General features: G+C 41.9%; 1 long non-coding RNA gene and 1 other non-coding gene across 2 annotated transcripts; both read right to left on the bottom strand.

The window, feature by feature from the left end:
* Positions 1-24,691: 24,691 nt before the first annotated feature.
* Positions 24,692-71,869, bottom strand: Gm10790 (predicted gene 10790). The gene is made up of 7 exons (NR_033545.1): positions 71,763-71,869; positions 53,755-53,889; positions 52,147-52,242; positions 27,532-27,709; positions 26,491-26,565; positions 26,172-26,229; positions 24,692-25,738 (listed from the first exon to the last, which is right to left on the bottom strand). It is a non-coding gene; the product is annotated as a predicted gene 10790 (long non-coding RNA).
* On the bottom strand, positions 36,030-36,133 carry Gm22157. Its single transcript, XR_003950792.1, has one exon. It is a non-coding gene; the product is annotated as a U6 spliceosomal RNA (small nuclear RNA).
* Positions 71,870-72,089: the final 220 nt, after the last annotated feature.

Here is a 72,089-nt window from a genome sequence, read left to right as displayed (position 1 = left end):
AAGTTCTTTAGCATATTTATTTTCCATCCCATCCCTTCTTGTCATCTTTCTCCTGTCAATACCTTTTCTCTTCTCTAGTAGTCTCTCCTTTACTTTCATGTCATATTTCTGTGTGTATATGTGCATAAGTACATACACCATAGATCCTGGATATGTGTGTATGTGTGTTTGCATGCACGCAAGTGCGAGTGAATGCATTCCTATTCTTCTTTTCTGTGATCCACATTTCCATTCATCTATGATAGACATCTAAGCAGAACCACAAGAACCATGGTTGAGCCGCAGCCTTTGCAGTCCCTTCACTATATTTTCACAAATGGGTTAGTTGGATTATATGGTATTTTGGGACTCTCGGGGAACCTGAATTCTGATTTCCCTAGTGGCTCCAATAGTTCACATGCCGACAAGCAGCGTTTAAGTACTCCTTTGCCCTACATCCTTGGCAGCATGAGATGTTTTCATGGTAGCCATTCTGTCAGGGGTGAGATGGAATCTCAATATAACCTTGAATTAATACACTTTTTTCATATGTCTATGGCTGTTTGCACATATTTTGACAAGTCTCCCTCGTGTGCATGTGTGTGAATGTGTGTGTGTGTGTGTGTGTGTGTGTGTGTGTGTAGGTTTGAGTACCTCTCATATGCATATGCAGAAACCGGAGATTGATATCAGGAGAAATGTCACAGCTGCACATGGTAGGAAGAGGAGAACTCACTGAAGCAGTTCAGTTAAATTACTAAACAATCAAAACCCAACTAGATAAAAGAATAATACTTTAGGGAAAGATAATTTAGGTACCTCTAAATGGTATTTAGAATTCCTACAAGATGATGGGTAAATGTCTTGTTTTAAATAAAATGGCCACACAGGCTAAGAATGAAGAAAATATTGTTTTTAACCAACTAGGAAAGATATAAGAAACAAAAATTGCTTTTGAGATGAGGAGTCCTGTGTCATAATTCAAAGCAAATAGAAATATACTTAAAGAAATAAAGGAAATTATACTTATATAATAGCAAGAATGTAGACATGTGCAATTTAATGTAAATATGAATCATTTCATTAAATGTGAATGGGTTACATAATCCAACCAAAGTCAGAGATTGTCAAGATCTGTGAGATTTTTATCTATCTATCTATCTATCTATCTATCTATCTATCTATCTATAGATATATGTATGCATGATCTAACTGTATGCCATACTCAAGGAACATACTTTAGAAGAGTGATTCCTAATCTTCCTATGGTTTCCACTCTTTAATACAGTTCCTCATGTTGTGGTTACCCCCAACCATAAAATTATTTCAATGCTCCTTTTTAACTATAATTTCACTACTTTTATAAACTGTAATGTAAATATCTGATATGTGACACCCTACCCTGTGCAAGGAGGCTGTGACCCACAGGTTGAGAAGTGCTGCATTAGAGAAAAAAAAAATCTACAAGCAGATTGAAAACGAAAAAAAAAAAAACTAAAAAAAGCATATCACATAAATAGCAACCATTAGAGAGTGGATCATCAGAGTAAATGTAATTTTAAGCATGTGATAATATTAAAAATGATAAGAAACATCTTGTAATAATTGTAGCACATTACTGCAGTCCCTGAAGTTTGGACATGCAATTGCAAACTTATATGATCCAGCATATGTCTATTTAACACATACATATGAATGCTTGTAGAAGCTAAGATTTAAATTATAGAAATCATCTAAATGTCTATCAATTAGTAAGTAGATAGATAAAATACAAGGATCCAGACTGAAATATTATTTGAAAAATATTTAGTACTTGTAACAATATAGATGAACCTTGAAAAGTCATGTGCCAGTCAAAGAATGCCACATGCCATCAGCTCCATATCCACGAGAGCTCAAGAGCAGACAAGTCTTGGGAGACAAGCAGTTGGTCACTGGCTGTCATCGCTAGGGTTTCTATTGCTGTGGAGAGACACCATAACCATGGCAACTCTTACAAAGGAAAACATTCAATTGGGACTGTCTTATAGTTTCAGAGGTTGGGTCAGTTATTGTCATAGTGGGAAACACGGAGGCATGCAGGAGGACATGGTGCTGGAGCAGGAGCTGAGAGTTCCTCATCTTGATCCATGGGCAGCAGATGGAGACTGTCCCGCTGGGCATGGCTTGAGCATATATAAAACCTCAAGGCCGGCCTCCACAGTGAGATACTTCTTCCAGCAACATCTGCTTTATGTGAGCACCAAGGGCTTTCATGTGTGGATACCTTGTTTTATTTACTCTTCAGGGTAGCACAAAGCAAGAATGGTTATCAGTAATTTATAGACAAAGAATTTGTCTCAATAGAGATAAATAATTTGTAAAAAAAAAAAAAATACAGCAAGAGCAGACGATGTCAGCCCTGGTTTTTCCGCTGCTGATGTCTGTTGCATGCTTGCATTTCCCTCTGTGTGTTGTATGGCTTTGTCTTCTATACACAAAATGCCTTACCAGGGCAATAGTAGAAGGATTTCCTACTGAGCATTTTCTTTTTGTTTTTCTTTTGAGGAGGAATACACTACTGGAGTTTTTGCCTCATTTCTAATTAATGCCTTAGCTGGCCTTATATAAACTCATAACTGAATGCCTTAGGAACCCATTCTGTCCCAAGATTAAATATAAAATTGTTTCAGTTACAGATTTTAAAGTATTCAAATATTGGTTTACATCAGGAAAAAAGTTTCCCCAAGGTTCAAATTTTCTCTTAGGAGAAACTCCATTGAAATTTTAAACAGAAATTGTAACTTTTTTAACTTAAAAAAAATCTCAAGGCAATTGCATTTTACTCTGTACAAAGATAAACATATATTAGGCCAAAGGAAGGCAAACTATTCACAGAAAATTTTGAAACTACAAAAGCCCAGAACCCCACTCCCTGCCCCCCAAGAAATTGGTTTCCCTCTACTAGTTTGCTGTATTTTCTTCTAGTGTTTCTGCTGTGCGCATAGCTATTCATCTCAGTGTGAGTTCCTTAGGGTTTCCACTTAAGCTCATTATATTCTCAGCATCTTCCCATTGGTTTGATGAACCATGCATCCTTTCACTTCCTGCTTTTAAGCCTGACCCATCTTGTAATATTTAAGAATACCTAGTAGTCTTGAAAATGTTTACTAAGTAATAATAATGTTAATTATTACTATGTGCTAATAATTAGTAGTGTCTGCATATTAATGAATGTAGTGTTTATTCAAGTTCTATACCTGATCTCTCTCTTGGCGGCATGAATTGGTAAAAAAGTATTTATCTGTATGTGTGTGAGTGTTTGCTTAATATATGTTTGTATACCACATTCATTCTTGGTACACTGAGTGCTGGAGAGTGTCATATCCCCTAGAACTAAAATTACAGGCATTTGTGTGTCACTGTATGGGTGCTGGGAACCAAACCCTGGTCCTCTGCCATGGCAGCAAGTTTCGAAAACCACTAAGCCCTCTCTCCATGCCCAGCATAGATACTTTAAGTTGTGTTTGTGACATATTTCTCAGTGTGGTATCAAGGGGGAGTCTGATATTAACAAGCAAGTTCAAGTAGAGCTTTAAGTGGAAATTAAGACTTTTCTGCAACAGTCTTGAAGCTCTCTGCCACACACAGCGGAACAATCTCAGGAGAGTGGGGAGATGGCCCTTCTGCCTGTTCCTGTGCAGTGACACTGGAAGACTGGCAAGAAGGTTATCCCTAGAGAATGTTCTTGAGAGTACTGCTCTTTCTGCAGGACCCAAGAATGCTTCCATTGTCACAGAGACACGGCATGGGTGTTGAGAAAAGAACGTTAAAAGTCAGGCATGGTGGCACACACTTGTAAGCCCAGAGCCTGTGAAACTGAGTCTGGAAGATCGGAGACTTGAGGCTAGCCTCGGCTACATGGGTAAAGTCCTATCTCCAAAGAAAGAAGTCAGTCATGTCCTAATTGCTGTGTCATGAGTTTTGAGATATTTTTAGAAAATTTCGCACATGAACTGAAAATAGAAACTGTGTGTGTGTGTGTGCGCGCGCGCGTGTGCAAATATATGGCACATCAATGCCTGAACTCATTGATATGTTGTGTGCAATGGCTAAGTGACTACGTGACTATGCTCCTTCTTTGTTTAGGCATTCATCTGTGGGCATCACCCTGTGATGCGTGGTGACAGCTGCTCTCATTCTCCCTTCTGTTAGAATCACACAGATGACATAACCATACAACCCTCTGCATAGACCTAGGTACACACGTACTTAAATATAGAAATGGAGTTGTGCAATTATGTACATAATTATGATATTTATTATATATACTATGTGTAAGGTGTATTTCAACCTCATCATGCTGACTTCTAAAACTCAGCCCTGGTTACTTTTGTCTGGGAGTAAACTAAATTAATTTTCCTTCATCTGGGCCTAGAGAGGAGCTTGGCTTACTCACAGAAAAGGAAGTGGCTAGTCTGCTTTGAGGAGCCAAGTACTTGATGGGAGTTGTAAAAAAAAAAACTCAGAAGAGATCAGATGAAGAATAGATTATAAAATAAAAATTTGTCTCTAGGGAGACACATTCAGTCACCAAAATGTCTGTCATGCAAGCATGAGAACCTGAGTTGAGGTCCTTGATATCACAGTAAAAACTAGGTGTGACCAAGCAAGTCTCTAATCCAAGCACGGCCAAGTGGAGACGCCTGGAGCTCACTGGCCAGCCAGCCTCGCTGACTCGAAGATTTCTAGGCCCAGTGAGAAGAACAGGTCTCACATGAAGAAGTGATTAAAGAAGACATCCGATTCCACACACGTGTGCACATATAACTGTGCACCGAAATGAACACATGCAAAAACGGCACACATAGCACACACTAGTGATTAGATGAGGTCTAATCAAGCCACTTAGACTTTTTGCCTCTTGTTGTTTTCTTTAAGCACATGTATGGTCTGAACAGATAAGAGAGCCTAGGATCCCACAACAACAAATTAAAAAAAAAAAAAACGAACAAAAAACTAGTATTCTGTGCTTGCTGGGAGTAGGCCAATTTGCATAGAACTTTTCTTATATTATTAAATGACCACTAGCCAGAGATAAAACAAGGGAGACTGTAGTAGGAACAGCTCAGCATCACGCAGCTGCTTCAGACCTTCTGCATCTCTGCCATCATATTGCTGGATACCCTGCTGGAGATTCAAACTAGTCTCTTTCTTGTTAGCATCCCCTATAGTTTTTCTCAACTTCCTACTTCTGTCTTCTACCCACCCACTCTTCCTCTCAGAACTCTGTCTGCTTCTGCTTCCCACGGCAGCTTCCTGTGGTGACTAAGTAAACAACAGAACTCTAAGTCTACATTGGTCCCCCAGGTTGTTTCTCACGGCCAGCGTGTCTCATCCGTTATCATTCAGCCATCCCTTCATCTACTGCTTCCCTCCTCACCTCACTTCTCATCTTTGCTCATTTGTACTGTTGCTTAGACTTTCTTTGTGACTTTTTTCACCTACACATTGTTTAGAAGTATGCTATTTAGTTTCTGTGTGAAGAAAGATTTTTTAAAATGTGTACATTATTATATTTATATAATATATAAATAACATATAAAATGTACAGATATATATTTATAATGTAGTGAATATATCACATTATATAGTATATTATAATATACTCCATATTACATATTTTATATTGTATATTTATACTAGTAATACATTAATATATAATATTAATATATTTTATGTTATACCCTTTATATCAATATGGTTATATTAGCATATTATGTTAATAATAAATTGTAATATAATATAAATAATATATTCACATAATATATATAATTTTATATATGTATATATAACAGAGGGTAAAGAAAGTGGTTCCTGTGTTACACGAGCGAGACAGGTCTTTGTGTCCTTGATTTTCTTCAATGAATCCTCCTTTCCTTTTCTTCTAGCAGACATGTGGAGCTTGTCCACGTGTCCCCACAGTGTGCAATGGACACAGGAAGCTTGCCCTGCTCAGCCAGCTCACTCGGGAAACTGCTGATATTGGGAATTCTTTTTCCTTCCATCATATTTCTTCTGAATTTTCATTGACTTTTTTGGCTATTGGAAGAACCTTTCATCCTTTGGACTCACCTTGCTCCTCCCTCTGCAGACCAAGAGCAGTGTGGATGGAGACTCTTGGTCCTGACCCTAGGACATACCGTCAGTGGGTATCACTCAGTTCTTCAGCAGGATGTTGATGACAGTCAATTTGTTATTGGATGCTTGGTGGACCCTGCCAATGCTCCTTATCTTGTTGGGACAAAAGCTCACTCAAAGCTGAGAGGTTCCTCACAGACAGAGTCAGTACTGTGTATATGCAGTGAGGGGCCAGGCGTGGTGTAATAGCAGGGCATCCCAGCTCGCCCTTCTGCTTCTGTGGTAGGCTCTTTCTTGTCATTTCCCTTGAAATGTTTACACTGAAGAGATGCCCCCCTTGCCAAGTGCTCACTGAGAAGAACATGATAGGACAGTGTGGGAAGCCACATGTGCCGTTGCTGAGTGGCACTGACTACTGCTGGCCACCACGCATAAGATTGGACAAACAACCAATGTGTACATATGCAGTAAAGTTTTTTGCAAAGACACTGCCTGGCCCAGGCATGATAATGAGGTTCTGTAAGGTACTGAGAGTATAACCAATCAGATGTGAGACATGCAAATGAGGTATGATAATGAGGTTCTGTAAGGTACTGAGAGTATAACCAATCAGATGTGAGACATGCAAATGAGGTATGATAATGAGGTTCTGTAAGGTACTGAGAGAGAGTAGCCAATCAGATGAGAAACATGCAAATGAGGCTTAGTGCATAACCAATCCGGGTGTGAGACACGCCCCTCCTAGGCCTATAAAAGCAGCACCAGTTCTGGGCTCGGGGTCTTTTCGCCTCTACAATCAAGCTCTCCCAATAAACGTGTGCAGAAGGATCCTGTTGCAGCTGCTGACCAGTCGAGCACGCGCAAGAGGACAGTAGCGCTTCCTAGAGCTGCAACCCTTTAATACAGTTTCTCATGTTTGTGGTAACACACAACCATAAAATTATCTCTGTTGTCATTCCTAACCATAATTTTGCTATTGCCGTGAATGGTAACATACACGTTTGATATGCAGGATATGTGATGTATGACTCCTATGGCACCTAAGGGGGTCGTGACCCACAGGTTGAGAACTACTGCGGTGGACATTATTTCTGCTGCCAATAATGTTTGGTTTCATTATATAATTGACTCCCATTCATCTCATTGGTGATGGCACCACTCTGGATGATAGGAAGATAAGCGTGATAGACATTTACCAGTTACATATTATATTCATGGTGTAGTTGAGAAAGACATTGCATAATGGCAGAGCCTGCAGGATTAGCACCTCAGAACATAATGAATGAGATGGGCTGTGGAAGGCGGAAGTTGCAGGGTCAAGGCAGTGGTGTGTAGCCAGGCCCTGGTGTCAATTATATGTATTTCTAGTACGGGAGAGGCCGAGGCCATAGGATCGTGAGTTCAAGGCTAGCGTGTGCTGCTTAGTGAAATCTTGTTTCTCATTTGCTACCGTGCAAGCAGTGCTGGGGGTGTGGCAAAGAAGCATTCTTCCTGTTCCTGAGGGAACAAGGAAAACCTGGTTTGAATAATTCTATGGCCAGTAAGAGGAAACCTGTTAGGGACATTTGGGATTGTAAAGTCCTTCCAAGTTAAATAAAGATAGTTTCTCAAGGGAGCCATATGTACCATAGAGTTGTGGAGAGTGGAATCTGAGGTTAGGCTACACAAGACCTGTCAATTCCACTGGCTGCCATGGCAACCAACACTGTTGGGTGATCATTGTCATGCCACATTGCTGTTGAGTTAGTTTGTTTTATGAATCAGGATGTGGTCTGCTTTGGGACATGTTGTACAAACAGTGTGCCCTGCTCCTGCCAGATCAAGTTTTCTGAGGGCTCATTTAGATTCTGCTAGTTGATGCGGATAAAATTTTCAGCACCCATGCTGAGTTCTGTCTGGAGCCTGCCTGTGGAGAGAGGGACGCAGAGATCTCAGCTGCAGGTGTTCACCTGACCCTCTCAAGCTGTTGTTTGTTTGAGACATGGTCTCACTGTGTAGCCCAGGGTAGCCTTAAACTTGTGGTCCTCCGGTTTCAGCCTCTGGAGAGCTGGGATTACAAGCACGCACTGTCCTTTGGGTTTAGCCCTTCAAACTGGAGTAAGATGATAGTAAGATTTTGACTTGCATTTCGCTGATAGCTAGTGATGTTGAACATTTTTCACGTGCTCCTTGGCCACTTAAATCTTCTTTGGAGATTTTTATTTGAGTATCTTGCTCCTTTGACAATCAATGTCTCTGCTCCCTGCCCCCCCTTTTCTGCTGAGTTGTTGGAGTTCCTTGCGCTTCATAATAAATTGTATTTTGAAGGGTTCACAAGTAATTTAATAATTCTCTAACTTGCTTCTTTGATCCTTTGATGATTTCTTTGATTTGTAAAGCAAAAAAGCTTTTTAGTTCATGTCATCTCATTTGTTAACCCTCACTTTCTTTGTGCTTCTGTAATGTCCTAAAAGCTCCTTGGCCAGATCCACATCTCCAAACACACCATACATCCTTCTGGTCATTGAGTAGGTTTGGGTCTTATATTTAGGTCTTAGATTCATTCTGAGATGGTTTTAGCATACATGAATGATGGGAAGGTCTTAAAAATTCCTTTTGTGCATACGGACATTAATTTTTCCTGTCATTATTTATCAAGAGCAGGTTTGATTTGGTTCTTTCGGCCTGTGTTGAGAATTGTCTGACTGTGAATGCCTGGATGTTTTCTAAGTTCTCCATTCTGGTTCTATGGGTTTATATATTTGTGGATGTTTTAATTTCAATATTGTACTGTCAATCCATGCTATATTTTGAAGCCAATTATGCTTTGTAGCATATCTTGAATGCTTTCAAATTTATTCTTTTTACTTGGAATTGTTTGGTTATTTTGGGGTGCTTTGTGTTCTTATCCAACTTTGAGGAGTGTTATTGATACTTTGACAAGAATCAAAAGGAATCCGAAGATTGCTTTAAGTAGCATTAAGGGTTTAATAATGCTAATTCTTCCAGTCTGTGAACATGAGGGGTCTTTCCACTTTGTGTGTTCCTCTCTCCAGGTTAATCGATCGTTTGTAATTTTCATTAGAGAAGCAAATAATTTCTTTGCTGATTTAAATTTTTCATAGTTTTTTTTTTTTATATTGTTGTTCCTGTGATTTAGGTTAAATTTATCATCTCTTTATAAATAGTTTTGTTATTGATACATTAAAAATGTATTAATTTTTATGTACTGATTTTGTGTATTGCCACCATGCTAAATGTATTTATCAGTCCTGGCTACTTGGTAATGGGACACTTGGGGTTTTAAATCTATAAAACCATCTGAAAATGGGAAAACTTGGCTTGCAAACTTTCTTATTTGGATATTGGTTTCTTTTCTTCTTCTTGACTTTTGTTCTGGCTAAGGCTTGTAGTTCTTCACTGAGTAAGAGTTATGAAAGTAGACAACCTCATCTTGTTCCTGGTTTTAATACAAGTTCTTTTAGCCCTTATTGTTTTAATATGATATTAGTCTTTATTGTATTGAAGTACATTATTTCCATAATAAATTTGTAGGCATTTTAACATAAAATATTGTTGATTTTTATCAAATGCTTGTTTGTATCTACTGAGATCATATTTTATGTTCTTCATTCGGATGATATGATGTTTTACATTTAACATATTTTGGACCATGTGATGGTTTGTACATTCTTGGACCAGGGAGTGGCACCATTTGGAGGTGTGACCTTGTTAGAGTAGGTCTGACCTGGTTGGAGTAGGTATGCCACTGTGGGTGTGGGCTTAATACTCTCACTCTAAGTCAGTCTTCCACTAGCAGCCTTTGGATGAAGATGTAGAACTCTCAGTTCTGCCTGCACCATGCCTGCCTGGATACTGCCATGCTCCCACCTTGATGATAATGGACTGAACCTCTGAACCTGTAAGCCAGCCCCAATTAAATGTTGTTTTTTTATACCACTTGCCTTGGTCAAGATGTCTGTTCACAGCAGTAAAACCCTAACTAATACAGAAGTTGGTACCAGGGAGTGGGGTATTGCTGTGATAGGCCTGACCATGCTTTTATTCAAAAGAATGTGGATTTTGGGACTTTGGATTTGGAATGCAGTGGAATGCTTTAAATGGGGCTTAATGGGTCATCCTAGTAGGAATATGGAAGACTTTGTTGCTGGGAGTAATTTGAACCGTGTTGACCTGGCCCAAGAAATTTCAAAGGAAAAGAATTTCAGAATGTGGCATAAAGACTCTTCTTGTGGTATTTTGGTGAAGAATGTGGCTACTTTTTGCCCTTGACTGAAAAGTCTGCCTGAGAATAAGGTGAAGAGACTCAGATTAATTGCATTGATAAAGGAAGTTTCAAAAAAGCCCAGCAGAGACTTTGTTCTCTGGTTAAGTCTTATGAAGAGAAGTTTGAACAAGCATAGCAAACTTAGAAAGGAAAAATATAAAATATATGGTTCGAGTACTAAAGGGGTACCAGGAAGTGAAATGGAACAAAATCCTGTGTTTTAGGAAATAACAGATTAAGGGAGTGGGACCTTGGTGCAAGATCCTACCCAGGTAAATTTAGTTCTAAGCCTGGTAGTACACACCTTTAATCTCAGGAGACAAACATGCTGATCTCTGCATTCAAGGTCAATCTACAGAGGAAGATCCAGGATAGCCAAGCTTAGGCAGTGAAGGATTTGGAAAACAGAAAGCCAGTGGTAATGTAATAGTACAAGCGAGTTATGTTTTAGTTCCTGCAAGCAGCAGAACTTGGCAGCTTCAGCCATGTGGATCTGGCTCTAGAGTTAAGAATAGAAGAAACTACTGGGACAATTGATGCTGGTTAGCTGGAGCTAAGAGACTAGCATCACCAAGGTGAAATCTTCTGGGAATTGTTTTCTGGGAGCACAAAGAAGCTGTGTTCCAGAGATAGCTAAGGTTGTACCTTGTGCTGCGGCTGGTCTTCGTAATGAGTAAGAATCACCCAGGTGCTATTGGTTTTGAATGCATGAAGGTGTCATGAAGAACAGCTGAGGCTTGGCACTGTGAGAGATCATGGAAGGCCACTGGAGAAGGTATAGCTTCAGCTGTAGTTGATGGCCCAGGACTGAAGGGATCATGCAAAGGATTTGAGGCTTGGCCCCATGAAGAGAGCCTATAAGAGGCTATTGGTGAAGTCTAGTTGGAGTGGAACACCCCAGTGTATTGCAGATGTCAGTACCATTGAATGATCACCAAGAACAGAACCCGTAGTGGAGTGGATCAACCTAAGCTTAGAGTGCTACAGAGGGCAGAGCTGGAGAAGTGATGCCAGCCCTTAGGAGGAGCCTAAAAGATCAAGTGGAATGCCAGACATGGAAACAAGAAGCTGTAACGTTGAAATTGCCTTGGAGACTCAAAGATGTTAAAGATGCCAGAGCCATGGGATACATGCTGAGGAAAGCTGCTAACAGGGGGTGGAACCAGCCCAGGAGAAAGTGGTTTGTTGCAGTCAACAAAGATGAAAAAGGAGTGGAGATCTGAAGACTGCTTTGACATCAGCCATGGAGATGCAGAGTTTGGAGTTTGCCCAGCTGGTTTCCTGCCTTGCTTTTGGGGATTACAGTTCCGTGATTGGATGAATCTCAGAAGAGACCTTGAACTTTGGATGAATCTCAGAAGAGACCTTGAACTTTGGACTTTGGACTTTAACATTGTTGAAACTGCTATAGACTATGAGGACTTTGAAAGTTGGACTAAATGCATTTTGCATTATACTATGTTTAAGTATGGCCCCCCATGACTCGTGTGTTTGGACAAGTCTGTGGGGGCCAGGGAATGGAATGTGATGGTTTGTATATTCTTGGACCAGGGAGTGGCACCATTTGGAGGTGTGGCCTTGTTGGAATAGGTGTGACCTAGTTGGAGTAGGTGTGTCACTGTGGGTGTGGGCTTAATACTCTCACTCTAAGTCAGTCTTCCACTAGCAGCCTTTGGATGAAGATGTAGAACTCTCAGCTCTGCCTGCACCATGCCTGCCTGGATACTGCCATGCTCCCACTTTGATGATAATGGACTGAAATCTGAGCCTGTAAGCCAGCCCCAATTAAATGTTGTTTTTTTTATAAGACTTGCCTTGGTCAAGGTGTCTGTTCACAGCAGTAAAACCCTAATTAATACAGACCATTTATGCACCTCTGAGATATGTTCCACGTGATCACCGTGTATACAATTTTAACATGCTGTTGGACTTGGTTTGCTAGACATATTTGCATCTATGTTCTTCAAGGATTTGGTCTGTAACTCCCTCCTTTTGTTCTGCCCAGACTGCTATTGTTTTCTGGGTCAGAGTGGCTTCCTGAATGCATTTGTAGGGCTCCTCTCCCTTTCAATGCTTGAATGGCTTGAAGAGAATTAGCAAAGTTCAGCATGGGGGCTTTCCTTCCTTGGGAGAAGTTTACATTACTAATTCACTCTACTGCATTATTGATCTTCATTACAGATTCATCCCTCTATCTGTTATTGATCTTTATTACTGAGTCATTCTATTCTGTTCTTGATCTGGACTGGTTCTCTATGTTCTTCTGGTTCAATTTCAGCAGGTTCTATGTGTCTAGGAATTTACCCATTTCTTTCCCCCCATGATATTGCTTTTCTGGTTCCCTGAATCTCATTATTGGGTATTTAGTTAAAATATTTTTTTCTGTAGGTTGGCAATGCAATGAAGTGTCTCTTATTTACTGCTTTGCTAATAGCTCATGGAGTTTTGATATACCGTGATTTTCATTTTTATTTCTTTAAACAACTTCTTTAGGAAAATACTGGGTTTTTTTGTTGTTGTTGTTTGATGTTCTTTTACAGTTTCTAAAGTTATCGTTTTCCAGCTTTATGCCACATATCAGGGAAGGCTATGCTCTGATTTTAATTTTTTAATTATTTGGCTGTGTTTTTCACCATGATACAAAGCCTACCCTAGAGAATATGCCATGTTCTGATAGGTAAATATATGCCCTGTAGCTTTGGGGTGTGAAGTTCTATGAATGCCTATCAGATTTATCAACTTTGATTTTTCTGTGATAAATCTCTTCGCCTGGATGACCTGTCAATTGATGAATGAGTATTGTTTAGCCCTCAACTCCAGAGTTAGAGAGTTTATCTCTCTTTTCAGATACAATTATGTTTACTTTATGTCATTGAGTCCAGCTTTGGCTGGGTACCTTTATAATTGTCATTTCTTTCTGTTAATCATATGCCTCCATCCATGAACAAATGTATTTTATGTGTTTTTAACCTTTTTAATTTTTCAAGTCTATTTTACCTTATGTGAGTTTGTGTATATAATATTCATGTGTGGGTGTGTATGACCATGTGCTCTTGGACACACAGAGTTCAGACTCCATTGCTGCTCCTCAGATGCTGTGCTGGTTATGCGAGACCAGCTGCCTAATGAGCTCTGAGACCATCCTGTCACTGCTTCCCCAGTGCTGAGATTGCAAGCAGTCACTACTGTTCTTGCTTTTTAAATATGAGTTCTGGGCATTGGATTCAGGTCCTCTTGCTTGCAGGGCCAGTACTTTACAAACTGAGCCCATCTCTCCAGGCCCTGTCCCCATCTTTGTCACAGGATTTCACATGTCTTCAGGTGTGGGGAGCGGGTGTGGTGGCAGTCCCAAGGTGACGCCCAGGACTGCAGCCAAGTCTTATGGCTTGCACCTGACTTCCTCGTACACCTGAAAATAAGCCACATCCATCGTGAGAGCTGCGCAGGCACACCATGACACAAGATCAGGCCATTTGACGAAGGCCAATGAACTGAAATTACTCATACTGGGCTGATGGGGCGTGGTTGAGGGGTTATATAAGGGATTTCGACTGGGGGCTAGAGGAGATTCCTGCTTGCGTGTTGAAAGGTTGCTGAATAAACTGCTTTGAGAAGAACATAGTGTTGTCGCTCTTTTCTGCTGGTCGGAGACAGAAGCGACATTCAGGCCCACCCACTCTCATCTTTACATTTATTTCTTAGATGAACAAATTAACAGGACTATCTAGGTTATATATTATGTGTGATCTTATCAGACATACACATACAGATATACCTGCTGGTATTAAGGCATAATGCTTCAATTACGCATAACAATATACACACAAAGACAGGTGTCTCAAGATGCAGTGGCGATTCTGGTGGGTGTGTGGATAACGTGACTCATCAATTCACTAACCCCGGAGTGTTAACCTGTTCATCAACCTATTCATCGTCGACCTATTCATGCCCAGTGTGGTTCAATTTCACGCTCCTCTACCCTTACAAATTATCAATGTTATCAACTAAGAACAAAAGTCTTTACACCCTTTGCAGGCAGAACATTCTGAAACCCTGAGAATATTTTATCTCTGTAACATTGGCTAAGCTACCCAGCCACTGTCAAAGCACAACTATCAAACCTATCAAATCCTCCAGTTGGGGCTATTATAGCTATAGCGTGTTTGGTATTCCCGTGTTTAATGCTGATTTTAATTTCTGATGACTTAGATTTAAGCGGCCACACAGTAGCTATTATACTGCAGAGTACAGGTGGTAGTGTGCCATAAATCTTTATCTTAGCTTTTATCCCCATGACTGCAATTAGACCATCATCCCAGCATGTCTAGACTGTTACAGTTGTTTTCTACAGTGTTTCTGTTTCCTTCCTCCTAGCTCTCATTTGGTATCTAACTTGTTACTAAGTTGACTTTTCTAAAACACATAGAAAGCATCTATGGGGGCAACAAGAGACATATCTTAACTGAAAGGTATTCAGAAGGTGGCTTCTTTCAATTATCCTAATTTGGGGATTTAACAAAAGATAATGAGAGGCTATTTTTGGTGGATGGTTTGTTGTATTTGATGAGCTGACCCCATTCCTAAGCAAGCATCCATTCACTGTTACCATTCAAGCGCTCAAAAGGCAAAGACCAAACTCCTGGGCTCTCCCAAAGTGAGCCCAACCTCTATGAAACCACAATAGTTAAAAGCTAAAGACATTAGCTTCTCAAGAGAGAGGGAAAAAAAAATCCATTTACAAAACACTAGACACCATTTCTCAATCCAGAGGATTACTTCGTTATTTCATTAGTAAAGTTATTGTTTCCCTTTCCTTTGTAAGATAATTCATGGCTACAACGAGGCTGGTCAATCACTAAAGCTTATTCAAGTTGATCTTTGCAATAAAGCCAACATCCTACGTAGGAACAGAGTTTCCCATTTTCACATGCTCTTGTGAGTGCACACACACACTCGAGAGAGATCCTCAGCTGTACAAACACACGTTTTTCTGCTCTTCTTCTTCAGGCCCCTCCTGTTCCGACCACATCCGTGAGTCTTCCCTCAGACCCCACATCTGTCCTCCCATTCACAGTCTTCTCAGTAGGGAATGCACTTGGCTTTTGAGCTCAGCAAACATTTCTTTTTTTCCAAGGAGGAAGCATTAATTGCAGGCTTTCACATTTTCCAAGAAAAAAATGTTTAGACTGGGAGGGATCATCATATTAGGGAAATGTGGTTTGCAAAAAAAAAAAAGAATGGAGGAAGAAAGAAAGAAAGAAAGAAAGAAAGATAGGAAGGAAGGAAGAAGAGAAGAGAAGAGAAGAGAAGAGAAGAGAAGAGAAGAGAAGAGAAGAGAAGAGAAGAGAAAAGAAAAAGTCCCTTTTCTTCCCTGGCAGGAAATTTGGGAAGGAATTCCTGGGGTGTTACTGAGATCATCTGTATTTGATTATGTTTTTTTTTTCCTAAACAGGTGTTTCATCCACTTGGCTTAATACATGGTCAAAGGAGCCTGCAATTACATATGTTAGTCATGTGCCTGTGATTCTACAAGCCCATGACCTGCTCACTGCAAAGTGATCTCCTAAGTATTTCTGCACATAGCAATAGCATCCTGTTCTTTTGCAACTTGTGGTTTTGACTCTGTTCTATATCCTTTGTCTTGCTTTATAATTAGTGGTGAAGTTGGATAGCTTGAACTCAGCTCCCAGGGGAACTGTTGCGGCCATTGTGATCATTGTCATCATCCCCATGATGTCTGACCTGACCTTCACCTGAGGCGAAGGAAGCCACTGTCTGATAAAGCCAGCTACAAACTGCAGGAAGTAAGATACCATCTATAGTGGTCCGTTTATTGGGAATGTACTAGGAGTAGTTGGAAAGAAAGAACCATACTAGTGGTTACACACCAAGCTCCACTTTCCATCCAGAGATGTTAACATGCCACTAATAAACCTCATTTCTTTGGACACAAATCACTTTTATGCCTCAACTCAGACAGCGAGACTTCTCAACTGCCATTTAACTTTTTGTCATGGTTACCAAGATGACTTTATCTCCCTCGTTTAGAGTACACTTTGGTAGAACTTCCTGCTTCCTGTGTTAGAAGCTGGGTGTGCCTGCAGAACCCCTGAGGCGTATAATGTAGCGAGGTAGATGTTCATTTCCCAACTGAACCTCGTTACTTGACGCATTTTGGGGAAAGCAAACTGTTGGCAGACCATTTCCTCATCAACATAATGGTAAAGACTTGTAAACATATATATATATATATATATATATATACACAAACAGTAGGATCTCAAATGTAGTAAGTGGTTACTCCTGAGGGTCTGGACTGGAAGAAGGAATGAGAGGCTCCCTGAGGGCTGGGGTCCTTTTCTTGATCTTGGTTATGAAGCTATGTTCCTTGATGATGGAGAAGCAGGCTCTCCTCACAACACCACACTCTTTCTTTCTGCATCCCACACTTCTGCCAGAGGGTAGCATCCGTGTGTGCTACATACAGCACCCTGGCTATGGTCTTTTTTTTTTTTTTTTTTTTTTAGAATTAATTTTTTTAATTAGGTATTTTCCTCATTTACATTTCCAATGCTATCCAAAAAGTCCCCCATACCCTCCCCCCACTCCCCTACCCACCCACTCCCACTTTTTGGCCCTGGCATTCCCCTGTACTGGGGCATATAAAGTTTGTGTGTCCAATGGGCCTCTCTTTCCAGTGATGGCCGACTAGGCCATCTTTTGATACATATGCAGCTAGAGACAAGAGCTCAGGGGTACTGGTTAGTTCATAATGTTGTTCCACCTATAGGGTTGCAGATCCCTTTAGCTCCTTGGGTACTTTTTCTAGCTCCTCCATTGGGGGCCCTGTGATCCATTCAATAGCTGACTGTGAGCATCCATCCACTTCTGTGTTTGCTAGGCCCCGGCATAGTCTCACAAGAGACAGCTATATCAGGGTCCTTTCAGCAAAATCTTGCTAGTGTATGCAATGGTGTCCGCGTTTGGAAGCTGATTATGGGATGGATCCCTGGATATGGTCCAGTCTTTAGATGGTCCATCCTTTCTTCACAGCTCCAAACTTTATCTCTGTAACTCTTTCCATGGGTGTTTTGTTCCCAATTCTAAGAAGGGGCACAGTGTCCACACTTTGGTCTTCGTTCTTCTTGAGTTTCATGAGTTTAACAAATTGTATCTTATATCCTGGCTATGGTCTTGACGGGCCATCAAAACCAGTCTTCAAGCATCTTCAGTCTTCAAGGAGTGGGTGGAGCATGGTTGCTGCCTTATTTTTCATTTTTTACCATGTTTCACGGCTGTTCAAAACTAAAATGTGATGCTTAAAGTGCCTAGTAGGGTCTTACTTCACGTGGTCAATAGGGTCTTTTTCTGAGGACATGAGCCAATCGCTTGCTTTCCTGGAACTTGAACATGATGGATTATTCCAAAACATACACTATCTCTATGTTAACTCCCGATGAATGAATACTAGGGAATTTGCCCAGAGTGAGTCTCCCTAATTTTTTCAACTTTGTGAGTTTCACATCATGTACCCCAATGCCGCTCATCTCCCTGTCTCCTTATGTCCACCCTTCTCTCTTGCAACCCCTCACCAAAGAAAATAAAAGACAAACAACTTAAATAAAACAAAGCATAGAAAACATCTCATTGTGGAAGCTGTTGTATGTCTCAGTGTGTCACAGTGTGTCCCACGGTATATTCCTCTGTCCACACATCTTCAGTTGCAAATGTTCATTGCAGTGAGTCATTGGTCTGGTTCAAGGCATCTGGCTTCTGCCACACCATCAATATTGGATCATCGCTGGGACTCTTCCTTGTTATCCTGTGTCACGGAGAGCATGCAGCTTTTTATCAGCAGGACTGGTCCTTTCAGACATTCCAATAGTTCACAGATGATGTAGATTCTGAGTGGGCCAACTCAAAGCCCTGGATCTGGGCCTGAGTGACAGCTGAGCTGGGCAGCCCACTCAGAGAGCCCAGCTCTCTTACACCCTCACCACCAGGGTGAGCTCTCCAGCGCTGCCCTGGCTAGTCTACCCAATGCCTCCTTGCTCCAAAGAACTTTTTAAAATGACACTTTCAGCCACTCCCACAATCCAACTACCACTCAATGGTCTAGTTAAAGGGATATGTGTGTGTGTGTGTGTGTGTGTATATGACAAAACAAAAAACACAAAACAAAACGGCAACCAAGTGCTCTGCCAAACCCTAGAGCAGGCAGGCAGAAAGCATGGGTAATAGTATTTACTAGCGCCAGATCCACATCCTACTTAACTCTACAGGAATTCTCAACAGTTGGTCTTGACAACCCCAGGCAATTCCGAGGCTCATTAACCTATTTCCAGGTGCTATGCTTTTCTGAGCCTCCTGTGTTCAGAGAGAAACATCCTGCAATTTCTCCGACACAGCCAGCAGCTTCAGTTTGGAGCTGCTCGTGAGGTGGTTTTGGGGGCTTGAGATAGGAAATGAAGGCTTTGGGGGATTCTCAAGTGGAAAGCTTTTAAATTAGTAATCCCGCCAACCATTTCTCCTTGAGCCCACTGTAATCAGAGGGAGACACAAAAAGCAAACAGCTGGCTTCCATGGTTTAGGAAGTTCCCTAGGTTGCCATTTGTGAAATGAGGCCAGGCTGAAAGGCCACCTATCTGAACTATCTAGGAAGGGCAGAGACACCCAGTCTGCCTCCTCCTGTCCTCCCTGCAGTTCTCCGGACAAATGCCTCTGGTTTTTTTGCTGAATTGCAAAGAGGGATTTCTGCGTTAAATTGTTCAGCCCAATCAGGCTAAGCCCTGGGGAGCTGGACAACCTCATTGTTCCGGGGTTTCTATTATGGGCTGTCTTTGAGAATCCCATTATTTCTAAAACGCAAGGATTGCAAAATCTTTTGCTGGGTACACTCCTTTTTTTTTTTTTTTTTTTTTTTTTTTTTGAGACATTTCAGGGTTTGCAAATTTCCCTAAACTCTTCTCTTTTGTAAAAAGGAACCTTGGATTTGCCCAGCAGAGAAGGGTCTCTATTATGTGATCAGCTTGTTTTAATGAGGTCTTTCTCAGGACCGGCAAGTCCCACTCCTGGTCAAGATAAAACTGCTTTATGTTGATATGTATGTTGCCCAAAGAAGGGCTGGAAACAGCCTCTTGGGTAGCCGTTGTCAGTTATCACATCTCTAGTTCTGAAAGTTATGTCAAATTGCCCCCACCCCTCCCCCAACACCGGGAAGACAGAAATCTTATGCTCATCTTGGAAAGTCTGTAAGTAAGTAGATGCTCAGGACATCCCAGGTAATGAGGGACCGTTCTTGTCTGGGTCTGGGCAGAGTGCCCCACCATAGTTTCTCTCTCCAGAGTGAAGGAAGTACAGTTGACTCTGTGTTCCAGGATTTACAGCAACAGACTCAGTGAGCTATGAGGGAAATGTGAACACTGTGAATGTGTGCAAATGCATATTCTTTTCCTCCTCCTTCTCCTCCTTGTTTGTTTTTGTTATTCAAGACTCGGTTTCTCTGTGTAGCCCTAGCTGTCCTCGAACTCAAAGATTCACCTGCCTCTGCCTGCAAGCAGTACAATTAAGCACATCCAGTTTCTTGTTATTGCTCTTAAATGGAGTACTGTACAAGCCACTTAATAGCTTTTATATTATATTAATTATTATAATCTATAGCAGTGGTTCCTAACCTTCCTAATGTTGTAACCCTTAAATACAGTTCCTCATGTTGTGGTGACTGCCCAATCATAAAATTATCTTGTTGCTACTTCATAACTATAATTTTTGCTACTGCTATGAATTGTAATGTACACACATGATATGCAGGATATCTGATGTGTCACCCCTCTGGGAGTCATGACCCACACATAGGTTGAGAACCACAGATCTAGAGACGATGCAGTATTCAGTAGGTTGTGCGTAGGTTATATACAAATGTTGAGCGCCTACTCCTAGCAGAAAGCGGCCATCATCTCTGCAGCCATCTCGGGCTACTTACTTACAGGTGTTACTTTCCCACCCTGATGAGAGACTTGTTTTCCTAGTATGATGTTTTTGCAAGAAGCCCACCACAGCTGAACACTCTTTGATAACATCTTGTTTTTCTTCCATACATCCTGGACTTGTGGTTAAGTGACTCCAGCTGCACTCCCCAGCGAGTGTATACATACTCATAGTTGCCTTTCAATAAATGAGACTTGAGCATATAGTCTGTGTTGTCTCCATTCTTCGAGTCTCTTGCCCTTCAGTCCCCACTCTCTGAGGCAGGAAGACAAAATGATTATAAATTGGAGGCCAGCAAAACCTGTGTAGTAAGACTGGTCTCAACATCTACTCCCCAAAGAGAAACAAAGACAAGAAGAAAAACTTCAGGGTCTAGGCTAAGGAGGCTGTGACTGTGTATATCTGAGGCTGCTTCCCATAGAGAAGAGAAAAATGTCTATCATTTCTTAGTGGAGACTTGATAAGGTATCTTTCTACAGGTTAAGTGCAAAAAGACACATTCGATTGGACATTTCATCTACTCCTGTAAGTCTAAGATAGTGATTCCAAACACACAGAATTAACAAAAACGTTGGGTCTTTGCTCATTGGAAATATAAGCTAGCGTTTTTCCACAGGTGAGGGCTCCCTGTTCGATGAATAGTTCTCCCGCACCAATCAGCAATCAAGATGATTCTGCACAGACATGACCACAGGCCATAATGGATGCAATTCTTCAGTTGAAGTTCTCTCTTCCCAGGTGACTCTATGTGTCAAAGTGAAATAAGCACTAAGTACCAGAAGAGGTAAAATGGGAAACAAGGACAGCAAAATTCCTAGAAGTTTATAGGTCCAAGAGCCTGGCAAACAAGCAAACAAGAGGCCCTACCTCAATAAAGGTGGAGACTGAAAATTGACACCTGAGGTTTTCTCTGACCTCAACCCATTTCATGGTAGCACCTGATTACATGCACTCACATGGAAGTACATGTACGCAGACCTATGTGAACACACACACACACACACACACACACACTTTCCTTTAAAGTACTAGCTGGTTGGATTCAAATAATAATAATAAAAAAGTCAACTATCTGTTATTTTCAAGAAACCCAGACAAAATCAGTCACAGATTTTGAGATGAATGTTGCGACACTAAGCAAAGGAAGGATGAAAACAGGCCCGTGCAGACATTCTTATATCTGACTAAGAAGTGTTGGGAGCTATTAAGACAACTCTTGATCTCTGAATTGGGCCTCTCCCCCTGAGAAGAAAAGGGGGTCAAAAGCGGTCCACCGACACATGGATTCTGAGAACCACGGGATGTTCCAGCCCTAAGTCATTGCCATGTCCTGACCACACCCTGATACCACCAAGTTCCTGCTTCCCCGTGTAGCTGCCAAAAGAAAGAATTTCTATTGTCGTCCCCTCCCCCCAATAAGTACTTCTCCTTTTGCTTGTATTCCCCCACTCCTCCCCCTGATAAGTGTCTGTACTTCCCCTTTTGCTTGTGCATTTAAGCCTTGGGCCTTTCTCAATACATTGGGGCTTTGATGCATTCCAGAACGTCTCTGTGTCGTTATTCGCACAAGGCCCTCGTCCCCCTCTACCCCCCATTTGGTTCTTAGGAGGAGGTCCCCTCGAGACCCTCGAATAACTGGACCTGCTGGACGGGTCAAAGAAGACTATCAGGTGAACTCAGAAGCCACAAAGGAAGCAGCTACGTACTCAAAAGGGAACAATCCATCAGGGAGGTAAAACAGCTGCAGAAATGTACACACTGAGTGTCGGGACTCTCAATTCCATAAAACAAACACGAATGGGAATATAAAGAGAGACATGTCCCTGTATCACAGTGTGGATGACTTAAATCTCCGACTCTCATCAACATCATCAACAGATAGGTCATGCAGAATAAAACCCAACAAATAAACTTTAGAGTTAGTCTGCACCAGAGATGAAGGAAACTCGACAGAACTCTTCTGAACGTGCTATCCATACATTGTCTTGGTAATATTGGATGAACTTAGTGTGTGCCCTCACAAACAAACATAAAAATCATAATTAAATAAGAAGGCATGAGTTTGGGAGGGAGGACACAGGAGGAGTTGGAGTTGGGATGAAGGGCAGGGGTAATGTTGATACAGTCAGTGCACGTCTTTACCACATTCTCAGGAAAGAGTTAAACTCTGAGCTTCTGAGCTAAGCTCAGAATACCCAAGATACAATTCACAAAGCACAGGAAACTCAAGAAGAAGGAAGACCAAAGTGTGGATACTTTGATCCTTCTTAGAAGAGGAAACAAAATACCCATGGAAGGAGTTACAGAGACAAAGTGTAGAGCAGAGACTGAAGGAATGACCATCCAGATACTGCCCTAACTGGGGATCCATCCCATATACAACCACCAAACCCAGACAGATGCCAACAAGAGCTTCCTGACAGAAGCCTGATATAGCTGTCTCCTGAGAGGCTCTGCCAGTGCCTGACAAACACAGAAGTGGATGCTCACAGCCATCCATTAGATGGAGCACAGGGTCCCCGATGAAGGAGCCAGAGAAAGTTCCCAAGGAGCTGAAGGGCTTTGCAGGCCCATAGGAGGAACAACAATATGAACTAACCAGTACGCACAGAGCTCCCTAGGACTAAATCACCAATCAAAGAAAACACATGGTGGGACTCATGGCTCTAGCTGCATATGTAGCAGAGGATCCCTAGTCAGCCATCAATGGAAGAAGAGGCCCTTGGTCCTGTGAAGGTTCTATGCCCCAGGATAGGGGAATGCCAGGGCCAGGAAGCAGGAGTTGGTAGGTTGGTGATCAGAGGGAGCAGGGAGGGGATAGGGGATTTTTGGAGGGGAAACCAGGAAAGGGGATACATTTGAAATGTAAATAAAGAAAATATCTAATAAAAAAACAAAAATAAAAAATAAAAAGTTAAATTCCAAAACCACGAAGCAGTTATTTTCACCTTACAAGAGAACCAACATATAGTCTGAGAGAGTAAACAGAATCCTGGTTCAGAATTGACCGTATTTATATAACAACGTAACATAAGTCATGAACCTAGAGAAACAAGGAGTCATCCTGAAAGCAAAGGTCATCCCGACCTAAGGGCACTGCGTCCTGATCCTCTGGGACAGGAAGTCAACAGGTGGTGACAAAGATTGATAAATTAAGAAGCCACACAGAAGGTTTTTGAACGCTCTGGCTAAGCATGCCCCACAGTAGCAGAATTACTTTCCTGATATGCTCAAGGCTCTGGAGTCAATCTTCAGGCCTATGAAAAATGGGAAAGGGATAGGAATGTAGATGCCAGGAGACACAGTGAGAAGTGATGTGTGTGTGTGTGTGTGTATGTGTGTCGAGAACTGCTTTTCATTATGAAACATATTACTCTTTCACATGTACTTTACTCTGATGACAATTCCAAACCTACAGCTCTTGTTAAAGTTACATTTCCAGTAAGCACCTTTCTGAGAAAGTTGTGTTGCTGTCAAACTATGTTTCACTCATTTCTTTGAAGAATGCCTTCAGATTCTCACTACTACTTATTCTACAAAATATAAAATTATATACCATGAAATGTGAAATTCAGTAGGTTATTAAAATTATTAAATTGCCATAAAAATGATTCATAGAGTATGCATCTCTATTTCCAAGTCTGTCCATATGTAGAGACTTTAAATGTGTTTTTTGGGGGGAAACACTTCAATTTGTTATTGTTAACATTAAGAAAATGAACATGCCCTAGAGAAAAACAAACAAATAGAGCCAGAAAATGCAAAGATTATCTTTGGCTAGAATTTACAATATTATTTATGTGAGTCAGTAACTCATTTTAGATATAGCCATGTAACTTATGAAGAAGTTTAAAATGAAACGAATGTTGGAAATGATAAAAATGCTGTTAACAAATATACATATAACCTATTAACATAATTTATGATAACTGTATATGTACATATTCTCTTTCTAGCTGACTAAGTTCCAAGTACAGAAAGTTTGGCTCAAATGATATTATTAACAAAGTGGCTTTGTGTGCTACTAAACACCATGCTAGTACCTTCAAAGAATATGTGTATTCACATATTCACAATCTTATTTGTGTACACTGAAATAGTTTGATTACTTTCTAAATATTAGGATCAGCATATATGCATGGGTTTCTAGTTATGTGGACATAACTATGAAATACCAGAATATACATTTGTATAAATGGAGACCTGTGTATAAATCTCTTCATTGTTACCTAGTAATCAACTGGCACGCACCATTCCTTTTAATTCAATCAGATTGTGAATACAATTAACAAATGTACAGAGAATGCAATTATACAAGGTAAATTACTCATGAAAGTTGCATAAAATAACTGTACTTTATTTTGAAGTAAAATCAACATCTGTCTCAAAACCTGTCATAAATTCTTAAATATACCACATTTATTTCCAGTGTAATGTTCACTCCCTACTATTTTAATTGAGCCATCTCTCTGCACCTGATTCAGGGACATCATTGAAAATTTAGAAAGGAAAAGATGAATGAAAAATGAACAAATGTACCAAGAAGAGATTTCAGGATGAAAAGTTGAGGGTATTGTTTAATATGAAGTGAGAGATACATGGTTAGTGCAAAACACAAGACTTTGGGCCAACAGCTTGCTGAGATTGTATAGGACAGACACATAGTTTTCTGGAGACTTACAGATTAGCCACCCTCCACCAACCCCAGTCTCTGACAAAGACCAGGGCCTCCCTAAGGATCTCTCTTAAAGAGCTGGAGGGGGCCTGTAGGGACAGCCTGAAGCATGTCTTCTATGGATGGGAAAGCTTGGTCATTGTGTCCCCAGGCAATCTGATCTAGGATGATGTGGATGTGACATATTGACCTAGTTCCCCACGTCCATCAAGAGTTTTGTCGTGGCTTCCAGATTGGGTGGCTACTCTCTAGAATTTCAGTATTAAGACTGGACAGAAGTAACCCAGGCTGGAATTTCACCAATGCAAGTAGAGTCCACCCTGAATCAATAGTGAAGAAGTCCATGGAGGTTTTCAGTTGAGTCAGCTGTTTTTCACAGACCAAGTAAAGTGTATCTTGGAGCCCACAGTGATGAAGGACATGGGCAAAATCCAGGGAATACACAAAGCCAGAAACATGCATGAGAAAGGAGAAAGGAGCAAGGCATCTGAGCATCCACACATCTACCCAAAGTCTTGACAGTAGGCGAGGTGGACCTTTTCTGTGGGCACAGAACTTTGGCATGCTGAGAATAAATACCCAGTGCTACAACACACTCTCTTCTGGGAATGGATGGATTAGATCACCTTCCATGATAAATCCAGGGGGAGCAGAAACAAGTGTGGCATTCGCTGTTCCTGAAGGTATCAGCTTCTCTCTCTGCCTTTCCACTAAGAAAAATGGTATGTAGATTCAGGCTGCACCGAGCTGAACAAGAGGTGCATTAGACCCAAAATACAATGCTCTCACTTTGCACTTGGCTCCGCCTTCAGAGGAAAATGGAGTTTTCCCTCCCACATTCAGGTTACCATCCATTGGCTTCCTTCCACCCTTTAAGACAAGTGATGGTACCTCATGGAAGCACAAGTCAAATCTATTACAGCAAATCTCAGGAAGGATCCTACAGTGTGAATGCATTGAACAAAAGCAAACTTGGGTTGAAGATGAGGAATCTTCCTCCTGGGAAGACATCTACTATAACACTACTGGATATGGGTTCATACAGCAATCGGACAGAGGAAACCTTAAAGAGTGACATGTCATCCTTCACTGAGCCCGGGTGGATTTAACTTTATTCTTCCTGCATCAGAAACTGGCACTTACCTAGCTTTGGGTCAGATTTTCTTCCTGGTTTCTCAGACATTGATTCCACACTGTAGGGCTTGGGATACAAATATTGAGAAGGAATGCTTAAATAAACAAAATACCTCATTGATTAAATATCAGGATGTCAGTTGCTTCCTGAAACTCAGGGTCCATGCCCAGATCTTTGATTGACATTTAGGGAAAATAAGTTAACTCTTTTATAACCCATGGATTGGGACAATTGGGGGCATTAAAACTGCACACTTAGGGTTTATAGGATTATAATAGATTTTGGACCAATAATGAGGATTCTTTTCATTTCCGTGTATCTGCTTACCTATGTGAGTACCTGAGGCCCTCTGTGAAATAAAATGCAGTTCAGGTATTAATGGCCCGATGACAACGTCATCCCCTAAAAGGAAGAGCAAGGAACAAATAAATATATGTGTTTTTATTGTTATTGCTGTTATATGTATCACTTTTAATGGATTTATTAGAAAAATGTTTTTCCTATAAAATAAGTGAGTTTTACTTAAGGTGTCTAAGAAGATGAGTGGGTTGGCTGAGAATCTAGACCACAGGGAACTTGGATGTGTAACCTTGCACTCAGCAAGCCTTTGACAAATGCTTGCTGTAATTATTGTCATTTATCTCAACAGCTGCAGAGAAGTGCGTCCAAGATAAACAGAGTTAAAAAGTGGGTTAAGCTAGATGTCACAGTACACATCTGTGATCCTGTGACTTGAAGAGGCCAAGGCAGAGACACTGTCTGAGGCCACCCTAAGCTACACAGCATGACCTCATTTCAAAATAGTGTAGAAAAAGAAAAGAAGATTCGTACTGATAGCTCAGTGGTCGAGATTGTGTGGCATAGATGAGCCTTTAGGGTCAGCCTTTAGCTCTAATAAAAATGTTGGTCATGAAACAGAGACATGTGGCTTTGATTCAGAGCAAAGTTGGGAGAGACTGTCTAGTCAGCCAATAGAGCAGAACCCCACAGATAGACGTCCTGCCTGGATCATACGGGCAGCACGGAGCGCTTAACAATACTACACCTGGTTTAGAAAGTGTATCCTGGATGGTGAAAAGTAGGAACACAGCAGTGACCAGAAGACTGAATTTCATTTTTATCAGGTTTGTAGCCAAGCTTGGCTTAAATGCAGAGCACTGGCGCACAGCCATCAGACTTCCGGGAGCTGACTTCCGGGAGGCTGAGTCCACCCAATGGCCCGGTGTGAACTCAGTCCTAATTAAATAAGAGATGGTTGTAGTAGTTTTCTTTCTCAGCATTGGCCCTTACTTCCCTGCGGACTCATCCCTGGATCATTAGACACAGCATGAATTCATGGCTCCGATCTGCTGCAGTGTGACTTGTTACCTTAGATGTCTCTTTTCAGTTCTCTTCCGTTCTTCTTCAGGCAAATACATCCCGGTGTCTTTGCTGAACATCCTGTGGACAGTAGACAACTTCATCTGGATGCTGTGGGAATTTGGGGGATTATCCTTGCGACCAACAAATGCAATACCTGCTTCTCAGTGTAGAGTACAATTCTTAACTGGAGAGAGACATTTAGGAGAGAGAAAGACAGAGTCACTGACTTGTCAATTCTGTCCTTGCACCATGAACTGTTGTTTTCCGTTGTGGTCCCACATCCATTTCCTGCTCTGCTCGGGTTTAATTTATAATCCACACATACTGGGAACTATTGGTCTTTTTACTTCTCACACACAAAGGTTAACAGACATTATACTACATCAATCAATTCTCATGCCTTTAAATATACAAACAGATCTAAATGTAACCTGAATGATGTCAGTTCTTCATGTCAGCTAGAAGACTATTGAAAGCTACAGCTGTAGATAGCTTAATAAGCATATAAGTAATGTTCGAATTCTATGGAAATACTTTGGGAACATGTCTTCCCTACCATAAGGAACTGTATTCCTTCTGAAACTGTGAGTCAGAATAACTGGTCCTTCCTTAAGCTGATTCTGGTTTGATGTTTTGTCACAAGTGCAAGAAAAGCAGCTAACGCGTGTGTATTCTCCAGTAGGCAGGGCATCGTCTTCTTGCACAGTACTTCAGTACTTTACTTGGGGCCATTCTAAGCAATGAAACCACCAACAAAAAAAAAAAAAAACACCAATATAGATGATACATAGATACATAGATGATAGAACAATAGGTCCTGAGATGGGACTATGTACAGGACAGGGATTGATGTAGGGCAGATAGCATCACTTCTGTCTATTTCAGCTGAGAAGCTGTGCACCGGAGAGCCAAAATTTTGCCCCTCTACGCATGTCTAGAATCTGTGAATGACTTCAAGAGTTGATTGAGGAGTACATATAAATTTGAATTGTGATAGTATACAAGTTGACCAATACTGAATCTGTTAATGAGAGGAGGCTGTGTATATTTCCTATAAGCAGTTTTTCTGTACTTCCGTTTGTAGGGTTGGATTATATAAAGGTGACGATGAGGACTGAAGTCTCCAGGAAGTCCCTTCAGAGGGTAGAAAGGATTCCCTGGGGGAGCCAGTGAGTGGCTGAGTTGGGCTATGTTCTGGGAAGGCTCTGTTGAAGATCTTGCATTAGTACATCTGTTCCAGAGACAGGAGTGGTGATGGTGAATCTTGGTTGCCAAGTGACTGACTACATCCAGAATCACTCACTCCCAAGATGTTGGACACTCCTTTGACTTTGAGGGATTTTTCTTGATCAGATGATCTGAAGCGGGAGGACCCATTCTGTAGAATGTGTCAGCCCACATAATAGGATAGGGAAAAGGGAAACTGCTTTTTTTTTTTTTTTTTTCCTTCTTGGCCTCCATCTGTCTGGCAAGTTCTCCTATCCCGCTGCTATGGCATTTGCTTGCTGATATCAAAACTAAATGCTTTGGGATTCCAATATAGACTGAAGACTGAAACCCTCCGGATCTTCAGCACCATCTTAGGACTGCTGAGATGCCCAGCCCCATGGGCTATACAGCTTCAGTATTCTAGGCATCTCCGGTGTGAGACAGCCATTGCTGAACTACCACCTGCAAGTCAGTCTAATAAATCCCTTTTAATCTACATATCCCTTCTCTCAGTCTCATTCCTTTAGAGAACCCTGGCTAATGCAGCAACAAATGTCTATCATCATTCGTAACTAGAATCTAACAGTTGTTGCTGAAGTTACATATTTTGGTATGTTTCATAAATTTAAGTAAATGTCATAAGAGACATAATTCATTTCAGAATAGACTTTAAAAACACACTGATTTAAATGCTAATGAAAGCTTCCAGCAGCCAATGCTCTAAGAGAAAAAGTTTAAGATGATCCAAAATTTCATCATGTTGTTTGCCTAACTGCATCATAAATCTCAATATTAAATGAATGTGTCTTTTGATACCAGTAAAAATAAGAGCGTGTTTAGTACTCGGAGCAAAGAGGCACACACACACAGCTGTTGCATTTCAGACAATGTAGGCAGTTTTGTGTCTCTGGGTGGCTGAGAGATGACTCTGGATGCTTGGATGGACGCGAGGGATGAGGCGAAGATACCTCTGACCAGATTCTCCAGAGCAATGTGAAAGAAGGTCAGCTTCTCAACAGACAGCAATGGGGAACGGAGGGAAGACGCTCAAGAGCCTGGAGGATTTATAATCACAGGTGTGTATGAATTGTGAGCGTGTGAGTGTGTGTGTGTGTGTGTGTGTGTGTGTGCATGTGTGTGTGCATGTATGTGTGTGCATGTGTGTATGTATGGGTGTGTGTGTTTGACAGAAACAAAGTACTGAAAAGCAGATCAATTGTGAGACTGATAGATGTTATGTGCAGATTGATAGAGATAGAGATAGAGAGAGACCCCTCTGGCCAATTTTTCTTTTCCTTTGCTAATCTATATTTTGGTGTTATAGCCAAGGAGTGTTCTTAGCATTGGGGAAAACAATTGAGAGGATGAAAATAGAAATAAATACCTGGGGGTCTTGTATCTGACATGCTATAACTCAACAATAATGGCAACACTCCAACTTACTGGGTCAGAAACCGGGCAAAGGGCCGTGTCCATCATCCCAAACACTGGAGAAGTAGAGGCAAGTGGATCATAAGTTCCAAGACTGTTTGGGCTATAGACTCAAATAAAGCCCAGACTAGACAGCTTAAAGAGACCCAGTTTCAAGATGCAAAGTAGAAGTCAGAGCTGCCCACGGAGTCTGTCATGCAGAACTTACCCAGCATGCACCAGGTTCTGGGTTCCATCCTCAGCACCAAAGAAAAACGAGACGGAACAGAATGAGGATGGGCAAAGGGTTTGAACTGATGTTTTTCTAAAGATATGCACATGAATAAAGAGCCTGGAAAAATATCAATTACCACTAATCACTAGAGAAATGCAAATCAAAGCCACTGTGAGCTGTGTCCTCATACCTACCTGTGATGGTTTGAGTAAGAACAACTCCCACATAGGCTCATAGACTTGAATGTTTGGTCATCAGAGAGTAGCACTATTAGAACATGTGGCCTTATTTGAGGAAGTGTGTCACTGAGGGGGTGGGCTTTGAGGTTTCAAATGTTTAAGCCAGTGGTTCTCTCTCTCCCTCCCTCTCCCTCTCCCTCTCCCTCTCCCTCTCCCTCTCCCTCTCCCTCTCCCTCTCCCTCTCCCTCTCCCTCTCCCTCTCCCTCTCCCTCTCCCTCTCCCTCTCCCTCTCCCTCTCCCTCTCCCTCTCCCTCTCCCTCTCCTGCTGCCTTTAGGTCCAGATGAATAATTCTCAAACTACCTCTCTAGTACCATGTCTGCCTGTGTGCTGCCCTGCTTCCAGCCACGATGACCGTGGATTAAACCTGTAAACCTATATACGAGCCCCAGCGAAATGTTTTCCTTTATAAGAGTTATTATGGTTATGGTGTCTGTTCACAGCAATAAAGCCCTAACTAAAATACCACCAGAATGGCCACTGTCAAAGAAATAGAAAACAACAAGTGTTGGTGTAGAGACCAGGGAAACTGGAACCTTGTACCCACCCAGTCAGTGAGAATGTAAAATAATGCGGTTGCTATAAAACACCCTGTGGAGACACCTTGAAGAAAAACAGATGAACACTCATAATTCCAGGGTCTAGTTAGATATAAGTGCAAAATAAGTAAATGCAGAACAATATTTGCACACCCATAATCAGAGCAGCATTATATTCAGTAACCAAACAGTGGAATCCATCTAAATACCCACTGTCAGACGAGTGGGTAAACAAGGTGCAGTGGGCTGCGGTCAAATGAACTATCACTCAACCCCGAAGAATGAAATTCTGATTCTTGTTAAAGTATGGACGAACCTTGAGGAAACTTACTAAATCTCAGAATTCAGTTTTTTAAAAAATGCAAATCTGAGGTGATTCTATTACTGTGGAGCATCTAAAGTTGCCAATGTCATTGTCGTAGAAGAGTGTCTGACAAAGGCTGAGGGAACAGTGGAGAGCATTGTTTAATGTGAAAAAATCGACTGTTTTGCAAGCCTAGAATGTTCTGGAGCTCATCTGTGTGGCACTGTGAACACGCTTGACACTTCTGAACTGTAGGTCACACATACAATGGTTCACACTTCTGAACTACACACATACAGTGATTCAGGGGGTAAGTTTTATATTATATGTTGCAGCTGCAATTAAACATTTTAAATTGCTTTTAAAGAAAACTCCACTTGTAAGAGATAAAGTAGCTCTGGCTTGCCTCCCATCTCACTGCTCAGACAATGAAATATGTCCCATGACGTCTCGTCGAATGTTAAAATATTTTCATGTTAAAGAGGAAAGAGATTGATGAAGCCAGCGAAGAGCATAGTCGTTTGGTGGAGATCATTAAAAATGGGTTGAAAGGATTAATCCATAGCAAAAAGGTAAAAGGGGTTTCAATTGCCCCAGGCATGACATCACGTACCTGCAATCCCAGCATATAGGAGACCAAGGCAGAAAGAAAGATTGGGTATTTGAGGCCAGACTGGTTAATACAGTGAGGTCCTGTCTCAGCAACAATGATGCAAAGAAAGGAAGGAAGGAGGGTGGAAAGGAGAGAAAGGGAAGGAAGGGTGGAAGGGAAGGGAAGACGGAGGAACAAATGATTGGATATATGAATATGTAAAAGTAATTGACATGTATGCAATATTCAAAATCCATAGTCACTATCTGCATGGAGCTGCCATCTCTGAGCTGTTCAGTTTGTTTCTCCTATATTATTTACAAAATTATTCTAATGCTAACTTACTTTTTATAATGACACAAAACCAATGCCAATCTGTCTTTTTGATAAATGTCATTCTTCACATCTTAGATACCAACACAATTCTATGCTCAAAAACAACAACAACAAAAAAAAACAGACCCCCCCCAAAAAAAAACAAAAAAAAACTCTTTTCAAGACCTTAGTAAAACATATGTGTATTTTTATATGGAAAAAAAAGCATGAAAGTTAGCTATGACAACTTTGTTATTCAAGATTGTGACATTAGGCCATTGATATCATACCTAGAACACTTCTCACGACACTTAACCTCCACAGGTCAGGAGAACACAATGCCAATGAAAGAACAGGGAAGATGCCACTCCATCTGAGGTGGAGAAAGGGCAGGACAGTCTCACTGTCCCTAGAGGCTGAGCTTATGAATCATGTGAGCCATGGATGTGATGACTGAGTTATCTCTACAGTTTACCCTTCCCTTTGGCACACATTTGTTATTATTCCATATGAAAATGCCCTCCTATGTAATGTAATTCCCCACATGTAATGTCCTGCCTAGCTTATTGGAGTCTCTGGGTCAGGCAGTCCCTACCTTCTTTGGTTCTGTTTTTCTGGCCCTGTCCTAAAGCTGCAGTCCAGATGTAGGCTGAGCCAGGCATGTTGATACATACCTGCCTGCCATCCCAACACTGCCAACCCAAGACTGGGACAAGAGGATTGCTACAAATCTGTCCTACATAGGAAACTCCAGGTCTGCCAAAGCTGTAGACAGAGACCCTATCTTAAAAAGCAAAACCAAACCAAACAAAAAGGCAAACCAACCAAGATAAATAAATTAATTAACATGTACAATAGACTTTCCAAGAGGGGAGAGACTTGTTCCTTAGGCTGTTCACGTGTTGGAAGGATTTCTTTCTTTCCTGGCTGTGGGCCCCGAGGAGTGCTGGTGGTAGTGGTGTCAAGCTTATTTGAGAGTTGTGTTTATCAGGAGAGGAGGGAAAAGCCTGAGAGTGAATCATTGCAAGATGGAAGCCACAGCTTGTGATACCTACCCTAGGAATTGGGATTTGCTTCAGCTCTTGGCGATGTTGGAGATGGAACCCAGAGCCGACTCCCATCTACCAAGTAGTCACTCTAAATTATCTGAAGCTCCTTCATGCCGAACAGGTATTAGATTTTCTTTTTTATGTTTCTAGAAAATAAAACTGGATGGATGAGTCGAAGTCTCTGGGCAGCATAAGGACAAATGTCAGTGCTACTGGACCAGGTCCTTCAGTAGAGGTTGTCTCTCTTGGAATGGAATCATTCAAGTAGAGGCTGGTCAGCTGGGGACTGGACTGGGTGGGGCAGAGCTGAAGCCCTTTTCTTCCTTCTGCAGTGCCCCTGTAGGGGAAGGACTGCAGGCCAAAAGGAGTCAGATGAAAGAGGGCATGATGTATCAATGGTCAGTGGAAAGCATGGTGTTATATCACACACTTGTAACCCCAGAACGTGAGAGGCTGAAGCAGGAGGATTACCATAAGCTTAAGACAAACCTGGACTCTCTAGCAAGACCCTGTCTCAAAAGACCAATCCAAATAACCAAAAAAATGGCTGAGGTGAAGACGAATCACATACAAAACAGGGGAGCTTTGGCAAGTGTATAAATCACAGAGTGAGGTAGTCAGAACTGGTCTGTCTCGTTTCCCTGTGTCGGAGGCTACATCTTCAGGCAGTGCAGTCAGTGGAGTAACCAGCCCCTCAAAGACCAGGATGGAGATGGCCTCTTGGTTGCCCCAACCTGCACCTCTCTGGATTGACAAAAGGAAACTGAAGATTTACTTCAGTTAGCCAGGGCTGCTTAATGTTCTGGCTTGTGGAAGTTTGTCTCCTCAGTCTTACAATGATGCAATGATGTAGGTGCTTTTTAAGGCACTGGGGTGAAAAAAAAAAAGCAATATTTGCATTGAGAAAAAAACCTCACAGTACAGAAGTGATCTGAGAAGTCCAGATGGCTCTTCAGAAATGACTTGTTGGGTAATTACATAATATATTTACATAGTTCAGGAGACATATGTTGAGTGGTGTCTCTCCCAGATCTGAGTCTTCTACTTACACTCCTGACTTTATTACCAGCCAATTTCTTTTGGTATTATGGTGTATATTTGGTAGTATGATATGTGTGTGTGTGTGTGTGTGTGTACCACTATTATGCCCAGCAAATATGTGTGTGTGTGCTTGTGTGCTCCTGTGCATGTACACACATGTGCGTGTGCGAGTGTGTGTATGAGCACCACATTTCATCTGCAGAATCACTCCATCATCCGCACTGAGACTTTAGTAGGAGCTTCCACTTCCCCTTCTCAGCCTCCAGTATATTCTAACTTATTTTCTGTCTCCATGAGTCTGACTCTTCTGGATGGCTGACCCTGGCTGTCTGCTTTACTGGATCTGAAATCAATTAAGATACACACCTCTGAGTGGGTTTATGAAGCTATTTCTTGGTGGTAGCCCAGACACGATGGGATTTGAGGGACAAACAGGGATGCTTTGACCTGCCTGCTTCCACTTCTCGCTGGTGAGTGTGTATCTTCTCTCAATGCTACCATGCTGTCTGTCATCCTTCCAGCCATCAGAAAGCAGCTTCTCTGGCCTTCAAGCATGGCATAAGGACCAACAGCTCTCCAGGACTCCTCCAGATCTTTAGTGCCAGATTGGGACTGCTGAATAGTCCAACCTCATGAATCAAAGAGTTACTGGGTTTTCAGCATCTGCAGGGAGCAGCCAGCCCCTGTTGGACTACCCAGCCAATGAGTAAACCAAGGGGCTACACTCCTTTGTATGCATTCATTATATCACTTCAGTTCTTCTGGAGAAGCCTATCTAATGCATTGCATAAAAGGAACCCTGAATATTTGTCTTATATGTGTTGTTTATTTCACTTAGTATAGTGCCTTTATTATTCACTCAAGTTGTGATATGTGTCAGAATTTCTTTACTTTTCAAGGCCAAATGATAGCCATGTATAAGTATATATATGTACATATGTTTATGATATAAACATATGTCATACATACAAAAACACAGTCATCTTTCCAATTTCTGGTAAACATTCATGCTGTTCCTACCTTTGGGTTATTGTGTATAATGTTATGAACATCAGCGTAGAAGTATTCATTTGAGTTCTTGCTTCCCATTGTTTTGTTTAATTACCTAGAAATAGAATTTCTTTCATTTTTGAGGACTATCAATAGCCAATTTTATCAATTTCTTATGTGTTACACAGACTTCTGTGCATAGATAGCCATTTTGTGAGTATCTCTGTGCTTGTAGTGATTCTTCATGCAGATAGAGCAAAATTAAACTATAAAGACATTTCTTCATTTTATACCAGAATGTCATAATGGATTAATATACATTAAAGTATTTCTGGAGAGTTCCACATTCATATACAAAGAGCTTCTTCTTTATTCCATGTCTTTCTCTTGATGTAGCTGTGTAATAGTCCCCAGAGGGGCTGCATTATAATTTATTTAAGTGAATGGCATTGTTGAATGATGTAATTTTTTGCTATCAAAGTCATTATAAAAATCTGCTAATACATGATTGTGCACGTATGACATACATGTAGCATAGAATCCCCCAAAATGAATTACTAGGTCAGCGGATAAAAGCATGTTTCCAAATACTGAACACTTCATCAATTGATGAGTCATTCTTGCACAGCGACCATGCCAGTCTTTTCTGTGTCGTTCTGGTTTTTGTATATGTGCCACTGAAGTGACCATGTTTTTAATTTTGGTAAGTATTGGTGAATTTCTTTCCCTAGGAGACATGGAATTAACAGGTCTCTGGCAATGAGTCAACTGTCCTCTAATGGATTTAATGTGGGCTTTTAGGTTTGGCTAAACTGCTGGCTTAAAACTGGCATCACAGGGCCATTTTTATTTGGTTTTCTTCTTTGACAGGTAAAGCCCAGCAGCTTTTTATACTTAAAAGCTAGTTTGTTCCTCGGGAGGTTTCTGTTAATGTCCTTCCCGACATTTTTCTACAAACAACTGGCCATTTACTGACTTCTATCTGCAAACAGCCCGCGCACTTGGGAGATGAGCTGATTTTTCTGTGAAATGAGCTAGAAATATTTTTCCCGGTGTGTCATCTGTCCTGTGACTTTACTTACAGAACCTACCCTTAAAAAAATAATAATGATTTTACAAAGTTGGAAAGGTTCACCTTTTCTTTTGGGCATCTGGATTTTGGGTCACAGTTAGCAAAGGTTCCTGGGTCCCAGGGCTGCAAAGGAAAACATCACTGCTTTCTGCCAGTGTTCTCCTGACTTAGTAAAAAGGCCGGCAAGCACTTCTCTCCTGAATAGTTTTTGATGTTTACACAAGACTTTAAAAGACAGTGAGCTTCCTTCATCTCATTTCAATTGGCTACTTGGCTGTCTCCAAAATGTTTGCTTGAAAATCTTCCCAAGGCATTTATTGTACACACTCAAGATAGCCAGATGAAAGGATTCCTGGTATCTTCTCGAGAAATAAGGATGAAAATTTAAGTGGACAGATACACTGATGAATCATCTCATCAGTACACACTATGTACAAAGAGAAACACCACATTGGAGTTATCCCTGCGACCTGCCCATTGGAGCCAGCTCGGACTGTGTGGGGACTGTTGTCACTCCTCTTTCCTCTGTCTGTGCCCAGAACGTGGCAACCCATTCTGCTATCTGTTGTGATTCTATACAGCATTTTAATTTCCCATATGATTTGGAATCCTTCTTTATCCTGCTAGCTCACGTGCCAATTTGGAATGTGTTACATTTGTGCGCTGTTTCCTCTTCCCGAGGCCAGGACAACAAAAGAAACAGCTTAGCAGGAGAAGGATGTGTCTTGGCTCATGGTTTCTGGAAGTTTCAGTCTGACATTACCGAGAAGACATGGCAGGATGAGTGACTCCAACTGTGTGTGTCACTAAGATCCCGCAGTGAGGCTTTTGGTCATACACATATGGTGGCAGCAGAGCCAGCAGCTTTTCTTCTGCTGTGGTAGATAGACTCTTCCAGATGTGTCCCCCAGGTGCCCCTCAGCACTCACTTCTGCCAGTCGGGCCCCACCCCATGAAGGTTCCACAATGTCGCTAGCTGCAGACACATGACTCATGGAGGGACATGTCACATGCTCACCCACGCAGACACCTTTGGGCTCTCGGGTCTCTCCGCTTGCTGGCTTTCTTTCACTTTGGTTCTATCACGAATAATGGATGTCAAGTTATTCTCAGAAAGGCTTTCTGCATTTTCCGTGTAAGTTTCTTCTTGGTAATTTACCTTCTGCTGTTTCTGCAAATGTTATCTTTCCTTCTAATTTATTAAGGCTATCAATTTCTGTCAGGCCCTACTCACACGCAGGGCTCATTTACAATCTGCAACAGTTTCTGAGAAGATTCTCTGTGGTCCTGCTTTTGTGGGAATGTGTTATCTACAAATAGGAATCTTCTCTCTACCTCCTTTCCAGTTCTGTGCTTATAACTTATTTGTCTTATCCAACCTCATCGCCCGAGGCCTCCAGGAAAACGTCAAAAGTAAGAGTAACACGGAGCAGCTGCCCCAAGTCCCATTCTTCTGTATTCTTGCATTATCTGTTTTAGACAGTACCTTTCTGCTTATATTATGGAAAAATTAAGACTTAAACTTGTGTATTTATCTTCACTCTCTGATCCTCTCTGCTTCCCTATTCGGCTTGGTCTAATTATCTTTTATTGCTAAGATTTATAACGTTTAAATTCAATGAGCACGCTTTAATTAGGCCTCCCATGCTTTGTCTTCAGATATTATTCTAAAACACAGTATAACTATTATGACTTGATAAATCTCGCTCGCGCAGGAATCTGTTGGAGAGTAATGCGATCCTGTGTTAACTGCTGCTGCTCCAGACAGAGCATCTGGTTAAGTCTGTTTAATCCTACAGTCTGTATCCTGACTTGCCCATCCTTTTCTGATCACACTCCATTACTGCATGTCCCCACACCCCATGCTCTTGTCTTATGCCAGTTCATCATAAAACTGGCCATGGTGCTGTGTGCCTATTATCCTAGCACTTGAGAGATAAAGGCAGGATAATCAGGAGTTCGGTTATCCTCAACTACATGTTGAGTTTGAGGACAAACTAGTCTACGTGAGACCCAGTCTCAAATGAACAAAACCAAACCAAACAAAACAAAACCAAACAAAACAAAACCAAAGAAGCAAAACTTTATAGATTTCTAGAGCAAGTCCTTCAGGTAACATTTCCACATGTGATTTGTGAGTGGTGTATTCTTTATGTTATTGTTTATCAGGGGATGTTTTTTATTTTACCCTTGTTCATCACAGATTACAGATTGGATATGTAATTCTAAGTCTAACTTCATCTTCCTTCTCAACTCTGTAGACATTGCCATCTTACCTTCAGATATCTTTTGTTGTTAAAAGAATATCTGACACCAATGTGCATTCCGTCCAAGGACACTTCAGTACTGTGAGTCCTTCTGTCTCCACAGTAAGTGTGAGGCTGTCCTTGGTCACTTTTTAGAGTTTTCTATTTATTCCCCAGAATTCTGACATTTAATCAGTTTGGGTTTTGGGGGCCCCATGGACATGCTTAACACTGACAAAAAATATTTTTTAAGATAAAGCCATTATTCTTAACTCACATTACCCCTGTGTCTAGTTAGGGTTCTAACTGTGAAGAGACACCATGATCGTGGCAACTCATATAAAGGAAAACATTTAATTGGGGCTGGCTTACCGTTTTGGAGATTTAGTCTATTATCATGGAAGGAGACAAAGCAAGATGCAGGCAGATGTGGTACAGGAGATGGAGCTGGGAGTCCTCCATCTTGATCCACAGGCAGCAGAAAGAGACTGCCCCCACTAGGCCTAGCTTGACCATATGAGACTCAGAGCTGGCCTCCACTGTGACAGACTTTCTCCAACAAGGTCACACCTACTCCATCAAGGCTATATCTCTAATAGTGCCACTCTCCATGAGGCAAACATTCACACACATGAGTCTAGTGGGGACATCTCTTTTCAAACCACCACATCCTATTACTATAATTGTGGTTAGCACTTCAAGTAGATTGAACAATATGTTGCATGCCCCCTGTCCAGCCTCTTTGTTGGCATAGGCTTTCAGTGATGAAGGCTTTGTACAGAATACCAACCACTTTGATTTTACATTGAAAGTTGGATGGTTACTGCCTTGAAATTTGGGTGCTTGTGACAGTTACTAAGAATAAGATAATACGTTTGTCTTAGCAAGTTTTGTGTATTATAGAAGAAAGACTAAAAAGATGTTGAATTGATTTCACCTCTATGGGTCTCTTCCTAAGCTCTACCCCAAGCAAAGGATGTCTTTTATGGTGACTAAAAGGTGAGAGGGGTCTAGAACCCTTGAAAACAAGACAAGCATAGGAGCATAAGCAGCAAAAGGATTTAGGGGTTCCTCAACCCTTGATTAAATCCTCTCTGTTGGTGTATGGGAAAGATGGGATTGAAAATCATGGATGTGGCTTTCAAAAAACAACTTAGATTCATTTGTAGACAGAACAGGACCCTGTGTCCTCAGCATGTGACATGTGACTAGCCATCCAGAACCACAAATCATAACGTCGTTGAGCCAGGGAGTTCCCCCAAGGTCATGCTGCCTATCAGTGGCAGAGTAAATACTCAGTAAGGGTTTTTTCCCCCTGAATATCAGCAGAAGGCAGAGTTCCTTGTATCATCTCCATAGACAGTTGGGATGGTTGCCATGACTAACAAGAAAAACACCAGTCTCCTCTAACGTGTTGAGCTATGGAAATCTTAACTGCTATGAACCGAGTCTCACTCCCAGCGAGGAAGTCTTCTCTCTGACTAGACATGTAGAGAAATGGAATATGTGTCCACTCGTGGCAACACGTGACATCTGGGACAATTTCTTAGGACAATGGCACTTGTTCTGTTCTATCATGAGCTAATTCTCCATTGGATGGAACAAAGTTCCATTGTGATGTGCAAGAAAAATATCTACAGCAGGGTCAGCCATAGTACGATTGACACTTAGCCTGCATAGTTCTTTGGTTTTTTTGTTTGTTTGTTTGTTTGTTGGTTTGTTGGTTTGTTTGTTGTTTTGGTTTTTTTTTTTTTTTTGGTTTGTTTTGCTGCTGTGGGTCTGTCCTGGACGCTGTAGACACTTTAAAGAGCCCCTAGCTTCTGCCCACGAGATACTAGTTGTGACCACATGTATCTTCAGACTTTTCCAAATGGCCTCTAGGGAACGAAAACTTCCCGTCTTGGGATCCACTGATCTACACAGATTGGCTATAAAAAGTTCCCTTTCTCTGGTAATTAAGTCTGAAATATAGATAACAGGTTCTTAAAAAACGAATTCTTCTTTTCACACTGGAGTCTTTGAAGATGACATGTTAAAACAAAAACATTCCAAGCTTTGGAGAGGCAAAGAATCTTTATATAAATACAGTGAACCCTTGAGACCATCAAAGAGCAGTACAGAAAATAAGATTCTGTGTGTGGCATGGGAAAGATGTTCTGAGCCTACCATTTAGCTTGGGCCTGCTTTGCTAATGGTCACAGCACGACAATTAATCTCTGTGTGCTTGTCTTTAAGCTACACAATGTCTAAACATGATTGAAAAAATATATTCTTCTTTTGAAAATAGAACAACTATTTGCAAAGATGGCTCAGTCGGCAGGAGGCTCTGCTGTCACTCCCTGGATTCTATTTTTGCTGAGAGGAGCCAGTGCCTTTAAAAGAGACACCGAGTCTAATGTTCAGTTAAACAGCTCTTGCTTCTACATGGTATGAAGATAAATTTGCTTAATTGGTCAAACTCTTGCCTTGAAACATAATCTTAAGGTGAATGTTAGGAAGGTACCTGGAAGGTGGAAATATAGCAGTTTCTAGAAAAGCTTTTGAATTGTTGACTATTGCCTAATACTGGTATTTCTGACTGCTGGTACTAGGTTCACAATGGAATGCTGCCTCAGTTGCCTATAAAAGGAACTTCCCGTCACCTTGATACTGACCCCACCTATCTTCCCTGTGTATGGGGTGAAGGTGAAGATTGTGGGTGAGGGGTAGAGGGGCAACAGAATGTCAGATTTGTCTAGTGAAAAACAGAAAATCTTCAACAAAGATGGGTTATTTCCAAGTTCAAAGTGTATTCTATGCTAAGAATTTTAAGAACATTAGACCTTTAGAAACATATAAATAATTATGTTATTATGTTAACATAGTCATTTCATGATATCTAGAAAGGAGCTGGTTCCAGGTCCGTAGAACATTCCCCAAACTACAGATGCTCAGACGTATACCCCTCCCATAAAATCGCATAATATTTTCATGTTACCTGTGCATAACCCCTAAATCAAGTCAAATTCCTTTTAGGTGACTCAAGGCACCAAATGCAAGCCCATGTAAACAGTTGTTATGCAGATTTGCCTGGGGAAATGACTAAATAAAATTGATACAATTTTTTCAAATGCTGTCTATGGTTGGTTGAATTTATGAATTCAGAATATATGGATGCAGAGAGCTGACCATATGTATGCTAAATACATATATATACATGTTTTGTATACACACACACACACGTCTATGTGTGTCTTGATTTCTGTCTCATTCTCTCCATAAGTCAGAGACTTGTTATGTAGTTTATGCCTGTCTGAAACTTACTATGTCTCTCTCCCAGGCTGTCCTCAAATGCCATGTGATTCCCTTGCCTTCACCTCCCTACCACAGAGATTACAGATGTACACTATAAAGCCTTCTTGTATTTGGTATTTTTAAAAACTGTGTCAAGTCCTGAAAATGCACTGTTACCATACATGTATGAATGGATGAAGCTGTTTGATTTGATGATGGTTATTTCACTGCTATGCAGATATTTCAACAGAGCTCCCATAATATGGCTGGCTAAATCAGGCAAAAGATGGTATTGGATCCTCTGGAACTGGAGTTACAGACAGTTGTTAACTGCCAGGTAGGTCCCAGTAGCTAAACCTGGGTTCTCTGCAAGAACAGCTGGTATTCCCTATAGGAAAACCAGCAGTCTCAATTAACCTGGACCCCCGAGATCTCTCAAACACTGAGCCACCAACCAGGCAGCATACACCAGCTGATATGAGGCTCCCAACATATATACAGCAGAAGACTTCCCTGTCTGGACTCAGTCAGAGAAGATGCACCTAACCCTCAAGCGACTTGAGGCCCCAGGGAGTGGGATAGGTTTGGTGGGGTAAAGGGTGGGGATGGGGGTGTGGCGAGGAGGTATGAAATGTGGAACAGACAGAGGGTGGACCAGGAGAGGGATAAAGTCTGGACTGAAAAAAAAAATTAAAGAATAAATTAAAAAATTTAAAATTGAATTAAATTAAATTAAAAACGGTTGCGCTCATTGTAAAAATGGCTATCTTGCCAAAAGCAATCTACAGATTCAATGCAATCCCCATCAAAATTCCAACTCAATTCTTCAACGAATTAGAAGGAGCAATTTGCAAATTCATCTGGAATAACAAAAAACCTAGGATAGCAAAAACTCTTCTCAAGGATAAAAGAACCTCTGGTGGAATCACCATACCTGACCTAAAGCTTTACTACAGAGCAATTGTGGTAAAAACTGCATGGTACTGGTATAGAGACAGACAAGTAGACCAGTGGAATAGAATTGAAGACCCAGAAATGAACCCACACACCTATGGTCACTTGATCTTCGACAAGGGAGCTAAAACCATCCAGTGGAAGAAAGACAGCATTTTCAACAATTGGTGCTGGCACAACTGGTTGTTATCATGTAGAAGAATGTGAATCGATCCATACTTATCTCCTTGTACTAAGGTCAAATCTAAATGGATCAAAGAACTTCACATAAAACCAGAGACACTGAAACTTATAGAGGAGAAAGTGGGGAAAAGCCTTGAAGATATGGGCACAGGGGAAAAATTCCTGAACAGAACAGCAATGGCTTGTGCTGTAAGATCGAGAATTGACAAATGGGACCTAATGAAACTCCAAAGTTTCTGCAAGGCAAAAGACACCGTCAATAAGACAAAGAGACCACCAACAGATTGGGAAAGGATCTTTACCTATCCTAAATCAGATAGGGGACTAATATCCAACATATATAAAGAACTGAAGAAGGTGGACTTCAGAAAATCAAATAACCCCATTAAAAAATGGGGCTCAGAACTGAACAAAGAATTCTCACCTGAGGAATACCGAATGGCAGAGAAGCACCTGAAAAAATGTTCAACATCCTTAATCATCAGGGAAATGCAAATCAAAACAACCCTGAGATTCCACCTCACACCAGTCAGAATGGCTAAGATCAAAAATTCAGGTGACAGCAGATGCTGGCTAGGATGTGGAGAAAGAGGAACACTCCTCCACTGTTGGTGGGATTGCAGGCTTGTACAACCACTCTGGAAATCCGTCTGGCGGTTCCTCAGAAAATTGGACATAGTATTACCGGAAGATCCAGCAATACCTCTCCTGGGCATATATCCAGAAGATGCCCCAACTGGTAAGAAGGACACATGCTCCACTATGTTCATAGCAGTCTTATTTATAATAGCCAGAAGCTGGAAAGAACCCAGAAGCCCCTCAACAGAGGAATGGATACAGAAAATGTGGTACATCTACACAATGGAGTACTACTCAGCTATTAAAAAGAATGAATTTATGAAATTCCTAGCCAAATGGATGGACCTGGAGGGCATCATCCTGAGTGAGGTAACACATTCACAAAGGAACTCACACAATATGTACTCACTGATAAGTGGATATTAGCCCAAAACCTAGGATACCCAAGATATAAGATACAATTTCCTAAACACATGAAACTCAAGAAAAATGAAGACTGAAGTGTGGACACTATGCCCCTCCTTAGAAGTGGGAACAAAACACCCATGGAAGGAGTTACAGAGACAAAGTTTGGAGCTGAGATGAAAGGATGGACCATGTAGAGACTGCCATATCCAGGGATCCACCCCATAATCAGCATCCAAACGTTGACACCATTGCATACACTAGCAAGATTTTATCGAAAGGACCCAGATGTAGCTGTCTCTTGTGAGACTATGCCGGGGCCTAGCAAACACAGAAGTGGATGCTCACAGTCAGCTAATGGATGGATCACAGGGCTCCCAATGGAGGAGCTAGAGAAAGTACCCAAGGAGCTAAAGGGATCTGCAACCCTATAGGTGGATCAACATTATGAACTAACCAGTACCCCGGAGCTCTTGACTCTAGCTGCATATGTATCAAAAGATGGCCTAGTCGGCCATCACTGGAAAGAGAGGCCCATTGGACACGCAAACTTTATATGCCCCAGAACAGGGGAACGCCAGGGCCAAAAAGGGGGAGTGGGCGGGTAGGGGAGTGGGGGTGGGTGGGTATGGGGGACTTTTGGTATAGCATTGGAAATGTAAATGAGCTAAATACCTAATAAAAAATGGAAAGAAAAAAAAAAAACGGTTGCGCTGTCCCCTGTGTAGAATGGGGGAGGGGGCTGGATAAGCCAGGCATACATATCCCTTCAATAGACCTGAAATGATGCAAAATGCTAATTTGTACTAGAAGGTCACAGAAGACTAGGAAGAACTCAGAGAAGCATGGGTGGTACCCGCCAAGAATCTGAATCCAAGGCAGCTGTGTTCCAACCGCTGTCCTAACCTGTTAGAAAGACAAAGGGCTTCGTATCCCTTTCTTCCAGCAGCTCAGAAAATGGGACAGTCAGAGAAAATCTTGTAATAAACTAGTCCTGCGGGTGATAATGTTCTTCACTGTTCCACCAGGTCAGTCGTATTTCCCCATATAAATAATTAAATAAACTTTCCTTGAGGTGATACCCCATCTTGAAAGCAGCTTAAGGATTCAATGTATTGGAAATTGGTCTTTGGGGCTAGAGAGATGGCTCAGCAGTTAATAGCCCACGTTGCTCCTCAAGGGGATCAGAGCTCAATTTCCAGTACCTGCTTTGGATGGTTCACAGCTATCTGTAACTGTAGCCCCAGGGGTTCCCAGACCCTCTGGCCTCTGCAGACACCTGAATCTGCAGGAGCGTGCTTCCGTACAGACACAAAGAAATCCATACATGATTTAAACAAAATCTTTTAAGATGGCATCTCCTCTATCCCCCCAACTCTGTCCTGATGCAGCCAATAAGGAACGCGCTCTACGCCTGCACACCCAGCCAAACGGAATCTTGCATACCTCTGCCCGAGTGTGAAATCCTAACTATAAATACCTAAACGAACGGATGCTAAAACATTTTTAAACCAAGACGTGCGATGCAAAGTGGAGTTATTAATATCAAGAGAAAAGAACACACTCGGAGACCTGGGAATCAAAAGTTTCAGTTTGCCTTGACTGTGAGGGGGAAACATTTTGGGAGGGAACCCAGAGGTGAAGCATTGTTTTCTTTTGTGGCTTTCTCCCTGACGGCCATTTGAGTAACCAACCATGCTATCAGAATCTACATCTTTATATCTTTCTAAAAAGGTCTTTTCCCAGTTGAATTCTTTTTGGTCCTGCCATGTTTCCTATGCCATGCCAAGTGAGTTGAGTGTTGGAGATCGCTAACAGCCAGATGTGGCAGAAACCAACCAGTTTCTCTAAGCGAAGCCAAGGTGAAGCCAAGGTTTCTCGCTCTTTGGTCAGCCTGGACCACCTTGTCCTGCATCAGCTCCTCCTCCTCGTTACCTCCTGGTCCTCTTCAGTTGGAGGGCTGCTTCTCTTTATATGTCTGAGAAAAACACTAGTCCTGCGTAGCCTTTCTCCACCTTAAAAGTAAAACTAGTCTAACACACCATTTAGTTGAAAACGTCTTAAAGTATATTGATAAATGGGCCCCGCATATCTGCTTGTTGTTTAGGTTTGGTTTACAGTACTGAAGATGGAATGCGGGGTTTGTTTCCTGACAGAGTTGGGTCTCTGAGCTCCGACCTCAGCCCCTGGGTAGCACACTGTTTGAGAGCAATTAAGATAGTGAGTCCAGGTGCACTGGAGAGTTGAGGGATCGGTGAAGTTGGTGTCACCTTATTCAAAATAATTTTCTACATGAAGGACTTGAGTTATTTTGGCTTTTTTTTTTAGGGAATGGGGCAGGGAGAATTCACAGCTTTTCTAGAATGAAAGCACTTGCATCAAAAAGAGCATCTAACCAAGGACAGGAAGAAACAACTTTTTCTACCTTACTCATGCTGGTGTGTCCACTGCCTGAGCCGCTTTTAGATGCTTGCTGGGTTTTGTTTAGGATGCTATTTTGTGGACATAAGAAACTGACCTTCTCAAAGAGAAGCCCTGGATTCTGCCATTCAGAATAATGACGTTATAGCTCTCATATTGATTTTATATATGTGGAGAGAGAGGAGGGAACCCTTAGAGCATTTTTATACTCTGCCCTTATGGCAACAGCATACTTCTAAAGGAGAACTTACAATACCCACTGGACATGTATCCAGGCAAACCTCCCATTAAAAGATCCCCATCTACAGCACAGCAGTAAGTGCGTTTTAAATCGTGGGTGTGTTTAGTTTAATCGCTTGCCAGGACTGAAACACTACTGCACCCACAAAACTGACACCTGCTGTTGCTACCTGTAGGACGAGTCCCACAAACCCAAAAAGATGTCTTCTTGTGGCAGCCCTTCTGATATGGAAGGTGATTGCCTTTGGCCCTTGAGCCATCCCTTGCCAGGAAGTTCATCTCAGAGCTTTCCTCTGTTTCCCATCTGATATGGTTGCAAAGCCTTGGACTATGCTCTCTGTTTTACCTCTTTCCCAGTTTAAAGGCCAGTTCCCATGTGAGCCCAGAGCGGTGTCTTCAAGTGTGATCTGCCAGTGTGTGCAGAAAAAGAGAGTCATTCTTGCCCTCATTTCTTCTGAAATATTTCAGGTTACACTGTCAATTCAGATTGTATGGGAACCCACAAGTTCCTCCAAGCTGTAATTTTTGGAGAAGAAACAGATCTTAATATTTCATTATTGTCAGGCATCTTCTAGAGGCATTGATTGGTGCCAGCTCTGTTGCTGAGTGTGCTCAGAGGATTTCTCTCAATTCACACCCTGTTCCAGGCAACACAGATGCTATCTGGTCAATGTGCTTTCTAAATCTCTATCAAGAGTTGGGTAAGCCACTGACTAGGACAAGGCTGATGTTGTCATGAGGAAGGACGCTAGGAATCTACTTTCCCTTTCCCCCATTTGCACCAAGACAACTGCTCCAAGGATATTCTTGCTTTTGCTTTTCTGTGTTCCCTTTGCTTCAGAGTAGACTAGTGTCAAGTCCAATTCAGTGGTTTCTATATCATTCTCTTTATCCTCAGGAGAGTGACCTTCAAGAAAGGTGACCCAGGCAAACCCTGGTGAGAACAATTGACTTTTACTAAATATTTCCAAAATATCTCTTCACTATAATGGGATTGGAGATTTGTGTTCATCTCCTTAGCCCACGTTGAGAACTTCGATACCAATCACCTGTGAATGCCTGCTGTTCCTTTGGTAGTCTACAGTTGAATCCTGAAGGACACTAAGAGTGGGTTCAGATGACTCTGCAGGACAGTGCTCTCTCTCCCTTCTGGAGTGTTACTTCCAGGGACCAGAAGACCTGCTTGCTGCTCGCTACTCAACTCTATGTGTTCTATTCTTCTCTCAGACATCAAATCTTTACATAGATCTTTGTCCACTACTCGATGTGTACTTAAAACATCTACTTTGTCTTATGCAAACCCAGAGACTGAAGTTTATGTCTGAGTAAGGCTAAAAAGTCTGTATGTATTGTTGATGTCATGTCTATGGATAAGCCATTGCATGGGGTGAGTGTGGGTTTAGGGGACCATTTGAAAGGTGTGAAGAGGGCATGGGGTACAGAGTGGAGACTCACAATGCTGGTTTGATGAATTGAAGACTGTCTAAATATAAATTCTTATTTAAAAGTTATATATATTATATAATATATTATTATATATTATATACTATATTATATAATATAACATGTCATATGTTATATATAAAAATTTTAACATGTAAAGCATGATGATTTGAATCAATCATATACTATTTAAGGGCAAAACTGAGTTCATTGACACACCTAGAGAACATCATACATCATTCTTAGGATGAAAATTCTTAAGTCTAATTTCTTAACAAGCATCAGGAATATGATATATGTGGTTATAAAGGTCTCCTTTAGCCATCAGATATCCTCTGTGCTCAAACATCTGCTCAAACACCCTGACTGCTAGTCTGTGGGATACCATTCTACCTCCTGCTGTTTTTAGTACAACGTCAACATTTTTTATCTAAATTTTCATTTGTTTGTTTAAGTGTGTGATGTATATGTGTGTGGTATATGTGTGTGTACATGTGCCTGCATGTCCTGGCAGAAGATGTCTGCCATCTTGCTCTAGTACTCTTTGCCTTATTTCTTTAGAATAGGATTGCTCACCAAACCTGAAGTCAGGCTGGTGGCCAGAAAGTCCCAGCATTCATCTTTCTCCATCCTCCTACAGCCCGGAGGTTACAACTCATGCAACAATGGTCTAGTTATGTGGGTTCTGGGGATTTGAACTCAGGCCCTCCTGTTTGTGTAGCAATCCCTGTTACCCACAAAAACGTCTTCAAGTCCAAACAAAACATTTACTTTAGATCCCACATGCTATGTGGGAAATCATATAGCATTTGTTTTTCTGTGCTCAAATTCTTTAAATATTACCTGATTTTGGTGGCTCCATGTCTTAGTCAGGGTTTCTTTTTTTTTTTTTTTTCTTTTTTTTTATTACGTATTTTCTTCAATTACATTTCCAATGCTATCCCAAAAGCCCCCCCACCCCCACTCCCCTACCCACCCATTCCCATTTTTTGGCCCTGGCATTCCCCTGTACTGGGGCATATAACGTTTGCCTGACCAATGGGCCTCTCTTTCCAGTGATGGCCGACTAGGCCATCTTTTGATACATATGCAGCTAAAGTCAAGAGCTCTGGGGTACTGGTTAGTTCATAATATTGTTCCTCCGATAGGGTTGCAGATCTCTTTAGCTCCTTGGATACTTTCTCTAGCTCCTCCATTGGGGGCCCCGTGATCCATCCAATAGTTGTTAGTGAGGGTTTCTATTCCTGCACAATCATCATGACCAAGAAGCAAGCTGGGGAGGAAAGGGTTTATTCGGCTTATACTTCCATACTGCTGTTCATCACCAAGGAAGTCAGGACTGGAAGTCAAGCAGGTCAGAAAGCAGGAGCTGATGCAGAGGCCATGGAGGGATGTTTATTACTGGCTTGCCTCCCCTGGCTTGCTCAGCCTGCTCTCTTATAGAACCCAAGACTACTAGCCCAGAGATGGTCCCACCTATAAGGGGCCTTTCCTCCTTGATCACTAATTGAGAAAATGCCTTACAGTTGGATCTCATGGAGGCATTTCCTCAATTGGAGCACCTTTCTCTGTGATAACTCCAGCTGTGTCAAGTTGACACAAAACTAGCCAGTACACTCCATCATCATATTTCTATTCAAGTTAAAGAGACAAAAATATTCAGCCTGGATTTGCCATGAAAGCAGAGATGATCCTGGGGAGAGATGGTCAGTGTGGAAACTCCAAGGTCCGCAAGGCTGAAAAACAACATGGAGGTAGTTGGACGAGGTCAGGGTGTTCAATGTGTGGCTAAAGGGTTGTCTGTGAATGCTTAGTGCCATGGGTCTTTCACATGGCTGTGACTTGATGTTGTGTCCCTGGTTCATATGGAGAGGTGTAGACCCTGGAGTGGCAGAACTAGCTGGTGCTGTGGATCTCTGACAGAAGATCCTAGTAGGAAGCTCTTAGATTGCAGGCTTTCTTAGATGAAAGCCACTGTTAAAAAGAATTATGGGACCTGACATTTCATTCTTTCTCTCTTCCTGGCTCATGGTGTGACCACTCAATCCAACAAGTGATCTAGGCATCACCAGTTTCTGCCCTTACCAGAGGCCAAACCAATGAAGCTGCCTGATTCTAAGTTTTCACCATCAAAACTGTCATCTAGAAGTTTTGTTTATAAGTTTATTACAGCATATCTATATGCTGTCCTCCACCCCTTTTTCCTTCCCTTTAATTTTGTTTTCTTATGACAACTGACATAACACAAGATTGGTTCTCTGACATGGTGAGATGTTTGGGTTGGGGAGAGGAAAGGACATGGGACTCACTGTCTGTGCTCTCACGACATTTCTGACCCTGAATGTTCTTGCTTCAATGTGATTGGGATGGGGACAGTAATCTGAAAGCAGGAGTGGATGGTGGAAGTCGTGGTCCTTAGATGTTATTTTCTACCCAGCTAGTGGTTCATGACCTCAACCAAAGATCTTTGGCAAGGATGGGCAAGATGTGGTGAGAGATAACAGAAGTCACTGGTGTCTTGATAAAGTTTTGGAACAAACACATTTTCTCTTTAAAGAGAAACGGTGCAGTCTTTCATGGTGAAGGGGGCAGGGGTGAGTTTTTCTTTTACCCATTTTTGCCCTCCAATGGGGTTCTGGTTTCTTTCCTTCCTTTCTTCCTTCCTTCCTTCCTTTCTTCCTTCTTTCCTTCCTTCTTCCTTCTTTACTTCTTTCCTCCCTCCCTCCTTCCTCCCCTCCTTCCTCCTTCCCTCCTTCCTTCTTTCCTTCCTTCCTCCTTCTTTACTTCTTTCCTCCCTCCCTTCCCCTCCCTCCTTCCTTCCTCCCTATCTTCTTCCTTCCTTTCTCTTTCTATCCTTCCTCCCTCCCTTCCCCTCCCTCCTTCCTTCCTCCCTATCTTCTTCCTTCCTTTCTCTTTCTATCCTTCCTCCCTCCCTCTAGCCCTCCCTCTCCCTCCCTCCCTCGCTCCCTCCCTCCTTCCTTCCTTCCTTCTTTCCTTCCTTCCTTTCCTTTCCTTTTTCTTTCTTTCTTTCTTTCTTTCTTTTTTTTTTTTTTTTAGGGACTATGATAGCGCGACATCTGCTACTTCTTCACACTTATTCTTTAAGCTCTGAGCCACTGTACATTTGCCAATAGTATGCACAGGTCTATGCCCACATAACCTGAACATGTGATAAATCACATGCCTGTTTTGTCACTAAAACTGGTCCTACTTGTCAAGGTAGCTGACGTCGTGGGACAACACACCATTGGTCACACACCTGTCAAGTGAAAATTGGCTTCAGGTATTCAGAATCATTCTCTATCTCCTTTACAACATGAGTCTTAGATCTTCTCATTCCAGGGAGTCTGTGACATATTTTAGATTTTATCAGGGACCCTCTGGAAATTAACTTGAACTATAGTGAGCAGACTTTCTTTTGGGTTTTATTTGTTCACCCTATCCCTAAGCTTTACTAAGGAAATAATCAAATGAGATAATCTGAGTCTTTCCTTCCTTCCTCGTTCTTCAATGAGTCCTGGATATCAACCACCTACCTTTAAAGCAACAGAACCCTTTCAAGCCAGAGACACTAGCCAGCCTGGCTGCCCACTTCTTATCCAAACCCAAGGCCCTGTTTCCTGAGGAACATAACTGATTGAACTTCCCCAACAAGGCATCCTGTTCAAGTCAAAAGCGTTGAGGTATAGCCAGGGTGCCAATGCGGGCTCATGTGATCGTTGACTCTTTCTGTCATGTACCTGCTACCCCATGAGAACATAGCCATCCACCCAAGCCCAGCCACCCTTTGAAATCACCTAAACCTGAGATCCAGGAGCCATTGCTCTTATGGAGGAATCTATGCTTGCTAGGCATTCGGAAAAGAAGGCTATCAAAGGACTCACCTGATAGAGGGGACTCCTCTGAAGCTGATCAGAGAAGTTTCAGATGGCCTTGTGGTTCCCAGATGAAAGGGACGACAGAAGTGCAAATCGTTGGCACTGGATGGGAAAGGAGAACACTGGGTACATAAGTGCGGTTGGGGGCGGGGCAGGAATTAAAACTAAGAACAAAGGGAAGGAAATTAAATTCAGAGCCATCATTCTTTGAAAGTTGGCTTCTGATTTTAATCTTGAAATAAAAAAAGAAAAAAGAAAAGAAATCTTCAGGAAAAAAGCTGTTTCCAGCTCTGTCCACCCTCTTCCCTTTTATAGCATCTTTCATTTACTTCATGGTTTGATAAAATCACCATAGGACTTGCCATTGGAAGTAACAGCTTGTTTGTATGGAATTACGGTGAGGGTAGACATTGCTCACAGATAATGAAGGTAGGTCAGTGTGAAGGATCAAGAGAACAACTCACTGGAGTATTATGAAAAGGCAGCCACAGGCAGCATCTGTTTCTAATGTTCCCCTCCTGTTTATCTCCTTGGGAGAGACACACAGTTTCATTGCAGTTGAGGATGGGTACTGATGTCATCATGGAATTCTTTTGAGAATGTTGATGCGACTCTCCCATCCTAACATTTCTCCTCTCTCTTCCTCTAAGGGAAATTTTCAAAAGAGCTTCTTGGTTAAGTTGACAGTTGTAGATAATGCAGAAGCATTTTAGATGGCAAGATAGGTTTGCAATGGTGCATGCCCATATTAGTAAATGGGGACTACATCAAAATACTAGCCCAGATAATTGTGTGTGTGTGTGTGTGTGTTCATGCACATGTGTGCACGCATACACATGTATGCGTATATACATGAACACATTAACATTAGTTTTAACAAACAGAAGAAAAGCTTAGTTTTCCCTCTGGAAGAAGCATAAAAATATTGGCATGAATTTTAGCATTAGTCTAAATGAACTGGAGAAGAAATCTGTCTGCCTGATAGCCACAGCACAAGTTTAGGAAGCTGGATTTCAGCTTTCTCCATAGCAATGAAAATGCCGTCTGACACCACCTAGTTGTGCAGAGAAATTAAACATGGTAGAAGACATAGTGCTTCTCTGGGATTTTTAAAAAACACCCAGAGAGATTATGTGGTCATAAGGCTTTTGTATTGGGGTTTGAAGGTAAAAAGGGAATTCTGGATGGAGTGATGATAGCAAGTAATGCCTTGGACTAAGCAAGAAGTGATGGGTATCAGGTGGGTACCATTTCCTATCAGAGCTCCTCTCCATCACACGTGTATATAGCAGCCCCCTCCTGTGTCTCCACCCTGATGTCTTCCCTGTGACGGTAGTTTCATGTGCCATTCTTTCCCCAGTCTTTCTACATTTTCACAGAGAAATGCCTTAACCCAGCCTCAAGATGTGAATGGCAGAGCCCCAGGACTCCTGTTTATTCAGCCATTAGTGCCGCCTTCAGTTTTTTAAATCATTGATTTGACAAATATTTATTGAGCCTTGGCTCTGCCAGGTAGTGTCCCCAAACAAGGAATGCAACCAGGAATAAGAGGATCTCCATGTGAGCATTGCCTGGGAGCGCACATGCAGACAGAGACAGGCAAGCAGCACTCACATGGCTTAGCAATACAGTCTGGGATCCTGGAGCAACTTCTAGAGACAAAGAAAGTCTTGAACCAGAGAGGCTGCTGGGAGATGCTGAGGGCAGCAGAAAGGCTCGATGTCTCCACTTGACAGTCACATCTTCCATCTGTAAATAGGGGACATTCTGTTTAGAAGAAACTGACTGGGAAAGGAGAAAGGGGAACCGACTGGGAGTCATGAGCCCTAGACTGAGCCTCAGTTCTGCTTTTCACCACCTGTGTTTCTCAGAGCCTCTTCTCAACAGTGCTAAGTCTCAGCTTCTTCTTTTTGGGGGAGAATAAAGAGTACTTATAATAGTAGTAGTACTTTTATGGTCTTTATCAATTTTAAACTTTGATATCAAAAAAATTTTCTCATGCCCAAATTAACCCTTTCCAATTAAGGAATAATTTTGTATAATGTTTCCAAAAGGCAGTTCTTTGATATTTCCAAAGAGTGTATTTCATTCCCTACCAGTTTGTCAACTGAATTGTTTCTTTGTACTGATCATAGCTACAGCCTTAACTTTTCTGGGAATCTCTGCTGTGGGGGTCTTGGTAGATGAGTGAATATGCATTCTGTGTTTCTAAACAATAGACAATGAAGAATCATCTATTAACCATCCAATAAGCTTCAGCAATCCTAACCAACTTGATCAATGTTTCTATATAGAATCTCTAAATCATAGTCTTTAGGTCCACTGAACATGACATGTATTTTTTTATTATTGTGTATATATGTGTGCACATATGTACATGCATGCATGGATAGACAACCATGGAGGGAGGACAGGGGACAACTCTGTGGAGTTGGTTCTCTTCTACATTTACAAGAGTTCTAGGGGTGATAATCTGCCTGTTTATGGCAAATTTGATCCATCTAGTTAATGTTATTCAAAATCGAACCAGATCTACAATCTGAACAACAGCCAACTGCTCAACAATGGTGTTTGGAATAAAAGAACATGCCCACCAAGATGGAGAACATTGAGCTAAGATCTTCCTTCCCCAAGCAAACAAGATTCTAAGCTATACGGGGGGGGGGGGGGGGGGTGCACAGAGGAGGGAGTATAATGGTAAACTGGTAGCATCCCAAGTTTTGACCAAAAGGAAAAAATCAAAGTATTCATTCTCTTTGGCACCAGTGGACGTAGGCGCACGTTAAGCAATGGACAGCTTCACAAACTCAGCTTTTCAACACGTCTTCAGAAAGATAACAAGCCGTGCATTGAGGACCATGGGGATGGGAACAGAAGCTGCTCAACCAAACAGGGGGAAGAAAAGGAACATTTCTGTCTGCTTTTCTGAATGTTATAGTGGGGATGTGGGACATGATACAAGACTATTATAAGAGAAAGAAATGTCCATCTTATTACTAAGCTCTGCTTACCCTAAAGGGGTGATGCGAAGACATTCAAAAGCAGTTTTAATCACACGAGCCCCCTGACGTGCAACAGTCTTTCCTAGTAAGCTTTAGAGGAGCCTCATAGAACTGCTCAGATATTTAATTATTAAAAGATTAGGCATGCTGGGTCATGTGACCCAAAACCTACATTGGTTCTGAAAAGAGATTGAGCAGAGTGAAAATGGGAGACAGTTGAGTGTTGGGCACCAATTAGAGTCTCTCTCTCTCTCTCTCTCTCTCTCTCTCTCTCTCTCTCCATACTTGTAGGTTCTTTGTTGGTTCTTCTCCTAACTGTATCCTAACAGTATCTTCTCTGGCTCAACTGTCTCCTATTTTACTCTCCTCAATCTCTTTTCTGAACCAGCTGTCTTCTCTTCTCTCGCCCTACTCAGTCTTCTTTCTTCCTGCACCAACCGTCTTCTCTGATCCTAGTCTCTGACTGGACCGGACTCTTTTTGTCACCTGGATCCTATTCCTCTCTCTCAGCCTCTGCTGGCTTTTTGCATCCCATCTTCTTTCCAGAAGTCCAACAGGTCATAGGTTCTAGCAATTCTAACAGCTGAGCATTCCCAAAGGGCCTATCAGCTAGCATCTAAGGATTCTTTAAAGTGCCAGGCACACAAAATAAACCATACTACATTATACTTCCTCACATACAAGGAAACAAAGACTTGCATTTGATAAAATATTTAGCCAAGAACCAGCAGCTAGTGGGAAACTAATCAAGATCTGCAGACTCTAGGGTCTTTCTCCCTTGACTCTCTGACTAGCTTGCTATTACCTTGAGTCTTTAGTTTGTATCTATTTTAAGGAGTCCTCAACCCTCCAATCTGTCACCTTGACCCTCCTGCCTTCTCTCTGGAAGAGTTTTCCTTGCCCAGACTTCCATTCTACCTCACTTCGTACCTCTCGGCACTCCTGTAGATGGTTCCTCTCTCCATGGCAGACCCCCCTTCTGGGGGAAGAGTACTGGACTGACCCCTTATTCCTGGCCTGCCATCATCGTGCATTAAGCCCATTGCCTCTGGGTTTGACAGAGAACAGGCTCCTGAGAAACCAGTCACAGGACTTGTTTCCCCACATCTCTGTGCTTTCATGCCTCTCCTGAGATTTCAATGCCGTGGCTGTGAACAAATCCTAGAGCTACTGAGGACCACATCAAGGCCAAAGATAGGCCTCTCTGCCAAGTCGGTAATGCCTTTAGAGTATCTGGGCCTGAGCCAACCCCTTTTAATGCTTCCCTGCTCTGAAGTGGACACAGTGACAGACAGGAGTGCAAACTGGCTTGCCCAGTATACCTGAGCCCCAGCTTTGTCCTCTTGCCAGTCAACAGCTCAACCACAAGAGAGATCCATCTCCTTTTACAGAAACATACAGAAAATGTATGGGTTTGAATTAAAATAATTTCTAGAAAATCATTCTTTGCAACAGAGGTGTTGTAATGCTTAGCTTTTTTTTTAAGTGGCTGGCAAGGACTTTGGCTATAAAACTGCTGAAGGTCAGTAAACTAGGAGGAGAGAATACAATGAATGTCTATACTGATCTAAATGAAACAAAAATGGTTTCAAACCATAAACACACACACACACACACACACACACACAGAGAGAGAGAGAGAGAGAGAGAGAGAGAGAGAGAGAGAGAGAGAGAGAGAGAGAGACTCCTATCTCAGGAGTATTGATGTAATCAGTAAACAGAAGCTAACTAAAGACCTATATGAAAAAGCACTATATCCATGGTTTTCTCTGCATTCCCAAAGTCAAGGGTCATTACATGTAGAAGAAAATGAAGAAGTGAAAAAAGAAAGTGGTATATCCTACACATGTGCTGACACTGAAGCCAAGACCAGACCTCCCACCTGTTAGTTATTTTAAGAAGGGGGTTCTGGGGACAGTTGGGACACTGCCACAAATAACTTACTCATCAGTGTTCTAATTTTGAGGCCTCTTGTCACATCTTCCTAAGTCATTTTGATTTGAGAGGTATCTCCAGCAACTATTCTCTCCAGACCCATAGAAGTTAACAGAGACCTGCCTCATGTTCATGATCATTTGCTACCCTCAAATTCTCTTCTCTTACAAGCTTGCTGCAGGTCTCAATGGCATTTCTAGAGTTAGAATGCTTGGGGAATGCCAACAGCACAAAAATAATCATGGCTCTCACCTCAGACCACCAACACCACCTCAGTTAAACAGAAGTACAACCACATTTTAAGATATTCAAATAATTTTGGTGACCATTCTTTCTAACTTCAAACTCCAGCCTTGACATTTGAACATTCACCAATGGCCTCACAATTCTCCTTACTCCTGGCAGCTGTACGGGTTCCCTGACAGATCTGTTCATCTAGTTCATAGCTTCTTATGCTCCTATCTAAGATGAACTTTGTATCCACCACCTCCTACCCTCAGAACCAAGATGAACACAGCAACCCCTAAGTATTCCCCGGCATGCTAACTGGAAAACTCTTACTCTAAGAAATGCTTTTCTGCACTCACATGGACTGCATCTGCATGTTGTATCTTCTCTATATGTTATGGCCAATGTAGGGGGGGCTCACCTAAGAAACTTCAAATCATTCAAAACAATGGCGTAAATTAATTCAACTTCAGTTCTGACGTTAACAAAGTCACCAACAATACTTGCGTCCATGAGAGAATTTACCTTCTGTTTAAGTGGGTGTCACAAAAGCTAGCTGAGGGGTTGAGGATGCAACTCATCGAGAGAGTGTGCAAGACCCTGGGTTCAATCCTAGCACAAGAAGAAAATGACAACCAAGGCAAATAGAAAATAGGCTCAAATATCTTCTGTTTATCTTTTGGTTAAAAGTACAAAATTTTGGTTAAAAGTACAAAAAAGCTCTTGTTAGAGCTCCCACCCGTGTGTCTTGGGCAACAATTCAATGTTCTTTGAGCAAACCCAGCTCTCTCAACATGGACATCTGCAGATGTGAGGGCCAAAGCTCAACCTCAAATGCCTTTGTAGTAAACCTCCAGCACTAGCTTGGCCCTACTTCATGACACATTAGCTCACTGCCTATCAGAGCTTAGATACGAATTGGCTTTAAGAGGTCGCTATATGGAGTCTTGTATTTAGAAAGTATTCCTAGGCAAATGGATGGACCTGGAGGGCATCATCCTGAGTGAGGTAACCCAATCACAAAGGAACTCACACAATATGTACTCACTGATAAGTGGATATTAGCCCAGAAACTTAGGATACCCAAGATATAAGATACAATTTGCTAAACGCATGAAACACAAGAAAAACGAAGACCAAAGTGTGGACACTTTGCCCCTTCTTAGAATTGGGAACAAAACACCCATGGAAGGAGTTACAGAGACAATGTTTGGAGCTGTGACGAAAGGATGGACCATCTAGAGACTGCCATATCCGGGGATCCATCTCATAATCAGCTTCCAAACGCTGACACCATTGCACACACTAGCAAGATTTTGCTGAAAGGACCCAGATAGAGCTCTCTCTTGTGAGACTATGCCGGGGCCTAGCAAACACAGAAGTGGATGCTCACAGTCAGCTATTGGATGGATCACAGGGCCCCCAATGGAGGAGCTAGAGAAAGGATCTGCAACCCTATAGGTGGAACAACAATATGAACTAACCAGTACCCCTGAGCTCTTGACTCTAGCTGCATATGTATCAAAAGATGGCCTAGTCGGCCATCACTGGAAAGAGAGGCCCATTGGACTTGCAAACTTTATATGCCCCAGTACAGGGGAATGCCAGGGCCAAAAAGTGGGAGTGGGTGGGTAGGGGAGTTGGGGGGGAGGGTATAGGGGACTTTTGGGATAGCATTGGAAATGTAAATGAGGAAAATATTTCATAAAAAAAAAGAAAGTACACAGTAGCTCATTTTGAAGGAACCACCATTTCTTATTCAAGTAGTCAGCCTAATAGACCTTGTTGGAAACTCTGATTCATTTGAGTTTACAATGGGAGATACAGAGTGAAACTCTTCCAAACACAAGTGCATTTATTCATGTGTTCTGTACTGGTCACTGTAGTACAGAGGAGTTCCCAAGCAACGTTTGCCTTTGCACATCTAAGGAAGTTTTGGTGCAAGGCCTAGAAACAGCTTAATGGCTGTGCTGGTTTGAATAAGAATGGCTCCATGGATATAAAGTTAACTCAAACAAATCAGTGGCCTTTCTCTCTACAAAGGATAAACAGGATGAGAAAGAAATTAGGGAAAAAACACCCTTCACAATAGTCACAAATAATATAAAATACCTTGGTGTGACTCTAACTAAGGAAGTGAAAGGTTTGTTTGATAAGAACTTCAAGTCTCTGAAGAAAGAAAATGAAGAAGATATCAGAAGATGGAAAGATCTCCCATGCTCATGGGTTGGCAGGATTAATATAGTAAAAATGGCTATCCTGCTGAAAGCAATCTACAGATTCAATGCAATCCCCATCAAAATTCCAACTCAATTCTTCACTGAGTTAGAAAGGGTAATCTGCAAATTCATCTGGAAAAATAAAAAACCTAGGGTAGCAAAAACTATCCTCAACAATAAAAGAACCTCTGGTGGAATCACCATGCCTGACATTAAGCTATACTACAGAGCAATTGTGATAAGAACTGCATGGTACTGGTACAGCAACAGATAGGTAGATCAATGGAATAGAATTGAAGACCCAGAAATGAACCCACACACCTATGGTCACTTGATCTTTGACAAGGGAGCTAAAACCATCCAGTGGAAAAAAGACAGCATTTTCAACAAATGGTGCTGGCACAACTGGCAGTTATCATGTAGAAGAATGCGAATTGATCCATTCTTATCTCCTTGTACAAAGCTCAAGTCTAAGTGGATCAAAGAATTCCAAATAAAACCAGAGACATTGAAATTTATAGAGGAGAAAGTGGGGAAAAGCCTCGAAGATGTGGGCACAGGGGGAAAATTCCTAAACAGAACAGCAATGGCTTGTGCTGTAAGATCAAGAATCGACAAATGGGACCTCATAAAATTGCAAAGCTTCCATAAGGCAAAATATACTGTCAATAAGACAAAAAGGCCACCAACAGATTGGGAAAGGATTTTTACCAATCCCAAATCTGATAGGTGACTAATATTCAATATATACAAAGAGCTCAAGAAGCTGGACTCCAGAAATTAAAATAACCCCATTAAAAATGGGGTTCAGAGCTAAACAAAGAATTGTCAATTGAGGAATACAGAAGGGTTGAGAAGCACCTGAAAAAATGTTAAGCATCCTTAATCATCAGGGAAATGCAAATCAAAACAACCCTGAGATTCCACCTCACACCAGTCAGAATGGCTAAGATCAAAAATTCAGGTGACAGCAGATGCTGGCCAGGATGTGGAGAAAAAGGAACACTCCTCCATTGCTGGTGGGATAGCAAACTTGTACAACCACTCTGGAAATCAGTCTGATGGTTCCTCAGAAAATTGGATATAGTATTACCAGTAGATCCAGTAATACCTCTCCTGGGCATATATCCAGAAAATGTTCTAACTGGTAATAAGGATACATGCTCCACTGTGTTCATAGCAGCCTTACTTATAATAGCCAGAAGCTGGAAAGAACCCAGATGCCCCTCAACAGAGGACTGGATACAGAAAATGTGGTACATTTACACAATGGAGTACTACTCAGCTATTAAAAACAATGAATTTATGAAATTCATAGGCAAATGGATGGATCTGGAGGTTATCATCCTGAGTGAGGTAACACAATCACAAAAGAACTCACTTGATATGCAGTCACTAATAAGTGGATATTAGCCCAGAAACTTAGAATACACAAGACACAATTTGCAAAACACAAGAAAACCAAGAAGAAGGAAGACCAACACGTGGATACTTCATTCCTCCTTAGAATAGGGAACAAACTACACATAGAAGGAGTTACAGAGACAAAGTTTGGAGTTGAGACAAAAGGATGGACCATCCAGAGACTACCCCATCCAGGGATCCATCCCATAATCAGCCACCAAATGCAGACGCTATTGCATATGCCAGCAAGATTTTGCAAAAAGGACCCTGATGTAGCTATCTCGTGTGAGGCTATGTCAGTTCCTGGCAAATACAGAAGTGGATGCTCATTGTCATCTACTGGATGGAACACCGCGTCCTCAATGGAGGAGCTAGAGAAAGTACCCAAGGAGCTGAAGGGGTCTGCAACTCTATATATAGGTGGAACAACAATATAAACTAACCAGTACCCCCAGAGCTCGTGCCTCTAGCTGCATATGTAGCAGAAGATGGCCTAGTTGGGCATCATTGGGAAGAGAGGCCCCTTGGTCTTGCAAACTTTACATGCTCCAGTACAGGGGAACACCAGGGCCAAGAAATGGGAGTGGGTTGGTAGGGGAGCAGGGGCTGGGGCGAAGGTATAGGGGACTTTCAGGATAGCATTTGAAATGTAAATAAAGAAAATATCTAATTAAAAAATTGAAAAAAATGGCCCCATGGGTTTATATGTTTGGATATTTGGTCCGCAGTTGGTGGAAGTGTTTGGGAAGGATTAAGAGGTAGGGTCTTGCTGGAGGTGGTATGTCACTAGGGATGGGATTTGAGGTTTCAAAACACTCATGCCATTCCCAGACAAATCTCTTTTCTTCTTGTTTGTAGATCAAAATGTAAGTTTTCACCTCCAGCTTGATAGCCATGCCTGCCGGCTGCTGCCATGTTCCTTACCAGGAAGGTCATGGAAATCAGACACTATGTAACTGTAAGCTTTAAATAAACCCTTTCTTCTATAAGTTTCCTTGATCATGGCATCTCTTCATAACAATAGACATGTAACTATGACAGCAATGGGGGTTCTGAGACAGGGTTTCTCTGTGTATCCTTGGCTGTCCTGGAACTCACTTTGTAGACCAGGCTGGCCTCGAACTCAGAAATCCACCTGCCTCTGCCTCCTGAGTGCTGGGATTAAAGGTGTGTGCCACCACACCCAGCTGCAAGAAGCATTCTTTAAGCAGCTCTGAATTATTACTATGACTACTGTGAGTACCACAGTCTTTCCAAGTACAAAGAAGTTTCAGGAGACTCAGCTCCTACCCCTGACTTTTGGGCTGCTGGATTGACAATCTCTCTCTCTCTCTCTCTCTCTCTCTCTCTCTCTCTCTCTCTCTCTCTCTCTCTCTCTCCCTCCCTCCCTCAACTCCCTCCTCTCCTTCCTTCCCTTCCTCTCTCTCTTCCCCTCCTCCTCTTCCTCCCCCTCCTCCCTTTCCCTCTCCCCCTCCCTCTCTTGTATGTGTGGATGTATTCATGTAGATGTGTGCACATGCATGCACAGAGATGCATGTTCATGTGTGTGCCAATACACGTGGGGGCCAGAGGTTGATGTCTGGTATTTCCCTCAATCACTTCTACCTTATTTTTTGAGACAAACTAAATCCAGAGCTCACTGATTTAGCTAAGCTGGTTGGCCAATGAGCTCCAAGGGTCTGTCTGTTTGTCTCTGTAGTGATGGAATTACAGATGCTGGCCACCATACTGTGCGTTTTATATGTAAGTATTGAGGACCTGAACTCAGTTCCTCATGCTTGCACAGCAAGCATTTTATTGATCAAGCCATCAGCTTCTTTCTAGCACTATTAAAAAAAAAATATGTCAGCCATACATGTTCTTGTCTTTGTGGCATCCAGGGTGACAGAAATTTCCAGTGGGGCCAGGGAAACATCCACAGAATTTGTACAAGTAATCAGCTCCTGTCCATATGCTCCAGATTCTGCTGGCCTATACAGGAACCCATCCAGGACCATGGACAACCAGTTAAAGCCTACTTAAGAAATACATGGAATAGTAAGATTTTTAACAGGGTGAGCTGAATGAAGCGGTGAGGTGAAGATCCTGTAGTATCTTGTTCCCACAACTGCTGCCATTCCATATCAGCTTCTGGCTCTTAAGCCCAAAGGTCAACCAACCCCAAGGCAGCTGGCGAGCATAGTAACCTTCACCATTAGGCTCCGTCTTAAACCATTCCCTCTAGGTCTGCAGCTCAGGGGAACTCCTTTAAGATCCTCTGGCAGTATTACTGTGGTTAGAATTACACAGTGTCTCCTAGCACAGGGTTCTTTGACTAATGCTCAGTATACTTTGGCTTGGAATGATGGTCAACACCCAATGTGAAAACATTGTTTCCTGATGCTTCACACGTTTTCCCTTTGTCTATTTTTATGTTTTATTTTTATTTGGAAAAATAGCCATCTACATTTTTATGTATACTGCCATGCATTGATGCACACACATATTGCGTAATGATCAAATAAGGGTAGTTAGCATAAGCACTTTTCATTTTTTGTAGTAAGAATGTTCAAAGTTCTTTAGCTATTTTGAAATATACAATAAAACATTATAAAGATGGTCACCCTACTGTGCAACAGAATTCTGGAAAATGTGTTATTTCCCAATTTAACTATAACTTTGCATCCATTGAATAATCATTTCTTATGTCTCTTATCTCTAATATTATGGCTATGCTATTCATAATATAATCCACTTAAGTGTGTACTGGTGAATGAATGACTAGAGAAGCTATCTCCTCCACCACATGGAATACTATGCAGTATTAAAAGAAAGGAAATCCTACAATTTGTGCAGTTGATGAACCAGGATGTTATGTCATGCACAGTAAGCTTAGTACAGAAAGACAAACATCACATCATCTTCCACATCTGTTTTAGTCAGGGTTTCTATTCCTAAACAAACATCATGACCAAAAAACAAGTTGGGGACGAAAGGGTTTGTCAGCTTACATTTCCACATTGCTGTTCATCACTAAAGAAAGTCAGGACTGGAACTCAAGCAGGTCAGAAAACAGCAGCTGATGCAGAGGCCATGGAGGGATGTTCCTTGCTGGCTTGCCTCCCCTGGCTTGCTCAGCCTGCTCTCTTATAGAACCAAGATTACCAGCCCAGAGATGGCCCCACCCACAAGGGGCCTTTCCCCCTTGATCACTAATTGAGAAAATGCCTTCCAGTTGGATATCATGGAGGCATCTCCTCAACTGAAGCTCCTTTCTCTGTAATAACTCCAGCTGAGTCAAGTTGACACAAAACTAGCCACTACAACATCCATAAAACCTTTTATTTTAACATAATATAGGACCATCTTGTGAGTTAACTCTTCTTTGATTTTACTAAAATTAGTTGCTTTTTCTTCTCCCCCTCCTTTACTACATAGTGATGACTAGATATTTCCTCACACAGGCCACTTAAGACAGATGAAATACTCAGCTTGGGGTATGAGTATGAACTTTTACTCTTAATAAAAAAAAAAAAAAAAAACTAGAAGGTTGGGGAGGATGCCATTACACTGGTACAAAAAAATATATAAAAAGTTGTATATGAAGGCATCCAGTTGTGAAATACCACAGGGATCCTACCTGGCAGTTATAAGGGATTTTAAAGACCAGACAGTTCTTGTGCATGACAGTATTACTGAGATAGCCCGTGGGTTTGTTATAGATGTGACTAACAAATCATCTTTAGACCATTCTCTGTGCCCCCTAGGTTATTTGCTCTGAGGATAGAGCCTGGTTCTCAGACTCTGTGACAGGGAAACTCTGTCCTAGTGATCACGGAGAACAAGGCACTTGGAAAAGTCCTGGCCCACGGCAGAGGTTGTCTTATATGTTGAAATGATATGTGAATGGTGGTGTAGCTCAGTATGGCCGGCACATCGCCCCACACCCCCCTTCATCCCACAGGACTGCACAGTTTATTTCCTCCAAACAAGCAAGCTTTTTCTGAGAAGACGTGTGGTCACCCCCTGTGTGACTGAGAGTAAGACAGCCATGGGCTTGAGTTAGTGTAAACAGGCAAATTCAAGTACGGAAAAACACAATTAAACAAAACAATTGTTTTTAATTGAGTTCAATCAAATTGTTTCTCAACTCGAAAACTGGCAAATTCTTCTTCCTTGGCAGTCACTTCCAACACTTTACCAGAAAATGCTGGCTTGGCAGAAGGAATCTGAGAGAAATTTCTACAGAAACGCCATCGCCGAACTCTGTCCTATCTGCTAATGTAAAGAATCTACGCTACCTACTACTTCCCGGATGGACTCAGCCACCATCCTCATTGACTATAACGTGGCATTCAGCAGATATCAAAATAGCAGCGTGTGTCACAAGCTTCGTTTTCCTCCACAGTGACCTTGGATTAACCCTTCCCCCTTCTCTCCACAGCTAATTAAATCCAGGGACAGTTCAGTAAGGCATCCTGCCGGTGAAATATTTAGTGAGGGTCTATAATTCTTTCCTGCTTGTCCCATCCACTCTGCTTGTTTCTCCACAGTCCATCCACTTCAGCATCTCAATATTTTCTCAAAAACCAGCAGTATCGCTATGGTAACATCGTAAACCAGTCCCTCGCCCAACTCTTCAAGGAGTTTATAAAAATCCAGCTGTAAAAATTGGCCAGTGGCTCTAAGGGCTGCTTGTTTTATGTGTGGTCGTTAGCCTCTTCCCTCTTTCCTTTTTACACCACACCCACTACCAATCTGTCATTTAGGAATATTTACAAAGTCATTTAACAGGTACGAAGCCACTGGGAAGGAAATTGAGATGGAGAAAAGTCAGAAAATGTCTCTTCCAATGTGACATTGCTAATTCTAGAAGCGAGGTGGTCACACCCTGCCTCTCCTCACCACCTGAGTTAATTCTGCCGAAATGGGGAGTTTGGCTCTCACCTCACTCTGATTTCCTTCCTCTGCCTTGAAAACCGAGTTGTCCCTAAGTGCCCTTAAACACAGGAATAGCCACACATACCGGACCCATGCAGGCAGTCCCAAGAATATGAGGGAAAGAATTTTCTAGCAACTAACGGCCATCACTCTGGAACCCGGCTTCTAGAAATAGGGTTTGTTTATTACTCTTTTATTTTCTTCATCAAAAAGTATTCTAAGAAATCGGAATCTGCAGCTTCCCTCATGCCTACCAGTTCCCTCCTTGGGTTGACTTGCTCTGCTCTGTGTGTGTGTGTGTGTGTGTGTGTGTGTGTGTGTGTGTGTGTGTGTGTTTGTGTGTGTGTTGAAATTCCATTTATTTTTACCCTCTGGCTTTACATTACATGTCATGGTTTATAGTCAGAGCTGACTCAGCTGTACCAAGGCAAAGATGATTCTTAACATCTGTGGATTTTGCTAGTATGTTTGTTTGTTTGTTTGTTTTTAAATAAAACTGAGCTTGTTCAAAAGCAAGCAAGCCTGGTGGCACATGCCTATGATCCCAGCTGAGGCAAGGGAATTGTCACGTTAAAGCCACCCTGAGCTGTACAAGGAGACCTACTTCAATGACAGGATATGTTTTCAAAACTTTTAAATTGTTCTAAGAGAGAAGAAACAACAAAATCCAAGGAATATTATCCAACTATAAATATCCTGTGTTAGTATCTTTGAAGAGTGTTAAATACATATTTAATGCATGCATGAATGAATCAATGAATGAATGAATGAATGAATGAATGAATGAATGAATGAAAATACATGTGTTCATATATGACATTAGGGATGTTAGAGGCCCATGAGCATAAATGGGTTGGAGGCTTTGATGCACTTCACGGAGAGTAACTTACCTCAGAACAAACACGGGATGCATGTAATTAAGTAGCTCCTAGTGAGAGGCACTTGAATGACTGTCATATAGCCAGCTAAGAGAGAGGGGGACAGGTGGCCTGAGCAGGGTCTATTCTGGAGTTGAGAAGCTGGATCTTAGGTCATCTGTATGTAGAGAGATCTCAGTGTAATAAATAGCAACACCATCCCTACAAGCATAACAGTCGTGAGGTAGAGAAGCTTGTCCCCCAAGCTGGTGGTCTGGCTCTAACCACCGCCCTTGCCTCTCTCCTTCACTAAGCACAATGTTTGATACTAAGTATGGACACCCAGCACTCAAGGTGTGCGTTTCCTCTGTGAGTCATTGGACATGTTCATTTCTAATTAGTAATACCTGGCAGTATATTATCTCAAGAACTGGATAATTACATTTGAAGTCTTTGGAAGTGTGAATGTCCCAAAAACCATCCATCATAGCTGAGCTAATGAACCAGCTGAACTCAGATGACAGTCAGTGTCTTCCCCATTGATAGAACATAGGTGTTACAGCCAAGCCCTTTCTTCCAACATGGCAGTGTCAGACTGGGTACAATATAGATGCTTATTCCTCAACTTTTCAAAATTATTTCCATGTAACATGTGCCTTGGAAATCCCCACTTCCCTCACCACCTTGATGTCAAGAGTAGCTACACCCGTGTGTCAGTGCTGGAGAGGCCCGTCAAGATCAGCTAAGAGTTCCCTGGAAGTTCCCTAGCATGAGTGTGTCGGTGCAACGGAGTATACGGTGATTTTTCTAAGACAAGTATATTTTAAAACAACATTCTGAATGAGAAAAAAAAAAAAAACAGTCACATCACTTTCTTCCACAGTGGCAAATTTTTATAGATGAAGTATATAGTTCCAAGTCTCCCCCCCCCACACAAAAAATAAAAAAATAAAAAAATAAATCAAATGTACAAGCAGACAGCTGAGTTTTCTTTGTAGCAATGGATCCAAGCTGTGTGGATAGGCAAGATCACCTAGGAAGAGGTAGAAGTGGGGTAGGGAGGAGGACAAGGAGGAGTATGAGGAGACAGGGTGAGTCTTGAGAAATATCAATATTTAATTAGAGATTGAAAGATAGACTTGAAAGGGGAACTCAAAAAGCAACAGAGGAATGGGAGACAATCCAAAATCTCTTGGCTGTTCGCTGAAGCCCAGCATTCTTGAGTGGTCCTGCAAAGTTAAGTCAAATGAGCAAAGCCAATAGTTTTGGATCATGATGGGGTGATTGGTTCCTTCAAAACTCACAGATGGAATTACTAGCTCCCACTATATCTTGTGGAGATAGGACCTTTTAATAAAGTCATTATTGTCGAATGAAGTTCTGAGGGTGAACCCTAATCCACTGTGACTGATGATGTCCTTTAAAGATGAGGAAAGAGATTGTGGCTCGGTGGTGGAGGCCCAAGGAGATGGTACCACGTGCAAACCAAGGACTGCGACCTCAGGAGACACCCCTCTGCCCATCACTTGATCTTGAATTTCCAGCTTCCAGATCAATGTGAAAATTCATTTCTATTGTTCAAGCCACCCAGCCCCAGATACAGTTATGGCAGCCCTTGACCACAAAACAAGCAACAGGAAGTCAGAGGGTGTGTATGTATGATAAGGTGGTCTTAGAAAAGTTAACAATTGGGACATTTAAGGGATGAGGTGAGGTAAGAAATTCAGTGAGTCAGGGTCTTGATAATTTTCTAAAGAAGTCTGAATATGAAGAGAGTGATCAGAGATGGACAGTTTCTACATCATGAATGTTAAACTTGAGTAAGTCTATTTATGAAAAATTAAATCAAACAACTTTTCCCCCCTCCTTTCTGTGTAGCGCTGCTGGTCGGAACTCCCATGTAGACCAGATTGGCCTGGATTTCACAGAGATCAGATGCTAAATTAGAGATGGGCAACACTGTGCCTGAGTTAAAAACCACCCTAAAGATAAAAAATGTCTGTCAGCTTAAAGAGTAGTATTACAATTTGATTGTGTGTGTGTGTGTGTGTGTGTGTGTGTGTGTATGTGTGAGTGTGTGTTTGGGTTTGTATGTGTAGGGTACATGTTCAATTGAGTGCTCCAGTGTGGCAGTTGAGATCCCAGGACTACTTTGCAGAGTCACTTCTCTTCTCCCATGCTCACCTGGATTCCAGGGATTTAACTCTGGTTGGTAGCCTTGCATGGCAAGAACCTTTACCTGCTAAACCATTGTACCCGCCTTTATTTAAGTGGCTGATTTCCTTGCCTGTATTAATCGAGACCATTTAAGGAGTCATCAAGGATGAAAAGAATCATACCAGACATTAAAATGAAAATATCTTTTGGAGAAAAATAGACGGGGGCAAAAGAGACAGGAGGAGAGCCATCAGGCATTGGTAGAGAGAGTCAGAAGGAAGGATGCTTGGGTGGACAGCTTGTTGGGCTGCGGGCATCTGTCTCTAGGAGAGCATTGGCAAAGCTTTTGGGCTGCCTCTGAGTGCTGGCAGCTCTATGTGCTCATCAGTGGGGTCTCTGTCATCCGGGAAAGGGCCTCCTGCAGTGTCTACCATACTTATTCTCTGGTAGGAGCTTCCCTGTGTTTTGAGATGTGGGGAGCCTCTGCAGCACACCCTTGCCACCACCTGCAGCTGCAATTGAAAGCCATATGGCCACAGCCACCTCATGGCCCATGTCTCTTTGTACCTTCTTACTCAACATACTTCTATTATACAAATGAGTGGATGGGATTAAAAGATGTTGGGAAACCTGTTTAGTCCACAACCTGAAGACCCATCCCAGTTCATGGTTAAATGAGCCACTTGGGAGCAACAAACTGAAATTCATGCAGCTTGGAATTCACTGGTTATTCATTATTTTTGTCAGAAATGGTTAACTCTTTTCATTCTCTCCTAAAATGGTAATGTAATATTGTGTTTGAGACAAGGTCTTGCTACACAGCCCAAGCTGACCTTGAACTTGTGTTCTTTCTGGTGCCTTAGCATCTCTCAACAGCAAAGACAGCATAAAGGAGAAACAGAAAGAACTCATTCTTGTCTGCCTTCTAATTCTCTTAATGGTTGCTAACATTAACCAGCCCAGCCCCCAGCATGCTTTCTCCTCTTCTAGCCTTGTCCTCTTCCCACTTAAAAGCTGCTGTGTGGGTTGATTTAAACACACACACACACACACACACACACACACACACACACACACACACACACCTATCCCAGAAGTCAAACTAAAGCCATTGGCTTTCAATATGCTTGTTAAAAGAGCCTACTATCTGTAAGTGCCCACTTAAGCTCTCCCAGGTACCAAGTGAGTTAACAGTGAGTGATTGTCTAAGAAAAGAAGTAAGCAGAGAGTGGCTGCCCTGCTTTTCCCTACCCTGTGCTAAGCTTCAGCAATAGCCTGCTCAGTGTTCTCTTCTTCTAAAGAAGAGACGTGATACTTACACATTTCTGTGATGTACATATAGTCGAATAACTCCCCACAGAGCACAATGTATAGTGATCAGGGGCATTAAGCCCATCCCAGCACAAATTGCCTCCAAGTCAATATCAGGGCCTTCCCATTCCTCTGTACCCTGCTGTGCTACAGAAAGCCTCGGTAACTCTTCTCAGCTGCCAGTGACCACCATACTACTGTGTTCCACCATGAGACTGGTCATCCAGCTCCTACAAGTCAGCAAGGACATAATTCATATGCTTCTATGTTTGAGTTAAATCTCCCACCACAATGACCTGCAGATCCATCCATGTTGGAAGTCGGGTTTCTGCCCATTCTCATGGATAAACAGTGTGACTCCGTGTATTTTCTTCCTAAAGCAGTAAACTGAGTCACAGAATAAAGCATGCTTTTACTTCTACACTTCCTCAGTGTGATGGTTTGTATATGCTTGGCCCAGAGAGTGGCTCTATTGGGATGTGTAGCCTTGTTGGAGGAAGTGTCACTGTGGGCGTTGGCTTTAAGACCCTCACCCTAGCTGCCTGGAAGTCAGTCTTCTCCTAGAAGCCTTCAGATGAAGATGTAGAACTCTCAGCTCCACCTGCACCATGACTGTCTGGATGCTGCCATGCTCCCACCTTGATGATAATGGACTGAATCTCTGAACCTGTAAGCCAGCACCAATTAAATGTTGTCTTTATAAGAGTTGCCTTGGTCATGGTGTCTGTTCACAGCAGTAAAACTCTAACTAAGATTATCAAGATACTAACAGCAGTCAGAAATGTAACAGAAAGGCTGACACGGCTCAGTTGGGGAAATGCAAGCACAAGGATCCAACTTCACCTCTCTATGATTAACATAAAACAAAACAACAAACAAACAAACAAACAAGCCTGGGCCGGTACTGGGAAGAGTCAGGTCCCTGGAGCTTACTGACCAGCCATCAATTTTGAACCATAAGATTGTACTACTTTTAGAAGCTGAGTGTGTTGGGACCTGTGTCCATGTATGCTTGTAGTTGGGTATTGATTCTTCCGTGAAAGGTAATACTGGATACACTGTTTCATTTGAACAAAGTAATATTTTTTTTCAGTTATTTCAGAAGAAAAGGAGATGCAGGGCGTATTTTCCTGGCTTCTAATAGATCAGTTCCTTATATGAGCACTTCTAGTTTGAACCTATCAGTAATCGTCTTATTCCCAATCTTTCTACTCTCTTTAGTAACACCTATGCGTTTGGGACTTATGGTAGGAGAGCAGAGTGGGTGGCGGATCATGGCAAATTAAAGTTATTTTTCTTCTCCGGAATAAAGGACCAGGGATTAAGAGGTATGATGGACTTAGTAATGACTCTGTCTTCCTGCTGAGGCCTGAGAGCTCAGACGCCTCTGTATGCCTAGCATCTCTCAGCATCTCTGATACAATACAAAAACTCCGTCGAGCCTCATCTGTCAAAGACTTACTTATTAGAAGCCGTGACTAGCCCATGTCGGGAAGTCGAACAATCCAGAAGAGTTAGACCCCACAGATCATTTCATATTTTGGAGCTTCGATATCACAAACACACAGTCCCAAAGCATTGTCACTTACGATTTTGTTCAACTCAGAAATGACCAAGGCATGGCTTGGGGATGATAATCAGAAGCTAGAAGAGCAGCTGCCTGGCTGTGGTGGTGAGAGACGCAGTCCTGTGCTTTGAAAAGACTAGAACCGCGCCACGTGATTGCTGTCCAGATACCAGAAACAGCTGTCAGTTGTATTTCCTCCGGCACATCCTCCTTGGATGTGTTTTGTAACATGTGGGCCTTTGGTCAGTCATTCTGGTTTTTCATCCTTATTTGCTTTGGCCACCCTCAGTGGAATCTTATGGAAGAATTAAACTGAGGTTTCCCATGGAGATGAGAATCTGTTCAATCT

The sequence above is a fragment of the Mus musculus genome, chromosome 13 (genome assembly GCF_000001635.26).
Source record: "Mus musculus strain C57BL/6J chromosome 13, GRCm38.p6 C57BL/6J".
Classification (NCBI taxonomy): Eukaryota; Metazoa; Chordata; class Mammalia; order Rodentia; family Muridae; genus Mus; species Mus musculus.
Note: the sequence above shows the minus strand (reverse complement) of the source record. Positions and strands in the feature narration are given on the sequence as shown.